Raw genomic sequence first — 72089 nt, forward strand, 5'->3', positions numbered from 1 at the left:
CTCCAAACAAAAGTCCTTAACCAACACAACATTGATCTCTCCACCAAATTGAAGATCTACAGTGCAGTGGTTCTAACATCTCTCCTGTATGGTTCTGAGATGTGGACTCTTTATAGTCGGCACATTAAACAGCTTGAGCAATTTCACATGTGCTCCCTCTGCTCAATAATGGGCATTCGCTGTCAGGCCAGAGTGACCAATATTAAGGTCCTTGAGAGAGCAAACACAACCAGCATTGAGGAAATGTTACTGAGAGCATAACTTAGATTGAACTGGACATGTCATCAGAATGGAAGATCACTGTCTCCCAAAACAGATCTGGTATGGGGAGCTCAGTCAGGGCCAAAGAAAGAAGGGTCGTCCGCATAAGCACTTCAAAGATAACCTGAAGAGCAGTGTCCAGTGGGCTGGCATCAATCGCAAAGAACTCGAGCAAATGGCTCAGAACAGGACTCACTGGCAGTATCTGACCAGATCAGCATCTAACAGGTTTGAGCGTGATCGACAAAATCATCTCCAGACTGCACGTGAAAGGTGCCACAGAGCTGCATCATCGAACATCATAGACCTGGACTTCCCATGCCCTCCGTGCAGCTGACTCTGCATCAGAGATCGAACATTGGAATCATATGCATAGCCAGAGATGAGAATTGCGACAATATCATCATCATCATCATCATCCGTGATGGACTACCAACAGCTGTTTCCCCTCCTACTATTCCTTAGAATCATGAACTCTGTCATTTCATAGAATCATAGGACTGGAAGGGAACTCGAGAGGTCATCTAATCCAGTCGCCTGCACTCATGGCAGGACTACGTATTACCTAGAGCATCCCTGACAGGTGTTTGTCTAACCTGCTCTTAAAAATCTCCAATGATGGAGATTCCACAAGGCAATTTATTCCACTGCTTAACCACCCTGACAGTTAGGAAGTTTTTCCTAATGCCCAACCTAAACCTCCCTTGCTGCAATTTAAGCCCATTGCTTCTTGTCCTATCCTCAGAGGTTAAGAACAATTTTTCTCCCCTCCTCCTTGTAACATACTTGAAAACTGTTATCATATCCTCTCTGACTTCTCTTTCCCAGATTTCATGATCCCTTTCACCCAAGCTGCCTTCCACTTTCAAATTCTCAACCAATTCTGCCCTATTTGTCAAAATAAAATCTAGAACAGCCTCTCCCCTAGTGACTTTCTCCATCTTCTGAAATAAAAAATGGTCTCCAATACATTCCAAGAACTTGTTGGATAATCTGTGCCCTGCTGTGTTATTTTCCCAACAGATGTCTGGGTATCTGAAGTCCCCCACCACCACCAAGTCCTGTGCTTTGAATGATTTTGTTAGTTGTTTAAAAAAAGTCTCATCCAGCTGCTTCTTCCTGGTTAGGCAGTCTGTAGTAGACCCCCTACAATGACATCACTCTTGTTTTTACCCCTTTTAACCTTACCCAGAGATTTTCAACAAGTCTGTCTCCTATTTCCATCTCAATCTCAGTCCAAGTGTGTACATTTTTGATATGTAAGGCAACACCTCCTCCCTTTTTTCCCTGCCTGTCCTTCCTGAGCAAGCTGTACCCTTCTATACCAATATTCCAGTCATGTGTATTATCCCTGTCACGGACTCACAGATCATGCCCACTCTTGGCCCCGTGGGGGGTGCCCCTTTTCAGTGAGACAGCCCTTCTCGGGGGTCCACTCTCTCTCGGGGTCAGGCCCCTCCACCTCCTGGAGCTGCACCTCTCAGAGCCCTAGCACACCTGTTTCTCGCCGTGGGCCCCCTCAGGGAGTCCACTCGCTCTGGACCCCCCAGGCCTCCACCCCCAAAGGGGTTGATGCCACCCTGTTCACAATCCCACCAAGTCTCTGTGATGCCAACTATGTCTTAATAGTTCTGTTTATTAACTAGCATTTCTAGTTCTTTCTGCTTATTTCCCATACTTCTCGCATTAATATACAGACATCAAAGATACTGGTTTGATTTCCCTCCTACGTTCCCTGTTGTCTCTCCCTTATCCCTGCTATAATGGCCAATGCTCCCGCTAGATTCCAACCCTTCTCCCAGGTCTTCATGTTTTTGACTTACCTGTGGGCTTTTGCCACCTGCCCTCATTGAACCTAGTCTCTAAAGCTCTCCTCACTAGGTTAGCCAGTCTGTATCCAAATGTGCTCTTCCCCTTCCTCGATAGGTGGATCCCATCTCTGCTTAGCAGCCCTTCTTCCTCGAGCAGCATCCCGTGGTCAAGGAAACTGAAGCCCACCATCCTCGCAGCAGCCTCCAACTGCCAGAAGACGGGTGGGGAAGACAGGGATGGCTCACTCCAACTGCCCCATTCTGTCCCCCCGCCCCTCCACTAAAGCCCTGGTACTGGCCACTCTTAGAAACTGGCTAGATGGACCTAGTATGGCAGTTCTTATTTGCTTCTACTCTGATGTATTAATTTTGGCCACATGTCAGTCAAATCATTGGACTAAATAAACTGCAATTCTGAATATGAAAAACATACTCTATGATGAGGGCATTATTCGGATTTGGAGCGCCAGCTAATAGATCACCTGGTACTGGAATTCCTAGCTAGGAAATGTTTACCCGGCCATGGGATTATTTCTTTTTTTCCAGATGCAAACTGCCAAGTATGCGTATCAAAAGGGATGGGAGCGGTTCAAGCCCTTTTATAATACCTCCTATCTAATCAAACTTGTTTTAATAGATGGGCTAAACATTTCTTCCCTTCAAACTCATCTCCCCTTTGGAGCATTAGTTGAAAAGAAAAACCTGCGCTGCTGAAACGAATCTTCTTACCTGGCCCTTTACAAATGCTTTGAAAAAAATGAAACCTTTTACATTTTAACTTTATGCTGCAATCAGTTCAGTCTCATTAACTATTAAGTAAAAACAGTTTAATGACAATGTAATACAATTTTGAAAACAGTAGCTAAAACACCTTCATTTTTCTTTGTTTTTCAATTCAAGATTATATGAAACTACAGCAATTATAGCTCAGATCTGTAATCGAAGTGCCAACCTGGCATTACAGGCACTGAAGCATTCAACCTGCAGCATGTTTCCATAACAGGCTTTCTAGCCAAATGAACAGTATCTCATTTTACTGCTTGGCCGAGGTTGTTTTAGTGATTCATTTCAATGCAAGGGCTGGAAGGCAGCTCTTTTAACCTGTTTACAGCTTGGTACCCACACAAAACTTTCCTGAAATCGTGCTACTGGAGTCATTTTCTTTATTTTAAAAGCAAGTGCTAGTTTCCACACAAAGGTGGGTGTGGTGGAGGAATGCCCTGGAAAATGCAGTAATACTTGTGCATTGGTATATAATCACTGCACTGACAGCGGAGCAGCAAGTGGCAGTCACGCTGTGTAAACATGCAATGCCGGATTGCTACCTGTCAGTGGGAAGTCATTTTGGAGTGGGAAATTCCACTGTGGGGGGCAATTGTCATGCAAGTGTGCAGGGCCATTAATCCTCTCCTGCTATGCAGGACTGTGACTCTTGGCAATGTGTAGGATCTAGTGGATGGCTTTGCAGCTATGGGGTTCCCGTACTGTGGTGGAGTAACAGACATCATGCATATCCCTATTTTGGCCCCAGAACACCTTGCCACGGAGTACATCAACAAAAAGGGCTAATTTCCCAAGGTTTCTTGTCTCTTCCCCCACCTATGCTGAAGGCAACGAGAACGCTGGAGCTGAGGAGACTGGTCCCCAGGCTAACAGGGAGATCCTGTGTATGAAAGACTATAACCAACCAACTTGCAGTATCCAGAGGGGTGAGTAAAACTGCTTAGTCTAGATATTGCCTAGGGTTGAGAATTTAGACTGCATGCTTATCTTTTATTTTCTTTTGGTAACTACTCTGATTTTTGCATGTCACTTATAATCACTTAAAATCTATCTTTTGTAATCAATAAACTTATTCTCATGATTATTCTTACCAGTGAGTTTGACTGAAGTGCTTGGTAAATCTGCTCAGGTTTCAAAGGCATGTCCACTTTCCACTGATGAAGTGGTGAACCAATTAATAAACGCTCATTGCTCAAGAAAGGGTCCTGAGCAGTGCAAGATGGTATATTCTGGTGGTATGAGGTTGGGAGCTGGGGGGATTTGGCTGGTGTCTTTCTGTGTGTGATTTGTGAGTGGCTGTGGGAGCATTCATGCAATCTAGTTGGGTGTGGGGCTCCACATATGGTTGTAATCAGTGGTAACAGCACCTGGAGGGGTTTGTTGCTTGTCACCAGTAAAATATTATGAGTGACAACGCAGATTAGTGAGTTAAAGGGGCAGAGTGGTCCTACAGTCCAGGTTGCACCCCGGGGATCCCATCACACCTCTGTTTGCCCAGATTGAATGTAATTAGATCATGATCACTGGTCCTTAGGCAGCCACCAACTTCCAGTCCAGTGATTAATTCATCTTTATCTGGGGCGGCTCTAGCCTTTTTGCCGCCCCAGGCATGGCAGGCAGGGCACCCCCCGCGGCTTGCCGCCCCAGGCGTGCGCTGGTGCTTGGAGCCGCTGCTGATATTTATCCATCATAATGAAGTGCAAAATGTGATCACTTTTATGTTAGAAAATAATCTATAATTTTTAGAGACTCTAATGATGTTTTACTATTGGCTGTATGAGACCTCCAGCAGTTGTCTCTCAAAATGAAGTCCCCCATAAGAACAGTTTTCTCTCCAGAGGTCAGAAAGGTCTTTAAAGAGTAACTCATCCTGTTCTCTGGTTTGATTCGGTCGTCTGTAACAGACCCCACCACAGTATCCCCTCCAGGACTTTGTTAGCACATTGATCCATATGCATTTGAGTTCCTGTGGCTCTGCGTTATCAGTTTTTAAACAGGTAATGATCTGTTTAATGTAGAATGTCAAACCACCCCCCCCTTTTGCCCACGCTTTCCTTCTTGACTAGGGTAGGGGGATTTATAACATTCCCATTATGACAGGTTGTACCCCTCGGGTGCAGTCTGGGAGCCGTTGGAACAGCTATGCCCCCTAACAATTCAGCTGGGTTGGCCACTCTCACACTGCTCTGCTGATGATATAGCCAGCCTCCCAGGCCCTCTTATCACCCAACATGACAGCAGATGGCGCCACACACCCAACGGAGTCACCTTCATGCTTTACCTAAGCCACTCATGGACCGGCAATGGAGGCCTCAGCCAATTTCCCAGCTCCCCAGCCTTACACCTTTACTGGAATATAAGCCCAGAATTATGCCATCTTGCACTGCACAGGGATCTGTACGGTGCAAGCTCGTTAGTTAATCGGCTTTTCCCTTGATGTGTGGAAGATATGCACCAAGCCTGTGTTAACTGAGCTGATATTTTCCAAACGCTTCACTCAAAAACCCACTGGTTACGATAAAACATAAAATAAGTTTATTAACTACAGAAAGATGCATTTTAAGCGATTATAAGTTATAACAAACAGATCCAAGCAGGTTACCTAGGAAATAAAACAAAATCGCAAACTAAGACTTAGACAAACTAGATAGGGTTTGAATCAGCAATATCTCACCCTGACTGATGCTAGAAGCCAGTTTACAGATTATTGAGGCCCAGGCTGCATCTGCTGTGCAGCCTGGGTTCCCCTCCCCCATTCCAAGTCCTTTGTCTTCCCGAGGTTCTTTCAGGGGTTGAGTTGTGGGGAAGTGAAGACAAGTTATGATGTCACTCCCCATCTTTTTATAGATTCTTCCAGCTTGCTGGACAGTCCATGCATATGACGTGGGGGGTCCAGCCTCCATTGGCCAAACATTCTCCATTGCCTACATGCTCCCTCTGAGGAAACTTGCTTATACGGAGTTCCTGTGTTCAGGGCCGGCTCCAGGGTTTTGGCCGCCCCAAGCAGCCAAAAAAAAAAAAAAAAAAAAAAGAGCGGGACTGAAGGACCGTCCGCCGAATAGCTGGACCTGCCGCCCCTCTCCGGAGTGGCCGCCCCAAGCACCTGCTTGCCAAGCTGGTGCCTGGAGCCGGCCCTCCCTGTGTTAGTGGATTCTTCCCTCGATGGGTGTTGATGACAGCAATTAACACTGTCTGGCTACTCCATTGTCGTACCTGGAAGGCTGCTTTTGGGTGTTGCCAGCCTCACATCGTACCTTAGTAACTTACACATAGCAAGGTTTCATAACTTCACATGCAATGATAACACATACAGTTCAACGAGATATTGATGTTTAGCAGATCAAGACTTTTAGAATGATACCTCACAAGGCATGCTTTGTACAAACGTATCCTAATTATATAACAGCGGTGCATTCAAACCCCCTGCTTAGCAAGTGCAGTTCAGTTGACGGTGACCAGCACTTAATTTGTAATGAAAGAGGTGCTGGAGCTGAAGCAATTAGGTGCCAGGGTTCAAGTAAGTTTTTTACTTTCATAACTGATGTGGCAAACCCAGAGCTCCCGCGGCTATGAACTGCCAAGCCTGGACATGCTGGGCTCAGCCCTGGTAAGCCCTAGAACAAACTAAGCACTGAGTGTGACCCCCTCAATAAGGACAGGCTAAGTACAGTTCTGCTGCCCTTTACTCATACAATAAGGATAACAACATTTTATTATCCACGCATTACTTTTTGCTATGACCTTTTGAGATCATGTTGTCAGTTTTCATAAGTTAAGCAGGACTGGGTAAGAGCAGTATTTGGATGGAAACCCTGGTAAGAAAAACCTAAGGTGCGACAATCCTGATGGAAGTGGTGGTAGGTCAGCAGATGACCTTTCCTCTGAGTCTGTAAGGAGCTGAAATCTTTGCATTATGTTCAGAGAAAGATTGTGCTTCTGAAGTTGTCTCTTAAATATGACGTAAAATGGACCAATTGTAGCTGAGTAGGAGTGTTTGCCCAATTAAAATTTGTTCAAAACACTACGTTTATCACAGTCTGCTTACCCTGTCGTTTCAATAGGACTAGATACTGTCCACTTCTTATCCAAAAACGTTCTGTATTGTTAAACAGTTGTGGGGTTTCAAAGGTCTTACATTTCAGTAGTGGGTGAAATAATTCCTATATGTAGGGTGACCAGACAGCAAGTGTGAAAAATTGGGACAGGGGTGGGGGGTAATAGGAGCCTATATAAGAAAAAGACCCAAAAACCGGGACTGTCCCTATAAAATTGGGACATCTGGTCACCCTACCTGTATGTTACTAGTTATTATTCAGATTATAGTAGTTCCCAGATGCCCTGAACAAGACAAAGGTCCCTTAGTTGTAGGTAGTTTACAAACACTTAGACAGACAGAATCCCTTCCTCACAATCTAAAAATAACACAAGACCCAACAAATAAATGTAACAATAAATAGGATGGAATGGAGGAGAAAGGAGGAGAGAAATGGTAATAAAGTCACTCGATAACATAGACCAATGTTGTGATAATACTTTCTATAGGATTTTGGGTTCCCTCTGGATGAAAGAAGCTATGTATATTCTCTCTCCTAGTTTGCCTCAGTGTGAAAATCCCCTGTAAGGATTAGTTATCCTAGAACGTTTTATCCCATTTTTATTTTTAAGATAATGAAATGAACTAATAGTATTTGCAAACAATCAGTTCCATTTTCCTCATGCCCCAGGGGATGTTGAAAGATCTGGAAGTATAATAAGTATAGAGCTGAGCAAATGAGTGATCAAAGGATTTTAACTTCTTTTTCTCTTCATAAATTGTCTCCGAACAGCTCATGATTTTCTGAAATGTATTCATTATTCAGTCAGTAATTTCTGCAAGTGATTCTTGATTCATAGATTGTGCTGGAGTATTGTATCTGATATGGAAAAGTAGAGCTGTGTTGGTTAGGTTTTATTGAGCACATAAGTCAGTTGCAGGGCTGGCGCAACCCATTAGGCGACCTAGGCAGTCACCTAGGGCGCTGCGATTTGGGGGGCGGTGACCGCGGCGGTATTTCCGCGGCGGGACCTTTCGCTGCCTCTGTGGGGGGGCGGCATTTCGGGGCGGGACCTTCCGCCGCCTAGGGCAGCGGAAAAGCTGGCGGCGCTCCTGGTCAGTTGGTATGATGCTTTTCCCTTCAGCTCTTAGGCCTATTTTAGCTAACATGTATAAAAGTCTAGTATAGACTGTTACCCAGGGTTCTTTCAACCCAAAGCTCTTGGTAACTTTACTCTGTGCGAGGAGGTGTCAGGAAATAAATCAGGGGAGACACGGCCGACCGACCGATAGATAGCTGGCACAAACAGGACAACACAAGAGTGCTTTCACTTAAAGCTAAACTTTACTAGTCTCAAGCACTTACACATGTCCGCAACAAGATTAGTAAAACACCCCCAACCCTTGATAATTATCAAAGCTGAGTGTGGCTTTCGAGTGACACAGCGGCAGCCCGTCTGCCGCTGGGGAACACAAGATGCATCCAGAGGGAGAGACCAGTCCTGAAGAGTCCCCCCAAAGGAGAGTCCCACCTATCTCAAGCTTTTCCCCCTTATTTATACATTAGTAATACAATAAATGACAGGTCCCTTAAAGAAACCTTGTTAAGTAAGCAGTTTCAAGCAAGAGGTTCCTTCTGATTATTGATTAACCTGGTGTGGGGTTTTCCAGAACTTGCAGCCTTGAGACGTCAATAGACATTCCTGGGGCACATCCGACTCTTTTAAAACGCATGTATCAGCAACTTCAACACAATTCTTATCAGGAAGGACGCGGGGTCAAGCTGCTCTTTCTGTGGCACCCCAAAACCCCCTCCTCTCCTCCCTTGGTCAAGCTGCATGGCCACTTTACAGCCTGCTGACTAGGTTGCTTTTTAACAATAAGCCATAGTGGTTTCAAGCACTTTACTGGTTTGCCAAAGTCTCCCTGTACAAGACAAAGTCCACTGCCCTTAACGCATGCTAAATTGGTCGATAGAGCTGAGCCACATATGGAATTTCTGTCCCCTGTGAAATTACAAGATTTCAAAATTTGATTTAGTCCCAAATCAAGATAAAATGTCAAAATGTTTTTATGAAACAAAATATTCCAGGATATTTCATTTCAACCATATTGAAACAGTTTGTTTCGACTTTTATATGTTACTAAGTCAAAACAGTTAAGTCAAAATGAAATGTATTGACTTTAGCAAAAAAACGGTTCTGACCATATCCAAACGTTAAGAAAATTTTGACACAATCGTTACATTCCTGTGATATGTTTCCATTTTGTCAAATTAGCATTTTCCGATGGAAATGGCTCCTGAAAACTTTCTATCAGCTCTAGTGGTTTGAGGACTGCTGAGTTAAAGACCGGGCTAAACTCGATCAATTTAGCATATGTGGAATTTATGCACCTTGTCTACACTAGACTTTTGAAATGTATTAACTAATATGTGCAACCATCATGCCTTAAATCCTACTCCAGACAAGACCTTGGAGTCATGTGTTCTTGTAAATACTTGCAATTATGAATTTGAAATAAGTTGTCTGAAAGTATTCTCCAATATTGCTTTTTGCAATTTTCTGTTTCCATTTCTTTGAATAAAATGATTCACTAAAATATTTATGGTCAGCAAACACAACAGGGATATAAACATACTGAAACAAATTTGTTAAAAAATCCATCCGAAATGAATATGCATTGAAATTGCATACAGTAGTTACCCAGTTTAGTTAGATGGGCTCAAAGCTTCTTTCCTGAAGGTGGCAATCTCTTTTAAACATGTCAGCCCCATTCTAAATGTAGCAAACCATTCCTCAGTGCATTAAAGAGAGAATTAGACATTTGTGGCATTATTCTACTCTCACTTCAGGTCCGTCTTACACACTGACTTTAAGGGAGTTACCCTTGTTTTCCATTGGTGTAAGTGAGAGGAAAACTGGCTCACAAATTCTGTAATTAAGTAAGTATTTTAGTGCACCACTTAAGAATTTTGCTGCAGAACTAAATAAATTTTCAAACACTAACTAATCTGGATAGACAGGGGGGAAACTGCAGCAGAATTAGATCAGAAGTCAACAAAATCTAAACTTGGATCTGAAATCTATGATAATATTTTAGAGAGATTATTAAACATCCATAAAATACCAGAGCATTTTACTCTTATTCATTTTGTTGGAACATCAGACTCTGTAACTTGAAAAAGTTTCCTACTTTCCGGAACCCTGGAGTCCTGTTCATTCCAGAGCCATGAATCAGCAGGGGATGGAAGAATACTGTGTTTCCCTTCTCCATAATGAGGCGAACCCTGAGAAGGCTTTTATCCTATTCAGAGATTCCATAGTACACCTTCTGAACACCACCCTAGAAACAAACAGAAACTGAATTTACTTCATGGGAGAACTAGCATCCATAAAACTGCTGCCGCATCTCAGCTTTGGAAAACTCTGCACTATTCTATTTCAGGTCTTGTTTGATTGACACTGGAGTTGATGTTTACTAACCTGCTATGTCTGAGGCTTGCAGCTGAGTGGTAGATCCTACGTATTGCATGTGGTGCTTTGAACAGAATCATGGAATATGAGGGTTGGAAGGGACCTCATCTAGTCCAACCCCCTGGCTCAAAGCAGGACCAATCCCCAGACAGATTTTTGCCCCAGATCCCTAAATGGCCCCCTCAAGGATTGAGCTCACAACCCTGGGTTTAGTAGGCCAATGCTCAAACCACTGTGCTATCCTTCCCCCTACACATCCAGGGAGGATGATGACGTTATGTGAAAGACACTTTGTCCACAAGGTATTGAAAGCTCAAGAATGAAAGTAAGATTCCGTATGAAAATATTCTTAAACCACATTGGATCAAAATCTCCAAACCATCATCTCAAGGCAGGAGGAAACATTGAGTGAGCTCATTGCACACTGCTATTAAAGCATCTCTTAGGCCTTGCTGTGAGAGTTGCGATTGGCAGAGGCACTCAAACTAGAGTTCCGTTCATTAGAAAGAAGCGGGGGCTGCTGGCTGAGCATTTTCCATGAGGGACTTTGGGCACTAGAACAAGCTTCTGTCCACTGATCCAAAATAATCTGTTGACCCCTATATAGCAAGGAGAGCTTTGGATGGGCAACACTCCTTGGTTTTTCGTATAAGTATAAATAAATAAATGAATGACTTACAGTTGGTCTTTGTGAACCAGAGTAAAAACTTTCTCTAACTCCCTGGGGCTGAGACTTAGATTCTTTAGACACACTGGATACAAAAATATTCTCAAAATAAAACAATTTAGGGACAGCCAGACTGGATCAGATCCAAGGTTCATCTAGTCCAGTATCCTGCCTCTGACAGTGACCAGAACCAGATCCTTCTGAGGAAAGCATAAGAACTTTCTTCCCTGGACAGGAAAGGTTGGGTGACAGAGGATGGATCACATGATGACTGCCTGTTCTGTTCATTCCCTCTGGAGCACCTGGCATTGTCCATTGTCGGAGGACAGGATACTGGGCTAGATGGACCTTTGGTCTGACCCACTAGGGCTGTTCTTATGTTTTTATGTTCTTAAGGTTTTGGCTAACAACAGTGAAGGATTTGCACAACTTATCTCCAACTTTGTTATGAATAAAAAGAAAACCAACCTCCAAAAAACAAGACCTCATTTAATTTCACATGCCGTTTCTATTCCCACTTGCAATTTGACCTGCTATTCAGGGTACTGGTGCTCTTTCAGGGAACCCTTCTGTGTTCCTGGCAACGCGCTCAAACAGCCATTGCTGCCATCTATGTGCTCCATGGCAGTCCAGGCACACACCAAGCATTCTGCCGGCTGATGGGGAAGTACTGTAAATCCTGAGGCAGGGGATGGCGAGACCTCTTAGAATAAAAAGCAGGTCAGTCTTAGCGCTATATGAAAGTTTCTTAGGGTATGTCTACACTACGAGAGTAGTTCGATTTTACTTAAATCGAATATGTGGAATCGATATTACAAAGTCGAAGGTGTGTATCCACACTAAGGACAGTAATTCGACTTTGTGAGTCCACACTAACGGGGCAAGCGTCGACATTGGAAGCGGTGCACTGTGGGCAGCTATCCCACAGTTCCCGCAGTCCCCGCTGCCCATTGGAATTCTGGGTCGAGCCCCCAATGCCTGCTGGGGAAAAAAATGTGTCGAGGGTGGTTTTGGGTAACTGTCGTCATCCAACCGTCACTCCCACCCTCCCTCCCTGAAAGCGCCGGCGGGAAATCAGTTCGCGCACTTTTCTGGTCAGTGACAGCGCGGACGCCACAGCACTGCGAGCATGGAGCCTGCTGCGACCATCGCTGCAGTTATGGCCATTGTCAACACCTTGCACCTTATCGTACACCTTTTCCAGAGGCAGATGCTGAGAAATTGGGCGAGGAGGCTACGGCAGCGCGGTGAGGACATGAAGTCTGAGAGGGGCACAGACCTGTCACAAAGCACGGGACCCCACGCCGTGAACATCATGGTGGCAATGGGTCATGTTGATGTTGTGGAATGGTGATTCTGGGCCCGGGAAACAAGCACGGACTGGTGGGACCGCATAGTGCTGCAGGTCTGGGATGAATCACAGTGGCTGCGAAACTTTCGGATGCGGAAGGGAACTTTCCTGGAACTTTGTGAGTTGCTGTCCCCTGCCCTGAAGCGCAAGGACACCCGGATGCGAGCAGCCCTGACTGTCCAGAAGCGAGTGGCCATAGCCCTCTGGAAGCTTGCAACGCCAGACAGCTACCGGTCAGTCGCGAACCACTTTGGCGTGGGCAAATCTACCGTGGGGGTTGTTGTGATGCAAGTAGCCAACGTAATCGTTGAGCTACTGCTCTCAAAGGTAGTGACCCTGGGAAACGTGCAGGTCATCATAGATGGCTTCGCCGCGATGGGATTCCCAAACTGCGGTGGGGCTATAGATGGAACTCACATTCCTATCCTGGGACCGGAGCACCAGGCTAGCCAGTACATTAACCAAAAGGGCTACTTTTCAATGGTGCTGCAAGCACTGGTGGACCATAGGGGACGTTTTACCAACATCAACGTCGGATGGCCGGGCAAGGTTCATGACGCTCGTGTTTTCAGGAACTCTGGTCTGTTTAGACGGCTGCAGGAAGGTATTTACTTCCCGGACCACAAAATAACTGTTGGGGATGTGGAGATGCCTATAGTGATCCTCGGGGACCCAGCCTACCCGCTAATGCCCTGGCTCATGAAGCCCTATATAAGCGCCCTGGACACTGAAAAAGAACTCTTCAACTACTGTCTGAGCAAGTGCAGAATGGTGGTGGAGTGTGCTTTTGGACGTCTCAAGGGGAGATGGAGAAGCTTACTGACTCGCTCCAATCTCAGCGAAACCAATATCCCCGTTGTTATTGCAGCTTGCTGTGTGCTCCACAATCTCTGTGAGAGCAAGGGGGAGACCTTTATGGCGGGGTGGGAGGTTGAGGCAAATAGCCTGGCTGCTGATTACGCCCAGCCAGACAGCCGTGCGATTAGAAGAGCCCAGCGGGACGCGCTGTGCATCCGGGAGGCTTTGAAAGCTAGGTTCCTCAGTGAGCAGGGTAACCTGTGACTATTAAGTTTGTTTACAGAGAAGCTGAACCTGCCCCCGTTTCTTTACCCGGTTAATGTTGACTATCCTCTCCAGCTACATACCCCGTTCACACCCCCCCCCCCCCCCCCGCTTCCAACACACCTTTAAAAATAAAATAAATGGAACTTTGTTAATGAACCCCGTTTTCTTTATTACGGGTTTCGCGGTAAACAGTTGAAACTGGGATGCAGACTGTGGTGGCGAGCGGGCGTAGTGATGGAAAGGACGCTTCTAAACTCGAGGAATGACAGGCTCCTGCTCCTAGAGCTGTCCGCAGTGGTGGACTGGTTGTTTCAACGGAGCCTGCCACCCCTCCTTTTCGGGACTCTGTGTATGGGGGCTATGTGACTTTGTGGCGGGGGAGGACGGTTACAGATCCCCTGCTGCGTGGCTCTGTGATCCAAGGTAAAGAACCGCTGCATAAGATCTCTAACCGCCCTCCCCTGCCACAAAGTCACATACCCCCCCCCCCTGCCAGAACATGAAAACCACCTCCCAGACTGACCAGGGTGCCTAGTGACTGCAATGTGTGTGTGACCTGCTGCTGAACCTGCCCCCGTGTCTGTACCCTGGTAAAGGTGACTGTGCTCTCCAATTACCAACCCCCTTCCACCCTTCAAACACACTCTCCTCTAAAAGAACATGATGGAAACAGTAATTAACAGAAACGTATTTTTTATTAGCAACTACATAGTTAGGGGATGAAACTGGGACGGGGGCTTGGGTGAGGCGGGAAGGAAAGGACTTATCAAATTTTGGGGAATGAGAGCCTTCTGGTACTCGAGCAGTCTGCAGGGGTGGAGTGACAGTTTTCACGGCCCCTGCCGCCCCTCCTTCTTGGGACTTTGGGTGAGGGGGGAATGGGACTTTGTGGCGGGGGAGGGCAGTTAGACAGAGACTGCAGCGGGGCTCTGTCCTCCTGCCTCCGGTCCTGCAGAACATCCACAAGGCGCCGGAGCGTGTCCGTTTGCTCCCTCATTAGTCCAAGCAGCGTTTGAGTCGCCTGCTGGTCTTCCTGACGCCACCTCTCCTCCCGTTCAATGTTTGATCGATGGTATTGCGACATGTTCTCCCTCCACTGGGTCTGCTGGGCCGCCTCGGCTTGGGAGCAACCCATAAGTTCTGAGAACATGTCGTCCCGTGTCCTTTTCTTTCTCCGCCTAATCTGCGCCAGCCTCTGGGAGGGTGATGCCAGGGTAGGTCGGGAGACCGTCGCAGCTGTGGGATGGGAAAAAGGGAGTGAATTCCTCAAAATGATATTTTTTTGTGAACAAAGAACATAGTCTTTCTCTGTGAACAAGACCATGCACAGCACCTATCACATGCGCACTCAGGACAAGGTCGAATTTTCGGCCTTCGCATTCAGTGCCTGGGGTCTTGCAGTGGAGATCAGACAAGCGGGGCAGGACAGCGGAATTCGGGTAGCAGGCTGACATGGTAAGCCGTAGACTTTTGGCTGCTTAAAACTTAAATTATAGCAGTGCCCTCCTTTCCCGTTCAAAGCAATGCCCCTAGCGTTGGCCAGTTCCTGCTGCCGGCAATCCGGCAAGCATGAACTCAGCCCCTGTCCCACCCCCTCGCGGCTGTCCCCGGGAAATATCCCTGTATGCTGCCCCTCTCCCGCCTCCACCGCGTGGCTGTAAACCGCCGGTTACAGTTCTGTAAAGGAACAGACAAGCAGTCCCAAGAGTAACATTCCCCTACCTAATTCAAAGCAGGTCACCATGAGCGACATCACTCTGCTGAGGATTTCTGAGACAGAGAAAGACCGCATGCTGCGTGAAAGCCTGCAAAAACCAGGGCCGTATGCCGCCATGCTCTGCAAGGCAATGATCCCAGAGTACTTGATGGTAGCCTGGCGCGGAAAAGTTTCCTACCACGGAGGACACAATAAGGCCGCTCTCCCCAGGAACCTCATGCAAAGGCTTTCCAATTACCTCCAGGAGAGCTTCGTGGAGATGTCCCATGAGGATTTCAGCTCTATCCCCGGACATATAGACCTTATTTTCCAGTAGCTGCACTGGCAAGGACTGAAAAGTAGAGCGCCTAGGGCAAACTAATCATGATAAACCGGACATTGTTAGCTTCTTTTGCAGTAGTTGCACTGCCAAGGACTTAAAAGTTAAGTGCCTAGGGCAAACCAATCATGAAAAACCCATTGTTAATGTTCCTGTTCTGTTCAAAATAAATGTTTACATGTTTACAACACTTACCGACTGATCCTTCCCCTGATTCAGGGTCCGGGTTAACGGCTGGGGACGGTTGGTAGGGGATCTCTGTGAGGGTGATGAAGAGATCCTGGCTGTCGGGGAAATCAGCGTTGTAAGCGCTGTCAACTGCCTCGTCCTCCTCATCTCCTTCCTCATCTTCCCCGTCCGCTAACATCTCCGAGGAAGCGGCCCTCGACAATATCCCATGCTCTGAGTCCACGGTCAGTGGTGGGGTAGTGGTGGCGGCCGCACCTAGGATGGAATGCAGTGCCTCGTAGAAACGGGATGTCTGGGGCTGGGATCCGGAGCGTCCATTTGCCTCTTTGGTCTTCTGGTACCCTTGTCTCAGCTCCTTGATTTTCACACGGCACTGCTTTGCATCCCGGCTGTATCCCCTCTCTGTCATGGCTTTTGAGATCTTCTTGTAGATCTTTGCATTCCGCCTTTTCGATCGCAGCTCCGAAAGCACGGACTCATCGCCCCACACAGCGATCAGATCCAAGACTTCCAGATCAGTCCATGCTGGGGCACTCTTTCTATTCTGAGATTGCATGGTCACCTCTGCTGGAGAGCTCTGCATCATTGCCAGTGCTGCTGAGCTCGCCACGATGTCCAAACAGGAAATGAGATTCAAACTGCCCAGACAGGAAAAGGAATTCAAATTTTCCCGGGGCTTTTCCTGTGTGGCTGGTCAGAGCATCCGAGCTCGGACTGCTGTCCAGAGCGTCAACAGAGTGGTGCACTGTGGGATAGCTCCCGGAGCTATTAGCGTCGAATTCCATCCACACCTACCCTAATTTGACATGGCCATGTCGAATTTAGCGCTACTCCCCTCGTTGGGGAGGAGTACAGAAATCGAATTTAGGAGACCTCTATTTCGAACTAAATAGCTTCATTGTGTGGACGGGTGCAGGGTTAATTCGATTTAACGCTGCTAAATTCGACATAACCTCCTAATGTAGACCAGGCCTTACCGTTCACATCATGAACTTTTGACCAGCTCTAATATTTACACAAGTTTCAGAGATTTCAAGGCCCGAGTAGACCATTATGATAATCTAGTTTGTCCTTTTGCATAACACAGGCCATAGAATTTCACACAGTAATTCCTGCGCCAAGCCCATATCTTATATAATTGAGCTTTATTGTAATTTCCCCTGCTCTGAAGCTTTATGAAACAGGGATGTGCTATTTTGTTACGATATGCTGGCTTCTCCTTGCCTGGGGCTGTTATAGAAAATGTATTGGCATGCCTGCCATAGGTTGCCTAACCCTGAGCTACAGCATAATTTTTAGAAAGACATCCAATCTTGATCAAGTAATCATGAGGCTTCAGTTTTCCCAAAACATCCTTGCAAAAAAAACAAAAAAACATTCACATGAAAAAAAAAAAAAATGATTGTAAACACTGCACAAGCTGTGAAGCTACTAGTTCTATTCAGAATTTACCAAATTTGCAGAAAACTTTTTTTCACTTTCTCCCAGCTTGGCCTAATGTCATTATAAATATTTCATTTTTAAAAACAATTCCCCCTGAAAACAGTTTGTGATTTAGATGTAAAGAGTTTCCTGTCCTATTTGCAAGCCTAACATTGTGCCATTACCTGATAGCCAAAAAGTAGAACTTCACCAGCCTGTTTTCATTGCCCGAGCCGTATGTAATATAAAACGCAAATACATAGAATAAAAAGTAAATTAGATTCTCAAATTTATTTCACTTTTAACAAACTAGCACATTAATAATATCACACTTTACATAAGGACATTTGCCTGATTTTCTCACTGCTGTGTGCAAAATTGCACATTTAACCAGTGCATGCTATCACCAATTGGTGATTGAATTAATAAACTTAGAAAATAAGGCCATTTACTTTTAACTTGATAGTGACCTTTTATACAGAACTAAAAGGCTTTTCCCCTCCTGAAACATCTCCTTACCAGAATCTAGAGGTTTATTTATCAGCATTGCATGCAGTGCCATGATGTTTGGCCCTGGGAAGCACTCAACATATTTTAGGATCTATGAGAAAAAATGTTTTAAAAATCTGGAAGTCAGTGTTGTAACATCCATTGAATCCAGTGAAAATGGACTATCTCTTATAGTATCGACTGCTTTGAAAATGGCTTAGAGATTTTAACTATAATATTTAAGCATCTTATATCAGGTTAGAGTGATGTCAGCACTAGAAGATGTTACACATTTGTTGGCAATTTTCTAAATTTGCCCCCAAGACTTATACTTACACATGCTTAAACTTAAACACACGAGGAGTGCCATTGACTTCAGTGGAATTACTTGTGAGAGTAAAATTAAGCATGGGAATAAGCGTTTGCAGGGTTGGAGCCTTTGCCTATAAAGTATAGATGGTCTACTAAAGCAACATCATCCATATTGCAACTAGCAACACAAGTCCAGCCTGATTACAGAGAAAGGGGTAAAGAAATGCAGACCTCAAGGAGAAAGTGAATGAAGTGGCAGACTGATGTGTAAGCAGACCCTGCTGCTTTTTAAAATCCTTTACGGTGTAGACTCGGGCTAGATTAATTCGAGCTCCCTGGGAAGGAGCTGTTTTTCGGTTGTGTATCTGTACAGCGCCCGGTGCAGTGGAACTCTGGGGTATGATTGGAACCCTTAGGTTCCTATGGCAGTACAAATAAACAAATACAGAAATAACAATACATTCAAGGTCTCTTCCTTGAGCCTAATCCCCAACAGCTGTCCATGCTCAGACACTAGCTGCGTTTTAGGGATTCCACCACTCTGCAGGCAATCACATTTCCCTTGAAGTACTCCCTGGGTTTGTCTTTATTGGCTTGTATTGGAGGGTGGGTTTTTACAGTACTACATTGGTATTTTTATTGTGTTTATTAATTGTTATTCAGTGCCCCGACCACCTCAGAAATAGGCTGCTTCATAAATAAGCTTATTAACTAACCTATAATAGTGCTTTCATTCAAAGTTGCTTCCCTTCTGCGTTGAAGGAGTAGCCAGCAAACTCAGCATGACATGTCGCTCGTATTTCTCCCTGAGATTCTTTCCATGGTCAGGTAAGACATGGCTAATATTAGTGTTACCATGTAGCTTGCTAGAATTAAGGTCATGTGAGTTCTTGTCTAGAAGGCTGTTTATAAACTGGGTGTAAAATTTGCTCAGGACTGTCACAGAGCAGAACGAAGCAAGAAAACCCTGGCTGGGATTTTCAAATGGGCATACGGGATTTACAGGCCCAAATCACATTTAATTTAATTGGGAGTCAGGTGCCTAAATCCCTTATGCTCCTTTAAAAATTGCATCCTACAATACCAGCCATTCTTGGGATCTCAACTCTCCTAGTATTTACCAGAACTAAATTTTTTTTAGCAATTTACCATCCAGTTAGATCAGGTTTAGTCCCACAGGTACTGTGCAGTTCCTTCAATTGTTCCTTCAGCTGTGACTCAGATAATGTACTCGATCCCAGGATATACTTGTGCAGTTTCTAACCCTTCACTAGTAATGTCACTGGGGGATCCAACTGCAGCAGCCACTGACTTTGGAATGACAATGATTTCCCTCCTTTTTCTGCGCCTGGCCCCAGAAGATGTGCGGGCACATGTGTACGATCTCTCACTCCCACAGCTTTTCCCAGCACAACAGATCTAGCTGCAAAGGGTGCTGTTGGGAGGGTCATGCTCAAATCAGAGCCCTCCACTCTTCCTTCCCTACCCACTGCAACATAGTAGGATGGATGGAGCTTTCAGCGCCATTTTCCCACCAGTTTGAGCTCTCCTTTACTAATGTTGTGTACAGAAGTATTCGCTGCAGGCTATTTACTTGTACTTGCTTATTACTTACTTGCAGTATTAAAAATCCCACACTTCAGCTAGACCAATAATGAACATCAGGTGTCCAGTTACAATCCAGTTGATATGGCATTGAAGGATGAAATAAGTAAATAATGCTACCACAACAGTGCAGCATACAGCACTCGTTTATCCGTTCTGCATTTCCCTATACATTTCACATCCGTTCTCTTTAGCAGTGTGAAATGACTTGCTGAGAGTGCAGAACATCTGTAGGGTATGCCTTGAAGAAAAGGGAATGTTCTTCAAATGTGTTATTTCAATCAAGTGGCTTTTCCATCACCTTATGTTCTGTTAAGATGCAGGCTAACATAATAGGGCTCAAAAAAAGAACTAGATAAATTCATGGAGGATAGGTCCATCAGCGGCTATTAGCCAGGATGGACAGGAATGGTGTCCCTAGCCTCTGTTTGCCAGAAGCTTGGAATGAGCGACAGGGGATGGATCACTTGATGATTACCTGTTCTGTTCATTCCCTCTGGGGCACCTGGCATTGGCCACTGTTGGAAGACAGGATACTGGGCTAGATGGACCTTTGGTCTGACCCAGTAGGGTCGTTCTTATGTTCTTATATTTGAAACTACGATAACTGGCCCAGATCAAGCCTGAGAGGAGCCTAGGCTAGAACAGGGCTTCAAATATATTAGCATTAGAGATGGTTAGAATATCGGGGGAAGGGGGTCAGTGGAAAATGTTGGCTTTTCACTGAAAAACTGAAAGCCCAAACTCCAGAAATTTGTCATCCAGAAGCTTTTTGGTTTTCAGCAGTTGGACAAAAATTTATTTTTTTCCTGCCAACCATTGCCAACCAAATCAATTTTCAGGTTTCCCACAAAAAGTCAGGTTTTTTTGAGGAAAACAGACACAAAGGCCTGGTCCACACTTCGGACTAAGGTACGCAAATTCAGCTACGTTAATAACGTAGCTGAATTCAAAGTACCTTAGTCCGAACTTACCGCGGGTCCAGACGCTGCAGGCAGGCTCCCCCGTCGATGCCGCATACTCCTCTCGCCGAGCTGGAGTACCGGCGTCGATGGCGAGCACTTCCGGGATCGATCCGGGATCGATTTATCGCGTCTAGACAAGACGCGATAAATCGATCCCAGAAGATCTATCGCTTACATCCGGACCAGGAAGTAAGTATAGACGTACCCTTAGAGAAAAAGTTGTGTTTTCTCCAAAAAAGTAATTTTCCTTTGAAATGAAGCTTTGACATATTTTTTCAATCAGCCCCAGTTAACCTGCATCTCATTCTTAGCAAGGCTTTTCAATGGTGTTCAGATAACTCAGTTGAGCTAATATGACTGGAAATACATATCCTCAAGACGGGGCCTTTCAGCCACAAGGCATCATCTCTCTTTTAGGAACTCCTGGTACACAGAAGTTTAGGAAAGATGAGTGTTAAATAGTAGTACACATTCGCATGCACTTTGTAAACTGTACAATGTCTTGGCATGAACTGCAGTAAAATCCAGTTAGTTACTCTGAGAACTCACATATATGGATTCCTTTTTCTGAAAATAAAAACTTCCTAGTAACTAGTCATTTTTAACATATATGCCAAAAGTTATTTGTAAAACCAAACCCCACCAGAATGTTGGGTTTTTTGACCTGAGGCAGGGAACAGTATCTGAAGAGCATTTTAAATTTTCCTGGAAATTCTGAATTTTAATAACCGATTTTTCATCTAGAATGTTGTTTGATTTAGCGGCGTCCCAATCGCTAGATAACATCAGTCTCTCTTGCACCTTTGTTGCAGACCTTTATAAACTCAGTTCTGGAGGGTGGAGGAGAAGAAGAAAACACATTAAAACCATTTTAGTTTTCAGGCATTGCCACCTCACTATTTTAAAACATATTACCCCAGATTCTCTGCCTTGGCAGTTTTGTGTTGCCAGAAACAGGTGGAAAGCTGCCCTAACCGGGTAGCAGAGGATGTTCCCTGACACAGGGGACTCCTCAATTGTGGTACAGCCAGTAACTTTAGGTAGACGTGTTGAACATAAGAGCATAAGAAGGGCCATACTGGTCAGACCAATGGTCCAGTATCCAGTCTTTCAACAGTGGCCAGTGCCAAGTGCTTCAGAGGGAATGAACAGAACAAGACAATTATCAAGTGATTCATCCTCTGTTGTCCTCTCCAAGCTCCTGGCAGTCAGAGGCTAGGGACACCCAGAGCATGGGATTGCATCCCTGACCATCTTGGCTAATAGCCATTGATGGACCTGGCAAGGCAAGGTAGCATACCAGGGACAAGAGGATGTGAAAGATGTGTGGCACTCACAGCACTCTGCCCTATCCTCAGCCAGTGCGTAACTTAGAGCAGCTAAGGCCTTGGCTGGCCCAGGATTAGATGAGCAGATGGGTGGCCCAGAGACAGTTTTCTTCCCTTACTCGCAGAGCAGAGGAGAAAAGCAGGGGGCCGATAACCTGGGCCATTTGGGTGTCTCAGCTGCTTTATACAGTTCACCCTTGGCAGAGCTGAGGACCTGGCCCACTTTCTTTCTGTTATTTAATTGAAGCAATAAGTCCTTGATTACTGAGATGCTTCTGTCTTGTGACAATCCAGGACAGTCCAAATTAGTTGTGGTCTGAAAGAATCTGATTGTATTGCTGCAGCTTATCACAGTGTACCTGAAGCGATCAATGTCTTCCTCAGACTCTTAACCATAATGTAACCATTTTCCTCATAAAAGCACCTCTCTTCTAGGGTTAGAAGATCGTTCTCCAGGCTGCACCTGTGAGGGGAATAAAAAATCTGCAGGGAACTCGTGTAGGCAAGAAGTGATCTGAACCGAATGTTCTCAGCAGTTAAAGGAAGAGAATGGAGTTCATGAAAGTATAGACAGAATGTCAGCAGTTAATGTTACTAAATCTCCGTAACTTGATACTAGGCCCAGTGGAGAATCTTCCGTGAGGTTCGGATAAAAGAGGGATGATGCCACGGAAATGGCTGAGCCTGCCTTGTGCACGGTAGGGAGAAGATCCTTGGGAAGATCTTGGAAGGATGATGGGCCAGTGAGTTCAGTGCTATGCACTTGCATGTTTGCAAGATTGTGTTCTAAGGGCCAGATTGTCAAAGGAGTCTAAACATGCAGGTAGGCCCTTAATGGGATTTTCAAAAGCACCTAAGCAGGTTACGTGCCTAACTGCCATTGAGTTAGGGGATTCTTGGAGCTTTAGAAAATCCCACTAGGCTTGTATTGCGTCTTTAGGAGCATAAATACTTTTGGAAATCTGACCTTAAATGATTCTCTCACATGATTCTTTCCTTCTCTGTAACCGCAAGCTACTTCTAGCTGAACACTGAAACTCATTTTGTAATCGGTGTTACTAATATTAACACAGATTTCTAAACAAATCAGAAAATGTCTCAGCAAGCTCTGAGTCAGAATAAAGAATTCTAATCATGAAGCTGTTTTTTTATATCTAAATCAGAAACAGATTGATATACCATCTATGCGGTTAGCCAGAATTAATCTTCAAGCTGAATAACAAAGTCAAATGTCACTTACTGGAACTTTGTAGGGCATTTCACAGGAACAGTTGGTGTTGAAGTAGGAAGTGTGATCGAGAGTATAAATCAAGGCAAATAAAGCAAGACAGATAACTGATAGATTACATTTTAAGACATCTGAAAACAGTTTTATAACCCTAGAATCTGATGCTCTCCCACTCACCAGTGAAATCGCTAAGCGCCACATCATGCCGTTCGTTTTTAAGTGGAACCCTCTTCTTGGAAACAACTGGGGAGATCTGTTGAAAAAAAATCAGTAACACAGTATAGCTGTAGCCATTGTCTTTGCTGGGAGTTTAATTAGGAGCTTGCCCATTTCTATCCTACTCTTTGCTCCACTTACCCACTTGCTTTGTAATACCTCTAAGAAAAGCTTTGTTAGTTTAGGGTTAAGGTTGCCAAAATCATTAAAAATTAAGAATGTCACCAACCAAACCCTGTAGTAATCCATGTAACTAGAGCCCAGGTCTACTGAGCTGGGGCCAGCTGACATTGTCATATTGTATGCAAAGCCATATCCAAGGAGCACGGTGGAGCTTAGGCACCGCAGGAAGTGCCGCCCAAAGGGTCCAGATTGGCCATGCACATCCTGCAGTCCTCTGATTGGCCATGCACACGATTTAACCCTGGAGGGTGCCTCAGGAACTGTTGTCTAGACAACCACACAGACTTCTGGCCTGCTGTGACTCCAGACCTCACCTTGCTTTTTGATCTCCAGTCTCTGACCCGCCCGACTCTGACCCTGACTCTTTCCTCCTGATTCCAGCCCGGTACTACAACTGCTCTCAGCTCTCCGACCCCAGCCTGACTCTATCCTGGTTCTTGCGTATCCATCCTGGCTCTTCCCCACTAGGGAAGAAAGCTGCCAGGTTGTCACCGATCCCTTATGTACTGATGATTGCTGTGACCAGTGCAACGCCCAGCAGCTCGTTTCTGTCAAACCCACAATAAGGGCTAGATTTTCAGAAGAGCTCAGCTCCTATTTAGGCACCAGCATAGGTGGCCAGATTTTCAAGACCGTTCATCACAGTGGGTGCTGAATGCTTTTGAAAACCTGGCCCCAGTTGTGAGTGCTGAGCACTTGTAAATGCGCCCCTAAGTGAGACACAACTTTTCACTAGTTTAAACATGATCTGTTTTACTTATTTAAAAAGATCCCACTGCCGCCGAGATGTGTACCTCTTGTCAGTGGAGACTCGTATTATTATACCATCTTTCCCTCCACCATTCCCTCCCTGCTGCTTGTTACCCCCAGGCAGTGTGTATTATAATTACATTGAGGTTGGAAGCTCTTTGGAGCAGGGACCACATCTTCCTAGGACTTCGGCGAAGTGCCTCTGATGGTTTGGAACCCTACAAAATAATGATAATGGCTGGAGACCGGAGCATTTGGCAGTTCTAGAAAGCAAAATTGAGTGCAGAGGGTATAGGAAGTGCACAGAGACAAATAACCTTCCCCAAAACAACTTGTCTGAAGGAGCAAACTGGGTGGAGATAGTTTGTGGGAAAGGTGCCAGTCCCGGGGTATGGTAGAGGAGAGTAGGTATTTCTTGGGCACCCATGTCACGCTCAGCATGGTACAGATTTATAGGAAGACACAATTCTTGCCCCAAGGGCCCTATTCTCTGTACAGAAAAGTCCTGTAGAATTTAATCAGCATGAAACTTATAGGATTCTATAGATACTGAATAGAGTTCAGTAAAAATTACTCCAAAACCCAATAGAAGTCCTGGTTTAAACATTCTCTAGAAAGGTTTTGAGTCCAGGACTTTCCCATAAGGGAGGCAGTGCCGTCCAGTGGCTAGGACACTGGCTGGGAGTCAGCAGGTCTGAGCACTAACAACCCTAACCTTGCTTTATAAAGAGCTTTGAGATCTACAGATGAAAAGCACCAAAAAGATGCTAGGTATTATGATTAGTAAAAAAATAAATAAACCACGGAGACACACCATCTGTGAAGCCAACGGGGTCAGTGTGTCCTTCCCACCCACCTGACAAGACAGACAGACAGAGAAAATCCTCAACCCAACCTGCAGATTTAAAACACACTTTCACCCATTCAGCACTGGACACAGGCCCACAGCAGAGACTTACGAAGGGACAACATCTCTCCGTGGGAGGGATACACAAGTACCAGAAGGGGAAGAGATTGTTGCTGAGTCCAGCGCTGCCCAGACCCGTCCCTTCTCCCCAAGCCCCCGGCCTTGCTCCGCCCATTCCCCACAAGGCCCAGCCCCTGCACCACCCCTTCTCCCCAGCCCCCATGCTCTCACAGCCTCTTTCCCCGAGGCCCGCTCCTGCGCTGCCGCTTCCCCACAAGACCCTGACCTCTCTTGCTCCTCTGCGCCCCCTCCTCGTCGCTCGCTCTCATGGCCAGTAAAAAGTGGGAGGGCATAACCTGCCTACTTTTAAAAGTGGGAGGGGCATGGTCCCATGCCCCCCCCCTCCATTCCAGCAGCCCTGTCTGTGGGAAACACAGACCTAGAGGTATCAATTCCAAACCTAGAGGTATCAATTTTGGAGCCTTGACCCAGACATCAGATATACAAGTTTGGATGTTAGCAGCATGGATCTATAACAAATTTTGGCAGCCGAATCTTACAAATTGTTCAGATTGGCTTGGGTTTATGTTCACTGAAGGGTTTATACACATAGTTACGATAAATACAAAGGGTTAAGTTGGAAGGAGATTTCTAGTGTGTTGCTGTAAGGATTGGTGAGAGTAAACATCACCGCAATGGAATTCATTGATGGTACTCAAGCGTGTGAGACTCTGCCCCCTCCCCCGCCTGAGCAGCCTCATATCTATCAGTGTCACAAAGAGCTTGCTCCTGCCTTTTTAATCAGTCAACATGTGAAGGTGAGGGGCAGATCATGATGAAATCTGCAGTAAGCATCTTCGGACCTAAGCACAGAGCTTGCTTCCTTCCTCCTACCACTCCTGAGCCTGTTTGTTTCAGGAATGAAAAAGTGCTGCAGAAGCTCCCAGCCCTGCCATTGGCTCTGCCAGATATACCTCTGCATTCTTATTCGCTGAGCAAAGAATGGGCCGGTGAGGGGAGGAGGGAGAGAAGCAAACGACATGGAAAGGAGCGAGTGATGTCACTCCCAGATGGTGGAATGAAACTCGGGGGGGAAGGAGTCCCCCCTCCGCCCCCCTTAAATGGCACCCCTGAGTTTACCTGGCCTTAAAAGTGTCATCTCTGAGAAAACTGCACTTGGTGCAAAATGGAGCACCTCATCTTCTCAGTGACATGGGTTGCCATGAGCATGTTAGGCCTGACTTCCATTCGCTCTGCTGGAGCTTCCTTCAGGCCTGGTCTACACTACGAGTTTAGGTCGACTTTAGCTGCGTTAAGTCGACTTAAGCCTGGACACGTTTACACGACGAAGCCCTTTCTTTCGACTTAAAGGGCCCTTTAAACCGGTTTCTTTACACCACCTCGACGAGGGGATTAGCGATAAAATTGGCCTTATGGGGGTCGGAATTGGGTAGTGAGGACGGAATTCGACATTAGTGGCCTCCGGGAGCTATCCCACAGTGCTTCATTGTGACCGCTCTGGACAGCACTCTCATCTCAGATGCACTGGCCAGGTAGACAGGAAAAGCCCCGCGAACGTTTGAATTTCATTTCCTGTTTGCTCAGCGTGGAGAGCACAGGTGACCACGCAGAGCTCATCAGCACAGGTAACCGTGATGGAGTCCCAGTCCCAGTCCCAGGATTGCAAAAGAGCTCCAGCCTGGACCGAACGGGAGGTACGGGATCTGATCGCCATCTGGGGAGATGAAGCAGTGCTGGCCGAACTCCGAAACAGTAAAAGAAATGGCAAAACATTAGAAAAGATCTCCAAGGCCATGAAGGACAGAGGCCATAACAGGGACGCACAGCAGTGCCGCGTGAAAATTAAGGAGCTAAGGCAAGCCTACCACAAAGCCAGAGATGCAAACGGAAGGTCCGGGGCTGAGCCGCAAACATGCCGCTACTACGAGGAGCTGCATGCCATTCTAGGGGGTGCAGCCACCAGTAGCCCAAGCGTGTGCTATCAGTCCCTCTCTGGAGACAGGGAAGCGGGTTCGGCGGACGAGGAAGATGAGGATGGAGAGAACATCATAGATAGCTCACAGCAGCAAGGAAGCGGAGAAACCAGTTTCCCCAACAGCCAGGATATGTTTGTCACCCTGGACCTGGAACCAGTAACCCCCGAACTCACCCAAGACCCTGTGGGCACACAGGGGACCTCTGGTGAGTGTACCTTTGTAAATATTACACATGGTTTAAAAACAAGCGTGTTTAATGATTAATGATTAATTTGCCCTGGCAATCGCGGCCAGTACAGCTACTGGAAAAGTCTGTTAACGTGTATGGGGATGGAGCGGAAATCCTCCAGGGACATCTCCAGAAAGCTCTCCTTCATGTACTCCCAAAGCCTTTGCAAAAGGTTTCTGGGGAGGGCTGCCTTATCCCGTCCGCCATGGTAGGACACTTTACCACGCCAGGCCAGTAGCACGTAGTCTGGAATCATTGCATAACAAAGCATGGCAGCGTATGGTCCCGGTGTTTGCTGGCATGCAGACAACATCCATTCCTTATCGCTCTTTGTTATCCTCAGGAGAGTGATATCATTCACGGTCACCTGGTTGAAATGGGGCGATTTTATTAAGGGGACATTCAGAGGTGCCCCTTCCTGCTCTGCTGAACAGAAATATTCCCCGCTGTTAACCACGCGGTGGGGGGGAGGGGTGAAGTGACCATCCCAGAGAATTGGGTGTGTGGGGGAGGGGAGTTAGTTGGGTTTGTGCTGCATGTTAAACCTGAAACCACAGCCCCTCCTTTTACATTGCAAACCCATTTTAAATGGCCAACCCAACGGGTGCTTGGTATGGTTAATGAGAGCAGTACTGTTTTAAACCATCCCCACTTGTTAACAAGGTTAAAAAAGTCAAAAGACTGTGTCTTACCATGGCTGCCTACAAGCTGAAATCTGTGGCCTGGCACTGCGTGAGTGATCTCTCACACCAAACCGGCAGGCCCTCAATATAAGAGTAAAAATGCGACCTTGTAACGAAAGCACATGTGCTGTGTGATGTGAACAGCAAAATCTAACGTGAAAGAGTGTACCCATTGTTCTCCAAAATGTATCTTTTTTAAACAACTCTCCCTTCTCCTCCACCAGCTGCAAATGTTTCACCTTCACAGAGGCTAGTGAATATTCGAAGAAGGAAGCGAAGGACGCGTGACGAAATGTTCACTGAACTACAGACTGCCTCCAACGCTGACAGAGCACAGCAGAATGCGTGGAGGCAGTCAATGACTGATTTTAAAAAAGCCCAATATGAGCGAGAGGAGAGGTGGCATGCTGAATCGCGGGCTGAAGAGGAGAAGTCGCGTGCTCAAGAGGAGAAGTTGCGTGCTGAAACGCGGGCTGAAGAGCAGAAGTGGCGTCAACTTGTACTCATAAAGCAAGAGTCGATGCTCCGGCTGCTGGAGCATCAAAGTGATATGCTCCTGCGTATGGTTGAGCTGCAGGAAAGGCAGCAGGAGCAGAGACCGCCGCTACAGCCCCTCTGTAACCAACAGCAGGAGCAGAGACCGCCGCTACAGCCCCTCTGTAACCAACAGCAGGAGCAGAGACCGCCGCTACAGCCCCTCTGTAACCAACAGCAGGAGCAGAGACCGCCGCTACAGCCCCTCTGTAACCAACAGCCCTCCTCCCCAAGTCCCATTGCCTCCTCACCCAGACGCCCAAGAACACGGTGGGGGGGCCTCCGGCCACCCAATCACTCCACCCTAGATGATTTCCACAGCAATAAGTTTTAAAGTTTTAAAGTGCAGTGTGTCCTTTTCCTTCCCTCCTCCCCCACCCATCCCGGGCTACCTTTGCAATTATCCCCCTAGTTGTGTGCTGCTTCCCTCCTCCCCCACCCATCCCGGGCTACCTTTGCAATTATCCCCCTATTTGTGTGCTCAATTAATAAAGAATGCATGAATGTGAAGTAACAATGACTTTATTGCCTCTGCAAGTGGTGCTTGAAGAGGGGAGGGTAGGGGAGGTTGGGGTGCTTGGTTTACAGGGTAGTAGAGTTAACCGGGTGCGTGGGGGGGGGCTGCGATTTCATCAAGGAGAAACAAACAGAAGTTTCACACCAAATCCTGCCCAGTCACAAAACTAGTTTTCAAAGCCTCTCTGATGCGCACCGCGCCCTGCTGTGCTGCTCTAACCGACCTGGTGTCTGGCTGCGCGTAATCAGCGGCCAGGCGATTTGCCTCTACCTCCCACCCCGCCATAAATGTCTCCCCCTTACTCTCACAGATATTGTGGAGCGCACAGCAAGTAGCAATAACAATGGGGATATTCTTTTCGCTGAGGTCACAGCGAGTCAGTAAGCTGCGCCAGCGCGCTTTTAAACGCCCAAATGCACATTCCACCACCATTCGGCACTTGCTCAGCCTGTAGTTGAACAGGTCCTGACTCCTGTCCAGGCTGCCTGTGTATGGCTTCATGAGCCATGGCATTAAGGGGTAGGCTGGGTCCCCAAGGATCACGATAGGCATTTCAACATCCCCAATGGTTATTTTCTGGTCCGGGAAGAAAGTCCCTTCCTCCAGCTTTCGAAACAGAAGAGAGTGCCTGAAGACGCGAGCATCATGTACCCTTCCCGGCCAGCCCACGTTGATGTCGGTGAAACGTCCCTTGTGATCCACCAGGGCTTGCAGCAGCATTGAAAAGTACCCCTTGCGGTTTATGTACTTGGTGGCTTGGTGCGCCGGTGCCAAGATAGGGATATGGGTTCCGTCTATCGCCCCACCACAGTTTAGGAATCCCATTGCAGCAAAGCCATCCACTATGTCCTGCACGTTTCCCAGAGTCACTACCCTTGATATCACCAGGCCTCTCATTGCCCTGGCAACTTGGATCACAGCAGCCCCCACAGTAGATTTGCCCACTCCAAATTGATTCCCGACTGACCGGTAGCTGTCTGGCGTTGCAAGCTTCCACAGGGCTATCGCCACTCGCTTCTCAACTGTGAGGGCTGCTCTCATCCTGGTATTCTGGCGCTTCAGGGCAGGGGAAAGCAAGTCACAAAGTTCCATGAAAGTGCCCTTACGCATGCGAAAGTTTCGCAGCCACTGGGAATCGTCCCAGACCTGCAACACGATGCGGTCCCACCAGTCTGTGCTTGTTTCCCGGGCCTAGAATCGGCGTTCCATGGCATGAACCTGCCCCAGTAACACCATGATTTCCACATTGCTGGGGCCTGTGCCTTGTGAGAGGTCCATGTCAATTTCCTCATCACTATCGTCGCCGCGCTGCAATCGCCTCCTCCTCCTCAGCTGGTCCTCCTGGTTTTGCTTTGGCATGTCCAGGCTCTGCATATACTCCAGGACAATGCGCGTGGTGTTCATAGTGCTCATAATTGCCGCGGTGATCTGAGCGGGCTCCATGATCCCAGTGCTAGCTATGGCGTCTGGTCTGAAAAAAGGCGCGAAACTAGTATCTAAAGACCAGGGGAGGGAGGGAGGGGCGGGCGACTGACGACATGGCGTACAGGTACAGGGAATTAAAATCAAGAAAGGTGGCTGTGCATCAGGGAGAAATACAAACAACTGTCACACAGAATGCCCCCCCCCCCCCGAGATTGAACTCCTAAGCCTGGGTTTAGCGGGCCGTTGATTTGACGGAGGGAGGGGGGAAGGAAATGAATACAGAACAAATCTATTTTTTACATCTTAAGACGACAGTGCAGCATGACTGATAGCCCTCGGCATTTTCTGGGTGCTTGGCAGCCAATACTTGGCAGCAAATAGTATACTACGACTGGTAACCATCATTGTCCAACGAGGACGGTTAAAGGCAAGGGGTTGCTGCTGTGTAGCAATGTAGCCCCACGTGTGCCAGCCACATGTCTGCCAGCACCCAGATCGCCCTCGGCCTTTTCTGGGTGCTTAGCAGACAATACTTGGCAGCAAATAGTATACTACGACTGGTAACCATCATTGTCCAACGAGGACATCTATGAGCATTTCAGGCAACCTGTAAATTTACTTGCTTTCAGACCTGAGGAAAGCTCTTCTTTCAGATCTGCTGAGCACCCAGATCGCCCTCGGCCTCTTCTGGATGCTCAGCAGACAATACTGACAGGACGGTTACCAGTCGTAATAAACCATCTACTGCCAAAAGGCAAGGGGCTGGTGCAATGCAGCCCTATGGCTGCCAGCCCCACAGCTACCAGCATCCCGAGCACCGATGAAGGCTACTACTCATGCTGCACCGTCTACCGCCAAAAGGCAGTAAGCTGCTGCTGCTGTTTAGCAATGCAGTCCCACGTTTGCCGGCACCCGGAAGACATATGGTGACGGTGAGCTGAGCTGAGCGGGCTCCATGCTTGGCGTGGTATGTTGTCTGCACAGGTAACCCAGGTAAAAAGGCGCGAATCTATTGTCTGCCGTTGCTGTGATGGCGGGGGAGGGGCGTGACGCAATGTACCCAGAACCCCCCGCGGCACTGCTTTGCATCATTCGGGCATTGCGATCTCAACCCATAATTCCAATGGGCGCCGGAGACTCCGGGAACTGTGGGATAGGTACCCATAGGCACCCATAGTGCAATGCGCCGGAAGTCGACGCTAGCCTCGGTACTGTGGACGCGGTCCGCCGACTTCATGCACTTAGAGCATTTTATGTGGGGACACACACAGTCGGCTGCATAAAACCGGTTTCTATAAAACCGGCTTCTATAAATCCGACCTAATTTTGTAGTGTAGACAAGCCCTTAGACTACTCCATTGAGTTTAAGGTCTTGATCCTCATTTTCAAGGCCCTAAGTGGTCTGGGCCAGGGATACCTAAAGGATCTCCAGGACTCTGTAGGCACAATGGAATGAACTACCGGAGTGAAGTTTGTTTGTGCTGGAGACAGGGCTTTCTCAGAGGAATGGAGGAGAAACTCAACTGACACATTAATTCCATGGTTCTCAAACTTATTTGATCATGCCCCGCTTCTTTGTGTCTGTAATATGACGGAAACTGAATTACTTTCTGATCCCTGCAAGGGATCCTGACTCATCACATTTGCCCTACATTGGCAGGTGGTACAGCCAAGGTTTTTATAGATCTCTGAGTAGAGAGCTCCAGGTGCCTTTCCCGGTTAAGTGCATTTGGAAAAGAAAGTAACTAGCTCTTAGCACTAGCATTTCTGCAGGGATTTCCCTCCTTTGGTTAATAGCAGGATAATTAGCCAAAGCTTCCAGTGGTGCTATGCTTAGATTTGCAAGCTAGCAACATAGTTAAGTGTTTGATCCTCCCTGTTGTGAGATATTACATTTTAAAAATGTGTCCCCTCCCCCCGCCCTTGGTTCTCCACAAAGATATTATTGTGCTGGGGCATCTTTCCATGTGTTCCCTGTGTTCTCCTTCCCTCGTTCCTATAAGAATTGCTGGTTTGAGAAGGTTTACCCATGAGAGAAATTGTCTCTCCATGCCTCCTCCCCATGAACAACTGCCACAGGCTCTGATTAATTTTGCCCCAGTTAACAGAGCTTCTAGTATACAGATAAGAATAGCCATACTGGGTCAGACTAATAGTCCATCTAGCCAGAATCCTGTCTTCTGACAGTGCCCAATGCCAGGTGCTTCAGAGGGAATTACCAGAACAGGTAATCATCAAGTGATCCATCCCCTGTTGCCCGTTTCCAGCCAGGGGTGCTGGAACAATTTTTATAGTGGGGTGCTGAGAGCCATTTAACCAAACTGTAAACCCTGTATATGATGGAAACCACTTCAAGCCGGGGGGTGTGGCAGCACCCCCAGCACCCCTAGTTCCAGTACCTATGTTCCCAGCTTCTAGCAAACAGAGGCTAGGGTCACCATCCCTGCCCATTCTGGCTAATAGCAATTGATGGACCTATCCTCCAGATGGAAGATCTCTAGTGTGATCCTAGCTCGTACTAGAATGATGGTGGAGCACTATTTCACTAGGAGGGTGGTGAAGCACTGGAACGGGTTACCTAGGGAGGTGGTGGAATCTCCTTCCTTAGAGGTTTTTAAGGCCCAGCTTGACAAAGTTGGCTTGATTTAGTTGGTGTTGGTCCTGCTTTGAGCAGGGGATTGGACTAGAAGACCTCCTGAGGTCTCTTCCAACCCTAATATTCTATGAAGCTATGTTTATTGATAAACAGCCATTATAGAAAGTGAAGATAGTTATTTAATGGCTGGCTAGAAAAGGAATAATGTAGAGGTATCATTTCTACTGTGTAAACGCAAGTCTAAGGGTAGTTTCAAACTTTCTTGTTATTATTTTTCCGGCATATAACTTGCATCGCTAGCTGCTTATGCATCTTGAAGGGACTGATGATAGTTAAAAAGGAAGTTATATTCTTTCAAACATACAGAATTTCCATTATTTATAAGATTAGTAAGGAGGAGTAATATTGAGTGATATTGCAGAAGCTAATACTACTGTTTAATTAACAACTATTAGAATGTTAATACAGTTCCTTTTTTTAACTTAAAATAAAACATTATAGAGACCCTGGGATTACAGCAAACATAGCTTTTCTTTTCAGTGATTCCCAAGATACAGTGATTTAAAAAACAACAACCATTCTTATCTGTTTACATGGGACAAATTCTAAACAGCCTAAACTATCCTGATTTATACGTGTCTCAAGGACCTAATTCTGTCTGCATTGTTCCACTTTTGTGTTTTAAATCCAGATTTTGTCACACATACAAGCACCTCAAAATACAAAGCAAAGCAGCACCCTATGAGAAGCTCTATCCATTAAAACAGAGTCAATGCAAATAATATAGGAGGAGGGCTTGGTGGAGTAGATTCCACAGTGGGATCCATGACATGGCCAAGACTTTGGAAACGTGGTTGCTTCTTTGGTGTCCTGTGAACGGCTTAGTCAGCAAATATTTAACTTTTTTTTAGTTCACGCTTCTCACATCTAGATGTGGTGACGGTTGTACATGTAAGACGGGTAGAGACCGTCGTAGTGATATTGACGCCATTGCTCGATCTGTTCCCGGCTTCTCTCCTGCTGCTCTGTAAATGGGGGTGGGAGCGGAAAGAACAAGCGAAAATGTGAACTGCGATTCATTTTCTGACAGCCAACTAATCTAATGCCAAATGTGCTAGCAGCATTGAAATGGTGGCAAGGACTGTTGGCTCTCAAATCTCTGACTGTGCATCCCTGTCTCTCAAGCGGTGTGTAACATATAAAGGGAGGTTGTGGGGTAGTTTAGGCCCAATGTGCTTCCCCAAAGACAGAGGGTTTGAATGTAGGCGTTTGGCCCATTGTAAGGACAGCTGTCACTTGCAATGTTCAGCTCTGAATCCTTGTTTTGTGACTCGGGTCCACCTCTGATTTGGGAGCTTTCCTCAGCCCCATCTTTCAGTTGGAGTTTAAAAAAAACAAAAACAACAAATGTCAATGCAAATCTTGGTCAAAAGCACGAACTTGCACCTATTCTCATGATACAACCATGTGATGTGGCACTCACACAGTTTGGTGGTGGATGCCAGTGCCAGTATAGGAGCCTAGAGAGAGATTTTTGCAGGATTTCCTTGCAAACCCCAAGCCTGCTCAGTTTTCTTGAAACAGGGTCTGGGTTTGCTCAGAAGTTTAGTGTTCATGAACATTAGCAAACCTTGCAACGTGCAGAGTTTCTAGACTGTAACAAAAAAGAGGTAAATTATATGGGCCTCTGGGTTTTGTTGTGAATATTTTGCACAGCATGACCCTCTTCCTACCTCCAACATATACTGGATCCAGGCTTACTATTTCAGGTTGATCTATCTAGGTACCTACCCGCCCCATCACTACAGTAGCTTTGTATTAACCTTGCAAACACACAATTAATGGGAGGGTTTTAATGTTCACTATGAGTGATCTTGGGGAAGTGGCGAAAGGTTGCCTTACATTTTATTTATTTCGATGTATGGTTCGTCAAATCATTCTCGAATTATTCATTAACCCTTTAGCTGCTGGTCCGCCATAGGCCATGGTGCCACCCGTTTATATGCTACTGAAGTCACTGGAATGGTCCTAGCTGGCACATTTGATAGCACAGCAGGATGCATCACCTTGGCGATGCTTTGAGCGTTGGGCTCTAGATGACCTAAGTTACTCTGAATGTCACACAATGGTGTCACTCACATTTGCCAACTGGGCTTTGAGTGTTCCAGATACGTCCCCCGTATATCTGGATCACATGGCTGCGTGAAGTCCAGATTAACTATCTGATGGATAAAGAATGCTCAAGCTATTGTCAAGTTAGCCTGCACCTGCTGTGCTGCTGAATGTAACATGTGTGTGCTGATCACCCATTAACAAGTGTAAATTCTGGACTTCACATAAACTTTGGATAGGTGCATCTTAATATCCACACTCTCTTAAGTACTTATTTGGTTGGACAATGCCGGTATTCTAAGGTTAATTTCAGTAGTATGGCACAAGCCCACAGCAACACAGTGTGTCCAGTGCCAGGACTAGCAGGTAAAGGATAATAATGGTCATCAGGTTTTTAGGCTTCTTAAGGCTACATTTAATTTCCTAAGAGCAGGTCTACACTATGGGGTTAAGTCAACCTAAGTTACGCAACTCCAGCTACGTGAATAACATAGCTGGAGTCGACGTACCTTAGGTCAACTTATTGCGGTGTCTACACCATGCTGGGTCAGTGGTAGAAACTCTCCCATTGACTTACCTTATGCTTCTCATTCCGGTGGAGTAGCAGAGTCGACAGGAGAGCGATCAGCGATCGACTTAGCAAGTCTTCACAAGACCTGCTAAATCGACCCCCGGTGGATCGATTGCCACAGTATCGATCCATGGTAAGTGGAGACAAGCCCCGAGTCTCTTTTTTTCTCGAAGGCACAAATATAGACATTTTCCAAAGCACCATTTTAAAACAGTGTGGATAGAGCACTGGACTGGGACTCGGGAGACCTGGAGTCTATTCCTAGCTTTGCTACTGGCCTGCTGAGTGGCCTTGGGCAAGTCATTTTACCATTATCTGCCTCGGTTTCCCGGGATAATGATAGCGACTGTCTCTGTAAAGCGCTTTGAGATCTACTGATGAAAGGTGCTATATAAGAGTGGATATTATTTATTTTAACTGGAAAGTCAGACTATTTTGTCAATCTTCTCAAAACAATAGACTCTCATATTCTGTACATGTGTCTCCAGGATAATTCTGGCATAAAACCAAAAATTTAATAAAGATGGGGCAATAAAAATAACTAACGCTTTTGGGTGAGTTCTTACCATTAGAATCATTTTCCTCTTTAAAAAGAATGTACAGCAGTGCTGCTTAGAATTTGTCTTGGTTAGCCACCTCGATGGGAGGTTTCAGAAATACCTCAATGAATGTGTTTATTATGCCATCAAGTGAAAACCAGTCCCTTCCGTTGCTGTCTTTACTTTTGACCACTTCACCGAACAGTCATCCCACAAATGGTTTTCCCTACTCATTCTCTGGAGGGAACTAGCTGAAATGTCTAAAAGGCCACTTGGTCATTTCTTTTGGGAAGGTCTGTTATGGAATGCTTTCTTACTGCAAGTATAGTCTCCACCGTACAGAAAAAATATGGAGGCATATCTGAAAGACCGTTGTCATAGGGTCATCCCCATCTCATAGTAATGGGAGTGCATCACACAAGAGCACTGGGTTTACTAACTGAATAACTGCGCTGTTAATGTCCCCAATTCATACCCTGTCAATGAGGTCTTGGGTCTAAAGTTTGTTATGGGCAAAGTGAGAAAAGTATCAAGTGTAGGGAAAAAATATACATAGAAATAAATGCTGCCATGACTGGAAGAAAGACAACCACGAAGAAAGAAAACTGTTCTTGTTTTATTCAGATGTCTCTTTCCAGAAATTTGGAGGAACTATTTAGTTGCATACAACTAGTCTAAAAAGTCAATTTAAAAGTAATTTTGTCCTCTTTGTTCTCTTCAAGAACCCCTTCTAGACTGGATCATCTCATATTTTTGTTGGATAAATATACAAAAAAACTGGACATCTTTCCACTTATATCAATACAATGGCTGAGAAGCAAAAATATTTTCATTAGTGACTTGAATAATGGAGTGGAGAGTATGATTATAATATATGCAGATGACCCCAAGGTAGGAGGTGTTAGCAAGTACTTTGGAGGACAAGATTAGAATTCAAAACGACATGGATAAATTGGAGAATTGGTCTGAAGTCAATAAGATGAAATTCAATAAAGATAAGTGCAAAGTACTACACTTAGGAAGGAAAAATGAAATGCACAAAATGGGAAATAACTGGCTAGGCAGTAGCACGGCTGAAGAGGATCTGGAAGTTACAATGGATCCCAAATTGAATGTGAATCAACCATGTGTTGCTGTTGCGAAAAAGGCTAATATCATGCTGGGGTGTATTAACAGTAGTGTTGTATGTAAGACATGGGAGATAATAGTCTACTCGGCACTAGTGTAGCCTCAGCTGGAGTTTGTGTCCTGTTCTAGGAGCCACACTCTAGGAAAGTTGTGGACAAACTGGAGAAAGTCCAGAGGAGCGCAACAAAAATGATCAAAGGTTTAGAAAATCTGACTAAGAGGAAAGATGGGGAAAAATTGCCTTGTTTTGGCTTGAGGAAAGAAGGCTGAGGAGGGACCTGGTAACAGTCACCAAATATGTGAAGGGGTGTTATAAAGAGGACAGTGATCAATTGTTCTCCATATCCACTGAAGATAGGACAAGAAGTAACGGGCTTAATCTGCAGCCTGGGAGATTTGGGTTAGATATTAGGAAAAACTTTCTAACTCTAAGGGTAGTTAAACTCTGGAATAGGCTTCCAAGGGAGGTTGTGGAATCCCCGTCACTGGAGGATTGTAAGGACAGGTTGAACAAACACCTGTCAGGGATGGTCTAGGTTTACTTGGTAAGCGTGAGGGGCTGGACTTGATGACCTCTTGAGGTCCCTTCCAGACCTACATTTCTATGATGTTCTACTTTGGCTTTCTCTAACATTGTTCATTCAGGGATCAGAAAGTGTTTTATAAGCATTAATTAATCAGGCCCCACAGTTCTTCTCTGATGTAGCCTAACTTTACAGATGGGTAAACTAGGCAAGTCACTCCTCAGTGTCACACAGCAAGTCATTGGCTCATGTTCTGGGCTTCTGCTCCAATTTTTAGAGCACAGGACTGAGAGTCAGGTGACCTGGGTTCTAGTCCCAGTTCTGCTGTTTGACCTATATCAAAACACGTATCCCCACTGTGTATTGGTTTATCCATGTGCTAATCTTTAATTGATAAATGCAGGGAAATTGCTAGTTAAAGCTGCCTCTCACCTCCTTGTTCCATGATACTGCATGCAGCTGGCATTTAAAACTACCCACTCTTCAATCTCCTGCGGTTTTGTATAGTGATTCTATTGCTAAACACAGGGTGCTACTGTCATGCACATTCCTCAGATGGAAGTGTTACCATGCAGGATGCAAAGCCCAATTGAAACCAGAGGGGTTTCAGATATGTGGGATGTGGAATGCCCCCAAATGATGGCCTCCAGGTACAGTGTGTGGCATGGAGGAGTTGCTGCTCATACTGGTTAGCAGTGACTTTATAAGAGCGGTCTGCTGGCTAGAATGTGTGGAAGCAGTGAGGAAATGCAATCCAAGAGACATTCTCCATTCCTAAATTCCCATCCCAATAAACGGAAGCCTCATTCCAGCAGCGCTTTTTATCTTAAGGCAATAAATAAAACCTCATGGAATAGGCTTTCGCAGTGGCAGTGTCCTCCAGGCAGTGACAGTGAAGAGACTCCATAGAATCACTCCTAGGAAATGCAAACCTGGAATCCCATTATATATTCCTAACTAGAATTAGAGCATCACCAGTAAGTGGGGATATAAATCATATGATATAGGACAGAATATTGAGCCTGTGGGAATGAACGATGTGAAACCTCTGTAGAATTTGGCAAGAGTTGCTCTCTCGAGCAAAGAGTTTGATTGCAAGTTCTTTGGGGCAGGGCCTGTCATTTATTATACGTTTGTACAGCACCTACCGTAACAGGGCCCAACCTCATTGTGGCCTTTAGGTGCTGCCACCATATCAATGTTAAATAACAGTGATAATAATAATATCCTGCCAGCCTCCATCTAAAGTTTCACAATTTGTTGTTTTGCTGTTCTTACCTTTACGTTCTTCCTTGACAAAATTCTCAAACTCGTTCCTTTGCTCTTCAAAGTACTCCCTCCTTTGCTCGTCAGCAATCAGCATTTGCCGGGTCTCCGCTGCATAAGAGATGTTTATCGTATTAGCGGCAAAAAAATCTTAAGAAGCCAGAGCATAACTTTTGTCCTCAAAACCCAATGAATCTGATTAGCCTTGTATAGGTGCACCTGTATCCTGGGCTTTCACTGGAGGCTTAGTTGTTAAAATCCTTGTTTACAGCAGGCTTTCTAAGAACCAGACAATCTGTATTTCATCATCCCATTGTGCAGCACAATGAAACAATACATGCAATGATGCTGGTAGAGAAATTGCTAGCTCCTGTATTATGCCTTTTAAATTCCATAGGTAAAACACAGGTTGTTCTAATGTAGTTTGGTGGATTGTAGTTATCATATTTGTCCAATGATTTAAAACCCTGTGACAAATGTCTACTAGTTAAAACTTCCTAATAAAAAGTTCCCAATGAAAATGAAATCTTATGACATTAGCTGGCTTTGGGGTATTATTACAATGTCAAAATGCATACCATGTTTGTTGAAAAGTTCGCTACGTTTTCAAATAGAGAGGAGCCCAAATTGAAGCCTCTGATACAGTCAACCTTTAATTTCAGGGTGTGTATTGGAATGTGTTTTGGGATTGTGTTCCCAATCTTTGACCCTGCTCTGTGCCCTTTCAGCTGTTCCAGTGGGGGACAGAGAGCTGGCTTAAACAGCTGGCTGGAGAATTGCTCTTGCACAGGGGAATTCCAGGGTGGCAAAGATGGCATAGCAGGCTCCTCCTCTCATGGCATAGTCATCTCCTCTTCTCTGGGGCATGTTGGGGCAGGAGGTGGTATGGCAAGAGTCCCTTGTGCTCCATCAATCCTGGTCAATAGAATAGCTCCTAGGGGGCTATAAACAGCCAGCATAATTTAGAGTAGACTTCAAGTCTCTCTAAATTGCACTGGGGGCCAAACCGGACCCTGGCTGTCCCCAAGACTGGTGAGGCAGCAAGATGACCTAACACCCTTTTGTCTCTACCTTTTGGATCTTGAACCAAGGATCTGGCCCTGGTTTGGATATAGCCCCAGATGGTGGAAATCTTGTGTGACTTTCTTCAGTCACACTATTTCTGCCCAATGGCAGAAAATGAACAGGAAAAGCTAATTTTGTGAGATTTCTGCCATTTTGGGTTGAAATCTCATTAAAATAGCTAGGAAGATGACATCATCTTGCCCTGGTTTGGTCATTTGCACCTTGCCTGGTGATAATTTAGGGTCCAATCTTAGAAGGGTCCTCTCTGCCAGAAGATGAATTTTTCTGGAAAGTGAGTTTTAGTTGGAATTAGGTAAGATTTTTGGTAAGGTATTTTGGTAGGAGATGCAACTGTTGTGCATATCCTCAAGATGCTTGTACGTCATCTGTTTCTTATGTCCATGTGCTTATACATATTTCTTACATCATTTTCTTTCCCTCTGTTTCTTACATCACTCTTTCTCTCTCTCCTTTTACCTGTTGGCTTGCATGAAAATGCAAAGTAAATAACCAGTTTCTATTTACATCCATTCTTAAAATATGGCTTTATAAATTATGGTCTTGCTCAGTGGATGGGCAGACCTAGATAGGGTAACTTTGGTTTAGGGACCCAGGAGAATTTTTACCAGCTAGTTCGTTGAATCAATTCCCAAAGAGTTCAAGTGTTTTTTCAGGCAATAAGCAACATGAACAAGATAAAAGCTCCCACCACAGACCACGCATTTCCCCTGTACTAGTGCTTTGCTGCAGAGGTAGCAACCCACACTTGTGACAAGGAAGGTTAAACTCTCAAGAACCAGGCCTGTCCCGTCCCACCCTATTATCAAATAAGATGCAACCAAAGAAAAGGCTCTCAGACAATTGAATAAATCTCATTGTATGCATGAGACTGGGAACGGAACTGAGAGAATCCTGAAGAATGTTACTGGATAACTGAGGGCGCAAGCCAAAGGAGCCTGTTTGAACGACAACGGAGTTGGCTAATCCTGCCCCTTCCAAAGATTGCCATGAGTCAATATTGTCTAGGAGAGATTCTGGGAAGGAACACTTGTAAATGACAATGGAAAGCAAGACCACTTTATAGAAAGCCTTTGCCATACACTTGTATGGTTCCTAGTGTAACACCAACAGACCCTGGTCATCAGCGGGCGGGATCGAACTGGGGACCTCTGGAGCTTAGTGCATGAGCCTCTACCGCATGAGCTAAAAGCCAACTGGCTGTTAGCTCAGGCTGTAGAGCAGATTCATTTTATCTCTCTCTTTAAGTGGCCTTGGTGCCACTAGATGGGACAGAACACCGCACCCAGAAGGTGTGTGGGTTACACTGGCACAATGGGGCGTCACCGTGGGGGCAATGTAAATGTTAAATACTGATAATCAAGTCTAATCCTATAAACAAATGAAATTGTTTGTATTGATGGCCCTACATGTCATTAGTGGAAAGACTATAGGTATTCAAAATACAGAAGGTCCAACAGGTCTCCTTAGCCAATGCAAAAAGAACATGAAAGAAAAATATTCCAGTCCAGTGCTTCAGAGGCAGGGCAAAGTGAATTTCAGATGAGTAGAAAGAAGTGAGGGATAGACGTTCAGGGATTTAATCCAGGAAGCAAACTTGAGGAGGTGGAAAGTTAATGCTTTTCCTTGAGATAGAATAAGCAGGAGGAGTTCACGCAACAGAGCAGAGCTAAATTCTGTATCGTGCTAGACTTGGCACCAATGAAAGAAAATTGCAATTAGCTCATTTTCTTTGGGTTTGTTTAAGGTATAGATATTGATAATAGGTATTAAATCCATTCCCATGTGTAGGTATTTTTAAAAGTAGTTGAACACCTGAAAGTTGAGAAACCTGCTTTGTGACATTGGAAAAGAGATGAATGTAAGAATAGCTTTGAGAAAGTGGATTATAAATATATTGGCTTGAAAGAAGAAGGTAACATAACCACTGATTAAAGAACTGTAGGAAGTAGATGAGAATGGCTGAGGAAAATGGAAGGGAACAAGTATTGAGTTAATCTTCTGTTCCAAGATCTATCGTAGTTCTGGATGAGGTATCGACCCCAAGGTAGAGCACTGCACAATTAGTTATATTTGGAAGGTGTTCCTCTGAAACATCCAGTAATATTGGCCACTGTTGGCAGATGGGCCTGTGGTCTGCTCCAGTCTGCCAACTACTTAAGGTCTCATGTTTCTGGACTCAACCTAGAATAAACAGTATTTTACGTTCTCCTTCTCATTGGCATCACTTTGAATGTGTACCAATGCTGGGGTACAGGTCTTTGCTTGTAGGGGGAAGAGGAAAACTGCCCTTACATTTAGCATATGATCATCTATGTTGGTACTCAGACTCGGTTCAGATGTGGTCTGATTAGACTGGAAGTTTAGCAGTCTTCAGTTGGGTTTCAGGTTGGGTTTGGGCAACTGGAAATATCCTTATTTCAGGACAGTGCTGGAGAGGCACAGGCTCCTTGCATTTTTTTTTTTTTTTTTTTATGATGAGTGATAGGAAAAAAACTTGATGGGTCAAATTCCTCTTTCACCTACAGCAGCATAAATCCAGTGTAACACCACTCAGAGTAACTGAAAGAAAAATATGGGCCAGTGCCTCTTTCTAAAACATCAGGCTACAGAATAAGGAAGATGTACTATAAACTTCCCGAATGTGCCTCAATTCTGATCTGCCATGCACATTGCCAGTCAGATCCAGGACATCAGGACATCTCCAAGGTATAATTTTCTGTTCATGCTAAATATTCCCAGAGGATTAGGACAAAAAGCACCATGCTCCTCTTAACCCATAACATAGGGATGTGATCGGAATTGTGCACTGATGAAAGGCTGGTAATGTAACCAACTGTGCCATCTGATGCTAGTGTTGGACAAGAATGAGTACCTCCAAACTATCTTGAGTGGGAGGAAATTGTTCTGGTTCCCATCAGCCAAAGCCTGGCTGTATCTCTATTTGGATGCAACCCTTTATAGAATAAACCAGTACTTGTTTGATGGAGGGTGACTAACCTATTTTTCTGCCATGGTTCAGAGACACTTCTACATCACTTAATAGTAAAGGAAGTGCCTGACAGTTAGCCCTTTGTGTTACAGGACACAAATATCATGAAACTGTTTAATTTATTAAGCACTTTATTGCCAAGCACATGTGTGCTGCACATGGTGAGAGGGGAGGCCATCAACAGTAAAATCATAATCTGGGCCCAGTGTCCCAGCTAAAGCTCCCCATCACCAGATCACTAATGCATGGAAGGATGGATGGAAATGGAGGTTCTTGGTTAAACTGGATTAAACAGAAAGGATGTACAATGACTCTGTGGACTCTGGATAGACTTTGTTAGGGAGGGAGTTCTACAGATCAGACCCTACCACTACAAAGCTCTGTATCTCAGCCTGATCCCAGGTTGAACATCAGGAGGCTGGATCATGGACAATCCCGCTGCTCAGTTATTTGGTGGAACATCACCCACAAGTAATGACCATATAATCTGCACGCCTGTGCATATTTAATAAAACCAATGGGCCAAATTTTGCTCTGAGTCACAGCAGTGTAAACCCGTTCACTTCAGTGGAATTGTGTATTGGAATAGTGACTTTCAGTGGGTTTACCCTGATGCAAATGAGAATACATTCTGACCCAATGACTTTATTAAATGTCTGGGGAAATAGGTTACATGGTATATTGCTTCTAGACAATAGCCTATCAAGTAACTGAGATCAGCAATGGAATGGCAGAAGGTTAATCGTGCTCACTTTATATAACCCTAAAAAATTGCACCTCATTAAAATATTACATTATCGCTTACCTCAAAGCAAGTATTGTTTTTATAGACCCTGTTATAACTTACCTGTAATGTTAGAAGGGACACACACTATCCTCCTCCTCCTATATGTTTATTACCCAATTACATGGACACTACCTGGTAATTACAATGTAATTAAATAGTCAATGGTTAACATACTATTATATAGTAAATACATGATATTTGTGCCCTGTATTTTAAAGTGTTACCAGTTAAATCAGCTCTTCCTTGCCCTTTAACTGAGCTAATTTTCATATTATTACTGAAAGGTTAACATCTCTCCCAATAACCTAGCTGAAGTTTTGTTGAACCAGAGGACAGATAAATTCACTGACTTGGGACTGTTATCCTCTTCAGTGCTTCAGCAAACAAGCCATGTGAATTCAGTTATGTTTTCCATCCCATGTGGAAATAAAACGGTGTTGCAGAAGCCAGGTGCATATTTCTTAATGCTACATTTGCAAATGTTTTCCAAGAAGAGCTGAAAACACTCATTCAGCACCGGGCCTGAAACCTGCTTGTTATTTACCAGCTTTCATAAGATGACAGTGTGAAAGGAGCCGAGGAGAGGAACTAAATAAGCCCCTATATTCACTTCACCGTGCTGTCCTGCACCTCCTACAACAGCCTGCTGAGCTCGGTCTGCCCTGCTATATGTCTCAGCCCTTTTGAAAACCAAGGAATTGGCATCCACTTCAGTTCTATTAGCCAATTTCAAGAGATTTTGTGGATGAAAAATATTTCATTTTCCAAAGTTACCTCTTGCCTCATTTAAAAAGATGCCAATGAACAAACCTCATTTTGGAGAATCCAGTAACGACTGATCCCTTCACTAACCCAGAAATGATTCGGTATGCCCTAAATCTTCCAAACTGGAAGTCTATAAAGTTCAATTTTTTGTCCTTCTCCCATATTATTTTTATTCAATTAATAAAAATTACATTTCCACCCCCTCTCGCTCACACACTAATCCCTTTGGCTGCCCCCCCCCCACCCAATTGCTCTTTGTAGGTACATTCCATAATTTAAAATGTAGATAATTGAGAAGAAACCTGTTCTAATCCAAAAGCAACAACAACAACTTTGATCGGTGAATAAATCCTTGTAGAGAGTAGCAGGCAACTTAGGACTGTCTCAAGGGAAGCGGGAGATGAAAGAGGGGCAAAGAAAATACAGCTTTCCATAAACACTCCTGAACAGCCTCACCATTGAGCTCATCTCTGGATTTGGTGGCTCGCTTGCCACGCTTTTTGAAGAAGTTAGAGGCATCCGATTCTTGTATAAAAATCTTCTTTTTCATACCTGAAAGCAAAAAGGGAGGACTTGATCGGCCATGGATAGTAAATAGGGGCATCAATGTACATTTGAAAGCCGTAGGAGCAACTTTTCTCCTCTCCCTCCTAAAATTTGCAGCTCCACTTACTTTCCTTGTCCTCTTCCCCAGCTGCCTTCCTGGTGCCCACAGCAGCGCTGTCGCTTTCCTCAAGAACTGGATGACAACAGCACAAACACAGTATTGAGTTCAGTGAAGAAATGCAGCATCCCACAGGAAAAACCTCAAGCAGATGTTGAAAGCTGCTACCTGCTAAAACCCTAAAAATCCTGCAGTCCACTAACAACCTGCCTGGGAAATTCACTTTTACACAGCAAGAGCAACAGTACAATCAGCAGCTATGTAGATATATATTTTTGTGTTCCCAGTTTTTATTTTTGTAGAAAATCATAAAAATAGCAATTAACAAGACCTATAATGACATTTAGTCCAGTTTATCCCATTATATTTTAAAAATTGTCTGTGTATTCTTCGTGTAACTTGATGCCTTAATCCTTTAGAGATTGTAATAGATTACAGTGGATTAGATTAGATTCTCACATATTCTCATGCTCATTTGACTAGCAAGGTGGAAAATGACCGTGTTCTTATGTCACCCCAATGACATGAGTTCAGATTTCTCTCATTCCTTCCTGAAATTCTATGTTTCCTGCTAGCATTATTATTACTCTGGATCATACATACCAAGCAAGAGCACAAAAGTTGCAAGGCAAGAGAGAAAAAGGATTTCTTTCCAGTTCATCTTTGTTGCGCTCCGGTTGACTCCTCTGAAAAATAGTGACTATCACAAGAAGTTTCCTGAGATCTGCTTGCAAATTCCTCCTGTTAGCTGGAAAAGGAAGCAGGGAGCTGGGATGTCGGGGGAAGGAGGGGCATTGGATAGCACTTCAGTTGGCTGCTCCTTGCCAGCCCAAAGGAGGTTTCAGGCAACTTGAAAACATCTATATGAGATATATCCTGTGGTCATCAGCATTTTGATGGAAGTCAGAGTTACAAACTGACAGGCAGTTGGGATGGCCTGGCTGGGAGATGACTATTATAAGCAAAAGATTATACAGCATATTCTTTTTGTCATCTATTGTATATAGTTTAAAGTGCAATTAAACTCCGGGGAAAAAACCCTTTGTACTCGGCAGATCTGCTCTCTGCCTGTATCAGAGTCAAATCTAGTGAGTTTAGTGGCTATAAGAAGTTTTTAGTGCTTTTTAAACTTCTGTTAGCCCTCCAGAGTCAGCACAGCTAAGAAAGGAGCCTGGTTCTATTGCTGCTAGTGCATTACTAGCAGAATGGTTTACTATGTTCATTCATTTACACCTGTGCAAGTGCCATTGAAGGCAATGCGACTGCACAGGTGTCACTGAGGACATAAACATTAGGGCCTGAATTCTCAGATGCACAAAGGCCCCTTCACATAGCACTGGCAGCATAAAGGGGCCTTAAAATTGGTGTACATTACATAGTGTCTGGAATTCCATCCCTCTGATCTTATGGAAAGCCATTGAGTATGTGCCCAGAGCTGGGAATATGTAGCAGCAGCACAGTCAAACCTTGTTTATCTTAACAGTATGTGGAATATAAAAATAATGTGGATAAGGTTGGGAGGAGTTTGGCTACCTAATGAGTATGATGCAGGTCAAGAGACATGACCTCATTTTAAATAAGAGGAATTTTTGTACAACTGTGGCTCAGGTAACCAAAGTTTTAGTGTAACACCTTGTCTGATGTTTGGATGGATGTTTGAATTGCCTGACTTCTTGAAGAACTCCCAAAGAATCTGAATATTGCCTAGGGCTACTTTTGAGCTTCTTATATTATCATATTGCAGGACACTCATCTGTGGAAATGGCTTTCAGAAACTTACATTCTGGAAATAAGACTAACAGATTTTAAGGCCAGTAGGAACCGTTACAATAACCTCTTGCATAGCACAAGCCATAGAATGTCACCCAGTGATTTCTGCATCAAGTCCAACAACTTTAGGCTAAGCTTCAGCATATCTCTTAGGATGACATCCAGTCTTGACTTACAGACTTCAAGCGGTGGAGAACCTATCACATCGCTTGTTGGCTTATTCCAATGGGTAAGTACCCTCACTTTTAAATATGTACACCTCATTTCCAGGTTGAATTTGTCTAGCTTTGGCTTCCAGACATTGGATCTTGTTATACCTTTGTCTGCTAGATGAAAGCACCCTCTAGTAACAAATATCTATACTTTCTGCCATATCAGTATATAAATCTGTGTGCATTAGAGGGAAATTGTAAATTCAAGAAAATTAATTCTAGGAAGGTAGAGGGGAAAACTGCAACATGAATTAAAGTCAAGAAAGATATAAATTCAGTTGGTGGCATCAGTTCACATTGCCTGTTATATCAGAAGGGAGCACAGAAACAACCTGAGTGAAGGGAAAGGGGTGTTTTACATAGAAAAGGGGGTGATCTCTCTCTTTCAGTGATGAATATTGAGAGGCAAAGATTCACATGCTGGACTGGACATTCCAAGGGTCAGGAAAATTGTGTTGGCAGTAGTCAGGTAATGGAATATACATGAGGGTTTGAAAATAAATAATGTGAATGCTAGAGCTGTGCACTTGGCTTCGTAGCCTGAGAATTCAGTGAATGCGTGGTTTGTATTCTGAATTCCCTGTGGGCCTTGATATTTTGGCACAAGTTGGGTGTCACACTTCTTATGTACAGTATGTGAAATGGGTAAGTCACCAGACCTGTCTGGATCCTGGATCCCGTCTGCTTTTATTAATGATGAATTACCCACCATAAAAAAAGAAAAGACAAATATCAGCTTTGTGTTTCCTCAATTAAAATGATGTACTTATTAGCCACCTGAACAATTAATCATATAGAATTATTCCATCGGGACATGCTGGCGGAAACACAATAGCACACGGCACAATTTGCTACATTGGATCACACAGAGCCCAGCATCCCGATTCCAGTAGTGGCCAATACCTGAAGAAGATGAAAAGAGCCAACAATGGAGGCTTGCAAAGTGTGGACATTCTATTCTCCGACTCCAAAGCATGAGATTTGATTAAATTTATTATTTCATAAAAGGAGAAGTGAGACTAATGAACATAAAGTTAGCCAGACAAGGTGGGTGAGGTAATATCTTCATCTCGGTGTGACTCAAAAGCTTGTCTCTGTCATCAACAGAAGCTCATCCGTAAAGATATTACCTCACCCGCCTTGTCTCTTTAATATCCTGGGACTGACACGGCTACAACTACACTACATAAAGTTAACAAGTCCTTTTTCTCCCTCCTGCTGCAGGGTTGGGCCGCTGCCGGGGTCAACAGCTGGATGGGAGTCTTTCAAGGAAAACCTATGATGCCGGAGGAAGTATTGCTGGTGGTTCATCAGTAGATGGCGCTCTTCCAGCCAACTACTGATCCAACATAGCAGCAGTAGGTTCTATGCTGCTGGAGGTACTTTAGGCTTCTGGTTGCATTATTAAATGAAGGTCTTGAATATTTGTGATCCTGAACTATGCCATGGTATTTTTTGCAATAATAAGGAATGTTAACCCAGGTTTTTTTTCACACACTCAGATAAAATGGCGATAAAATACCTGGACAAACAGATTAGATTAAATTAATTACATTCTATTTACATAAATTCCTCCTTTAATTTCAGTATTCTTCTTCACCCCTTGAACAACTGTTGCATCATGCATCAGAGGTGGCTTCCTTTCATTGGTGGCTGTGGTGAATCCTATATTATAGAGGTTGCTTGTCTGTGACCTTCGTTACAAAGGATGAAAACCATTGTCTGTGATAACTCGCTGTTTGCACATGCTCATAATTTTTGAAGTAACTTTTAGGGATAAAATTTTCCATTCTTGCTCTCTGCCTAAAGGGGAGTTTTCTTGGAAAACTCAAGCTAAATTCCTTCTTTCTTTCTTGTTCAGCACACATGAAAAAAATATTTAACAAAGAAAACTTTTTGTCAACATGTTTACAGAAGAAATGGTTGAAGCTTGAAACCAGGACATAATCCAACTAATGAGGCCAAGGTATAAGATATGGTTTTATTTAATTTAACAAATTTATGCAGTTGCAGTATTGCCAATCCCAAGTGCCAACCCACACAAATATTGAAATTGGCTTAAAAATAATGATTTTTTAAAAAATAATGCTTTTCTTTTTTTTTTGCTTTTCTCCATAATCATGAGGGGCTAGAAGCTTCCTTGAAAGCTGAGATTCTTGTGCAATCACAGGACTCCAGGAGCTGGGATTTAAGACCACCACCAAATATCATGAGATTCAAAATAAAATCATAACACAGATTATAACCATTTGAAACGAAGAGTAATAATCCAGCACAATATGGAACTGAATTCTATAGATGCACACTCAGAAAACAACAAATCCTAAACGTGGTGCCCAGCCCAGGTTGGGCTGGGTGCTAGGCAGATATGCATGGGAAAAGAATCCTGTGCTGTTGTGTAAAGGTGTGGGCTGTCCCCATAAACCCCCTGGGAACCCAGTGTGGTGTTGCAGATATGCTCTGCCTTAATTTCCCCTGATTGGGGCAGCAATACATTTTCTATAACAGCCCCAGGCAAGGAGAAGCCAACATATCGTAACAAAATAGCACATCCCTGTTTCATAAAGCTTCAGAGCAGGGGAAATTACAATAAACCAGGGGTAGGCAACCTATGGCATGCATGCCGAAGGCGGCACGCAAGCTGATTTTCAGTGGCACTCACACTACCCGGGTCCTGGCCACCGGTCCGGGGAGCTCTGCATTTTAATTTAATTTTAAATGAAGCTTCTTAAACATTTTAAAAACCTTATTTACTTTACATACAACAATAGTTTAGTTATATATTATAGACTTAGAGAAAGAGACCTTCTAAAAACGTTAAAATGTATTACTGGCACGCAAAACCTTAAATTAGAGTGAACAAATGAAGACTCGGCACACCACTTCTGAAAGGTTGCTGACCCCTGCACTAAACACTTTGTTATAAGTTCAATACCTGTCTTAACCATACTACCACACAGGGGAGACAGGTTTCCAGCAATGAATTTGTCAGTGCTCAGCTGAGTCTATATCACGTGCTCCCCTTTGGGTTACTTTGTTCAGTGGCAATAAAGAAAATGGGCTCTGTCCTATTTCTATTGAACCCAGTGGCAAAACTCACATGGACTTAAATGGGATCAGACTCAGCCTATCAATAGTACAGAATAGCAAGGGCAAAAATATTATTTTCTGGAAGTCAAGCTCAATAACAAATGCTACTGGAGGGAAAACAAATCCCAAGACTAACACTCTTTCCAAATCTGTGATCAAAGGTTTGCATAGTGTGAGAAGATGTTAGGGACATAAATCAATCAAGTTGGGGGGCAGATGCATCACACCGCAACTTATAGAGCAGCATTATGTTGTTCTTCCCTCCTACTAGAACTGACTATAGTGCAAAGCTCAGCTAAGGGAGAGCTTTCGAGGCTGGTTTCTCCTACATTTGGCCATACTGAAATGCATATTGTGTGCTTGTGTCTAGTTTACCAAGCAATGCAGATCAGTCTATATCAGTGACCTGTCCTCTTCGTTCGTTACCATGTCCCTAATCTTTGTGTCATAAGCAAACTTTATCAGTGATAATTTTATATTTTCTTCCAGGTCATTGATAACAATATTAAATACCATTGAGCCAAGAACCAATCCCTATAGTACCCCACTAAAAACACACCTGCTCAATGATGATTCCCTATTTACAATTACATTTTGAGACCTGTTAGCCAGTTTTTAATTCATGTAATATGTGTCTTGTTGATTTTGTATTGTTCCAGTTTCTTAATCATAGTTGTTTTGCTGAAGATTGAGAGTACACTGACAGACCTATAATTATTCAGATCATTTTGTTTACCCTTTTTAAATATTGGCATAACATTAGCTTTCTTCGTGTCTTCTGCAACTTCCCTGGTTGTCCAAGACTTCATGAAAATTTTTTTTGCATTAATGGTCCAGGAAGCTCCTCAGCTAGCTCTTTTAAAGCTCTTGGATGCAAGTTATTCAGATCTGCTGATTTAAAAATGTCTCGCTTTACTAGCTGCTGTTTAAAATTTTCCTTAGTTACTGTTGGAATGTAAAGTATTTCGTCATCAGCTTATAAACATGAATATTTCATCTGGCTTTTTCCCACATACAGAACAGAAATATTTATTAAACACTTGTACCTTTTCTGCATTACTATTGATAATTCTACCATTTACATCTATTAATGGAGCAATACCATTGTTAAGTATTGTTTTGTTCCTGATGTACTTACAAAAACAACCCTCCTTCTTATTGTCTTTTATTCTGCTGGCCATAGATTCTCCTTGGGTTCTTTTGTGTCCCTTATTAATGCGCTACAGCTTCTAGTTTCTTATTTATATTCATTCGAATCAACTTTCCCTAGGTTGGTTTTTTGACCAGTGTAGCTTTCTTTCTCTGTCAGATTGTGGCCTTTGGGACATCTCAGAAAATATTCTTAGATAGAATTTAAACAGAAAAATATGAATGATGATTGGAACTTTCTCCCAGCTGATTTGGCTCAATTATTAAAATTAGCTTTGTGAAACTGGCTTTTTTAAAGCACCAACTATATATATAGCTTGTTGAGATTTTGTTCTGTTTGTACATAATAAATGTAACCATGTCATAGTCATTTCCATCTAAGTAACCATCAGCTTTTAATTCTGTGATCAGTTATCTTTATCTGTCAAGATGAGGGCTAATATAGAATTCCCCCAGTTGGAAGCAACACTTTTTGAGTTAGGAAACTGTCATCTATCACTTTTAGAAATTCCAAGGACATTTTAGTACTGACAGGATGAGACCTCTAGCATATATCACTCACACTGAACTCCCCCATGATAATACAAGTTTTTTTCCTCCCATCCCAATATTATATAGATAGGGGGTTAAGAAGCTGAGCCTCTTGTTCCTTAGTGTGATTTGGTGGTCTGTAGCAGACACCAACTAGCACCCCGCCTTGTCCTTTATCTGTTAGAACTTTGATCCATAAGCATTCAGGAGGTGTCAGTGACTCAGAAACAGGTAATGCCATTTTTTGACAGAGTGCCACTCCTCCATCCCTTTTGCCTACTCAATCCTTCCTAAATAGCTTATAACAAGTGATTGTAACATTCCAGTCATGCCAATCTTCCCACCACAGTTCAGTAAGACCAACTAAGTCCAGTTTATGCTCTTAAACAAACAATTCCAATTCCTCTTGCTTATTATCCAGGCTCCTAACATTAGTATATAGACAGGTGACTGCGGGCCTGGTGGTGAAAAAACTCTGCCTAAGGGGGCCAGGGCAAAATGGTTCAAGTTGACTTGGAACCCCTCACTCTGCCTAGGGGGCCTGGAGCTGGCCAGAGCAGCCCAGAAATTGGAGCAATCCAGCCAGGAACTTAAAGTTGCTCCTGCTTGGTGAAATCCCTGGGAGTGAATCTGCTGTGTGGCACAGCTGCCGCTACGGGCTCGGGGGTACAGTCACCTCACTGATGCAACCAAGGCCAGCGGGGCAATATAACTAGATGTAGTCCCACAGAGTTTTTAATTGGTTGGTAAACTTCATTGAGTTCTTCAGGAGCTTTTAGTCAAAAATCGTTATGTGAATGTCAGTCATGATCATTATCACTAACTTTCAGAGTCCTGGCAAAATGCCATCAAAGGCCGTGGGGATTTACCTTTGCCATGATGACAGTGTAAGCAGAATCTGTATGAGCTCTCCGCTGATATCTAGTGATGAGCTGTGGAAGAGGATTTCAGGAGCTGATCTTGTTTGCATGGACACACCCACCCTGCCTAGGTGCTCAGCATGATGGGATTGCTTGCCCAAATGATCTCTTTTGGCCCATGTTGAATCCCCAGTCTCCTTGTTATTGGGGCAGGAGCAATAAAGGGTTGTTATCCTTGTGTGAATCGAGGGTAGCAGAACTGTACCTGGCATACCCCGATGGAGGGACTCACCCTCAACTAAACACCACTCGCTAGGCAGGGGAGGGGACATGGGCCCCAAACCTGGGTGGAGTGGAGCATTTCACTTGTATTTTGTGGTGTGGGTCCTGTTTAAGGGTTGTAGATACTATTTGACCTTTTTTCTCTCCACTGTGTAATAACAGAGCTAATTTAGTCTCAATTGAGAGTCTTGTTACACACTGCAGAGCTGAAATCACTGATATCTAGGTCTAAGTATTAGACCTGCTTTGGGACAGTGTCTCTGATACAAGAGACTGCCCAATATGTACCAACAGTCAGGCTCCCTGACTAACAGCTGAAATCAATGAGAGCTGTGTTAAGAGGTAGGCCCTGAAGACATCTCGGTGAGCAGGGTGGCTGGAGGAGTGGTGAGGCGATCGGCTGGCAGGGCGGCTGGCAGAGAGGGCCCGAGCAGCGGAGTGAGTGAGGTGCCTCCTTATCCTCCACCCCAGGGTGGGAAGTGAACTCTGCAGATGCACCTTTGAATTCTGGGTCTGCACTGACCCAAGACAGCAACTGCGAGTGGGGTACAGAGAAGAGACGGGCACATTAAAGGGATTTTTGGGTTGCTGGACTTCAGAACCTGAGGGGAAAAGGACACTGCCCAACTTAGTTGGGGGTGGGTCTTTTGCTCATGGTTTATGTTTATGAACCCTGTTTGCTGTGTTTTCCCAAATTAATGCCAAGTTACTTCCCTCCTTTTATTAAAAGTTTTTTGCTACACTCAGACTCTCTGCTTGCGAGAGGGGAAGTATTGCCTCTCAGAGGCGCCCACGGGGTGGTGTGTAATTATCCCAGGTCACTGGGTGGGGGCTCGAGTCGGTTTTGTGTTGTATTGTTGAAAAGGAACCCCTAGATACTGAACCCAGCCCTTGTTGCTGCCAACTCTGACTGTCAGAAGGGTTACAACAAAATAAGATTGTTTATTAGTTCTCAGTAGATAATGAGCCCAAACCACAAAGTTTGGAGCTGAATTTCCCAATGGCTTGAATTGTTCAGATAACAGGCTTTGGTTCAGGTCATTATAGGCCAGCTGGGTTCCAGATCAAAACTATGCCAAGGGCTGGGGATGTTGAGATATGGAGTTTGAATGCAGTCCCATTTTGGGTTGTCAGTAAAGTTAGAAGGCCAAATTCTTTCAGTTACGCTACAACTGATGCATTGGCTTTAGTGCAATGGCATCAGTGTTAAGAGGTTAGGCCATACCATTTATTTATGGATTACATATTAAATACAAGTAAATAAATACTGAGTTGAAAACAAACTGTCCCCAATAGACTGTTGTATATTTCACCTGATAGAGTCTGAACTGCTAAAGACAGCTCACTGTGTAATGAAAGAGGCCATGCACACTTTCCCCCCATTGATGCTTTTTTAATGAGAAGCTTTGCCAAGCAACAAAACAAAAGATTCATGCAATCAGTTTACTTCCACAAACAGCAGAGTAATAACCAGTTCCAAGCTTACATTCTAACAGCAGGTTTTTGAGGGCTAGTAACAGATGCAAAATCTGCTCTGACTGGATGGATTATTTCAATACAACAGGAAATGATAGTGGGGTAAAAAACTATGCAACAGCCAATTGAAAAGGAAATTTGTTTCTCTTCTCCAAAAATATTACTGTTAGTTCCCCTTTTTTGACCCGGAGCAGTTAACTAAAGTTTGGGGCCCTGCAGATTGATTCCATTAGGAGGATAAATTGATGATGATGTCAACTGTCTTTGATGCAACCCTGTTTATTTTTAGAGTGTACAAAGTCCTCTTTCCCTGAACACAGGAGGGACCAAACAGAAAATAGTTACTTTGCTTACAGCATCAAGACCTTTTGCTCGCAACTCCAAGCCTCTTCCAGCCAGCACTCTGCCCAAAAGCTCTATCATTTAGCTTTTTCTCAAGGTCATGCTACTAATGGTTCTGTTGCTACATCTGATACTTCCTTCTCTGTCCTTTCTACTGTTTCTCTCACCAAACAATAGCCAGTGAAACCGCTCTGCTCACATGTGCCTTTGGTTTAGGTGGTGACAATGTGCCTCTGTTTGGGATGGAGGATGCTACCCAGCTACATAAAGGAGCATCTTACAACAATCTGAAATGTAGGGCAGCAGGTACAACACTACTGTAATGGATTGGGTTTGAAAGTGGGGCATGTAAAACAGACTCTTAAGGAGCTGACAGGTATAATTTAACTAACCTGCCTAGTGTGCTGCAGCAGTAAAGAAAGCAAATAGGGTGCATGGGTGCATGCGTAAAGGGGGAAGAAAGTCATATGGAAAATCTTAGTGATATGATATATACCTAATATTAAACTCCCTCATCTGGCATGCAGTGTTGGTTTTGGTTACTGTTACCTGATTTAATGAGAGCCAGAGGGATGATATGGTCAAGGTTCAAAGAAGGGCAACGAGAATGGTTACTATTAGAATATTTAGATTGGCTGGCCTTTTTGACAATGCCACACCTATGCACCAACTCCCTTGTCCCAATTTTGTATAAATAATTAGTCAGTGGAAGGGGAACTTGTACTTGGATCTCCCACATCCCAGTTGAATGCCCTTACCAGAGGACTATGGAGTCCAGCTTGTGTTTTCTGTGGCCTAATGATTTATATTTACGCAAAGTGGAACAGATTCAACAGGAGAGACAGAGAGACCCCGCACCCAAATATCTCATAGCCCTGTGCTTAGGGCACTCACCTGAGATCAAATCCCTACTCCACATCAGGCAGAAGAGGGATCTGAACCCAGGTCTAGCACAGCCCGGGTAAGTACTCTAATCACTGGGCTAACAGCAGGCACAATCTCATATTTTTTGAGAAAGGGCTTAGATACCTACCTCCAGCAGAGGGCTCACAGCTGTGAGTCCTGAACAGAGAGAGGCACCCCCAGCAGCCCCAAGTAAGAAGCCTAACTCTCTTTGAGGGATGGGGCATAGACCACTCCCCTTGCCTCAGCATTTCCTGTTGGCTAGTTTAGGTGACTCCCAACTCAGCTTGCTGGCTTCTGTGAATCTCACTCTTAGGTGACTAACTCTCCCTGTGCATTGTATAGGGAGCCTGGGTATTTACTCAAGGGTGTGGATTACACTAGGCGGCAGGAGTTAGGCATTGCAACATGAGTTTAAGTCCCCTTTGTGGATCTAGCCCAGGGGTGGCCAACCTGAGCCTGAGAAGGAGCCAGAATTTACCAATGTACATTGCCTAAGAGCCACAGTAATATGTCAGCAGTCCCACATCAGCTCCCTCCCCACCCCACCTCTCAGTGCCTCCCACCCATCGGCAGCTCCGCCGATCAGCACCTCCCCCCCCCCTCCCTGCACCACTTGTTATCAGCTGTTTTGTGGTGCGCAGGAAGCTCGGGGGGGGGGAGAGAAGCGAGGGCACGGCAGAGGAGGGGTGGAGTGGGGGCAGGGCCTGTGGCAGAGCCAGGGGTTGAGCAGTGAGCACCCCCCGCCCCGCCCCCGGCACATTGGAAAGTTGGCACCTGTAGCTCCAGTCCCAGAGTCGGTGCCTATACAAGGAGCTGCATATTAACTTCTGAAGAGCCGCATGTGGCTCCGAAGCCACAGGCTGGCCACCCCGATCTAGCCCAAAGGGACAGCTTTGAACTGCCCTCTCTATCTTTCTTTCAAAGTGTCAAGCTGCCCATTCACCAATAATCTGTGGACTCTCCGCAACTTTTAACCCATTTTACGCCCAATCCTGCAAAACTTTAGTAGACGGAACTTCCATGAATTCATTGGCACTACTGGCATGAGTAAAGTGAGCAGGAATTGCTTAGAGGTATAGTATGTTAGCCAATACATACGTTAGGCACAGTATACACCACATTAATAGGTATTATGTGCATTGTATTAATATGATATGTGTGTGTGTGTTGGGACATTATGTTAACAGGGCACAAGCAAACAATATGCATTTTAATACAGCTAAATGTAATGTATACATCTAGGAACAAAGAATGTCGGCCATACTTACAGAACGGGAGAGTCTCTGGGAAGTAGTGACCTTGAATGAGATTTGGGGGCTGTGGTGGATAATCAGCAGAACAGTAGTTCTTTTGGCCAGTGTCACACTGGGAGCTCACGCAATCCTGGGATGTGTGAACAGGGAAATGTCAAGTAGCAGTTGAGAGGTTATTTGACCTCTGTACTGGCACTGATGCAACTGCTGCTGAAATACTGTATACAATCCTGGTGCTCACAAGTCCAGACAAATGTTGATTAATTGGAGAGGATTCCGAGAAGAACAATGAAAACGATTAAAGGATTAGAAAACGTATTTTATAATGACAGACTCAAGGAGCTCAATCTATTTGGCTTAACAAAAAGAAGGTTAAAGCCTGGCTTGATTACAGGCTATAAGTACCTACATATGGAACAAATATTTAATTTGAGTTCTGCAATCTAGCAGAGAAAGATATAAGACAATCCAATGGCTGGAAGTTGAAGCTAAACAAATTCAGACTAGAAATAAGGCATGGATTGTTAATTGTGAGTGTATTTAACCATTGGCTTCATCCGAAGGTCATGGAGAAAAATTCTGTGGCCGGATTTAGTGGTAGTAATAATGAACCTACACTGGATGAAAGATGCTAGATCAGATCGTTCCTGAAGTCTTTACAAGCTTTATTAAATGACTGAATAAAACTATATCCTGCATTATTGCAGTATTGAGTGTGGGGTTTACAATCCAAACTCTCAAGAAATGCAAAAGTTGAAGCTCCCACAAAAACATTAACTTGCCCATGCTGCACATCCTGTGTTAAGTCATGGCATACATTGAGCAATATACACAGTAATATATTGGTAGGGCAGAAGGAATACACCTGTGCCCAAAGCACAGAATTGGAAGTATGGAGACATCATGGTTTCTAACTTCTAATCCTATATCTGCCCTAGGCTTCCTGTGTGACTATGGGCAGCCATGAAAGCCAAAAGTGCTGACTGATTTTGGGCATCAACCTGGAACACCTTGGGCCTGGTTTTCAGAAGTGCTGAGCACCCACAGTTCAAGGTGAAGTCAATGGAAATAAGGGCATTTATGAGCACTTCATGATCCTTAACATACTTATCCTGACAACAGCCCTGTGCGGTAGGGAAGTGTTATTATCTCCATTTCACTGATGGGAAACTGAGGCACAGACAGACCAAGTGACTTGCCCAAGCTCACACAGGAAGTCTGTGGCAGAGTATAGGAAACTCCCACTAGTGACAACAAACCCAAATTCTTCATTGTCAGTTTTCATCTCTATTCTGAGTGATCCATTTGTCTGCAGCAGTGGTTCTCAACCTTTCCAGACTACCATACCCCTTTCAGGAGTCTGATTTGTCTGAGTACCCTAAGATTCACCTCACTTAAAAACTCGGGCTTTGGCTTTCTGTCCTGGGTCCCAGCGAGTCTAACACTCTCCCACATTTTGAGAACTCCTAATATAGTATATAGAAGAGTATAATCATGTCATTGTGGTATGAAATTTTAGTTTGTACTGACTTCGCTAGTGTTTTTTATTTAGCTTGTTGTAAAACTAGGCAAATATCTAGATGAGTTGATGTACCCCTGGAAGACCTCTGTGTACCCCGAGGGATACACGTAAACCTGGTTGAGACCCAGTGGTCTGCAGGGTGGCCCAGATCTGTGGACCTTATTACTCAAAGGAAATTTTCAGATAAACATGGATAAATATTCCTATTCTTCACACAGCTCCATCACAATGGGATTTTCATAGCATTGTGCCTCAAGTGTGGGAAGCAGAATCATCCTTTAAATGTGGACATTCAAATGAGGTACATTTTATTATTGTACATGTAACTCTTCTGCCAGGTGGAGCCAGTAGGAAGCAGGGCCGGGTTCAATATCTAGGGGTTCCTTTTCAACAATACAACACAGAACCGGCTCAAGCCCCCACCCAGTAACCTGGGAAAATTACACACCACCCCTGGGCGCCTCTGAGAGGTGACACTTCCGCACTCACAAGCACAGAGTCTGAGTGTAGAAAAGAAACTATTAATGAAAGGAGGGAAGTCACCCGATATTAATTAGGGAAAATGCCACAAGCAGGAGTCATAATCATAAAACTGTGAGCAGGACACCCACCTCAGAGTGCGTGGGGCAGTGTCTTCTGCCTCATGTTCTTGAGTTCTGCAACCAAAAGTTCCTTTTCTGTGCCCCTCCCTGCTCCCTCACCATACCCCACTCACAGTGGTTGTCCTTGGTCAGTGAGGACCCAGGGTTCAGAGGTGCATCTGTGTGAGTTCACCTCTCACCCGGGGAAGAAGGCACCATCTGAGCACTGAGCCGTGGTTCCTCACTGCCTGGCCGCCCCACCAGCTGTGGTTCCTCTCTGCTGGCTGCCCCACCAGCTGTGGTTCCTTGGTGTCTGGCTGCCTCATCAGCCGTGGTTCCTCTCCATTGGCCATCCCACCAGCTGTGGTTCCTCGCCAGCTGTTTGTTGCCTCGTCAGCCACTCGTTCACTGGATGACTATCAGTTACCTTCTGCTGCCTCTCTGCTGTAACCTCTGCACATCAGTCTCTTAGTAATTTTCAGCTCTTTGCAGGCTGGGAAGAAACACAGTCCCACCACAAGTGATTTCAGCTCTGATTGGGCATTTAAAATAACAAAGAGGCTCCTGAAGAAGGCTATTTAGATCTATCTTTGAACAGTGGGGGAGGAACAGGTTAAACCAGACCGGGAACTCTGAGGGAGAGTCCACACCTCCTGGCTAGGACACCTGTCCCCACCCCTCTCTGCTTTCACAGGGGTCTGGCATTCGAGCTCCTGGCTTAACGAGGTCCTTTCAGCTGAGGGATAGGGACTGAGACTGGATCGGAAAGGAGAATGTGACGGTGATAAGAACCGGGGTGGGAAAGAGACAGGATTTGACAGGGACAGGTTGGAAGGGCAGGAGGGGGTGAAGCAGGGGTGGAGGGAGAATGGGCAGAAGTCTGTGTCCACTAGGGAATATTCCCGAACCTCAATTGGAACCCAAGATTCCTGAGTCTGACCATTCCTCCGCTGTCAGCAAATATCTGTGAAGCCCACTGGCAAAGTGTGTCTCATCCTTCTGTAGCGCTGGTCCAGACTGTGCTGGAAAGTGTCACTCCTCTGGTGGGTTTCCCCCTCCGCCTCCTTCTTCTTCTTTAATATATTTTACTATTTTAATCCACTGCAGCCTTCCTCCCCTCCGAAGAAAGAATTCCTTTTTGAGTTAGGGTGTGGTGGGTTTATGTCTCCCATCCCCCACATGAGCCCCTTCTGGGTCTCTCATGGAAGGTACTGGCTTGGCGCTCAAGGATGGGCTCTCCAGACGCTCTACTCCTCTCTAGTGCAAGGGATCCACATAAGCCCCCAGATGGCTGTCAGCCTGAGATATGAGTAGGTATCCGCTGGGGGGGAGAGGGGGCTGTTATAGAGGAGGCAGCATGAGGACAGAGCTGGCCGTGAAGGCCCCTTATGCACTGTCCAGCCTCAGCAGTGTCCATGCTGTGTCTGGTGCCCTCCATTTGTACCCTGCGGGGAAGTGAAAGGGGACGAGCCACGAGGCGCCTGAGCGCCGCAGTCAGAGGCACAGTTGCTAGTGCGGACTCTAGGGATTCAGGCACTATCATCCATCGCAGGAGTTGCTTGCCCCAGAGCCATGTCTTTATGAATCCTGCTTGCCTTCTTTCCTGCCTGGAGAAAGAGGACAGAGGTGACCCCTCCCAGCCTAGGCTGCATCTTACCCAGCAGAGCCAGCATCTTCAATCCTGCCTGCCCCTTTGCTGCCTGGGAAAGGGGGACAGTGGTGACACCTCAGAGTGGGCCAGGAGGGAACCAGCTCTCTGCCCTTAGAGCCACCTAAGCTTCCCAACAAGAGACACTCACTAAGGGTTGAAGCAGGAGATACAAGCCCTTCCTGGTCCTCTAGCGTTCCTTGGCCTGACTCTCTCCCTGAAGCCTGCAGAGGCAGGAGCCGTTGCAAATGCCTATGCAGGGGAAGCAGAGCACAGCACGAGTGTGAGGAGGGGGGGAAGAGATGATCTCCTGGAAAGGTCCTTGTCCTCAAAAGAAACTTGCACAGCATCTTCAAAAGACGAGCTTAAATTCAGAACTTTGCTAAACTCTAAAAATCATAGTTTTAATAAAGACACTAGATTTATGACTTATTACAACAATCTGTGACCCAATAACCCCCCCCCTTTTTTGTCTTATGACTGCAGGGGTGTTTAAAGGGCCACTTCACATTGAATGTTTCCTTAGAATACAGGCTCCGCCCCACCCCCACCCCGCCTCTTCCCACCCCCACTCCACCCCAGACCCCGCCCCACCCCTTCCCCAAGCCCCCACCCCCGTCCTGCCTCTTCCCACCCAGTTCCACCCCTCCTCTGAGTGCGCCCCATTCCCGTTCCTTTCCCCCCCAGCGCCTCCTGCACTGGATTTATGATTATGATTTATGGATTAGGGTGTGTGTCATAACTATAAAGGGAAGGGTAACAGCTCTCCTGTGTACAGTACTATCAAATCCCTCCTGGCCAGAGACTCCAAAATCCTTTTACCTGTAAAGGGTTAAGAAGCTCGGGTAACCTGGCTGACACCTGACCCAAAGGACCAATAAGGGGACAAGATACTTTCAAATCTTGGGGGGGGGGGGAAGGCTTTTGTTTGTGCTCTTTGTTTAAGGGGTTGTTCGCTCTTGGGACTGAGAGGGACCAGACATCAATCCAGGTTCTCCCCATCTTTCTAAACAAGTCTCTCATATTTCAAACTTGTAAGTAAAAGCCAGGCAAGGCGTCTTAGTTTTTACTTTGTTTTCTCAACTTGTAAATGTACCTTTTACTAGAGTGTTTATCTTTGTTTGCTGTACTTTGAACCTAAGACAGAGGGGGGTCCTCTGAGCTCTTTAAGTTTGATTACCCTGTAAAGTTATTTTCCATACTGATTTTACAGAGATGATTTTTACCTTTTTCTTTAATTAAAAGCCTTCTTTTTAAGAACCTGATTGATTTCTCCTTGTTTTTAAGATCCAAGGGGGTTTGGATCTGTATTCACCAGGAGTTGGTGAAAGGAAGGAGGGGGGAAGGGTCAATTTCTCCTTGTTTAAGATCCAAGGAGTTTGGATCTGTATTCACCAGGGAATTGGTGAAAAGTTTCTAAAAGCTTCCCAGGGAAGGGAATGGTGGCAGCGGACCAGAACTAAGCTGGTAGTTAAGCTTAGAAGTCCTCATGCAGGCCCCCACACTTGTACCCTAAAGTCAAAGTGGGGATACAGCCTTGACAGTGTGTGTGAGGGTGGAATAGGCAAGAGGGTAAATACATAATAGGAGATAACAGACAGTGGAAATGCTGGGAGAACAGAAAATACAGAAACTAGTGGATTCAAAGATGCAGGTGTGACGTTATGAATGTAATATAATATCTCATTGAAAGGTGACAGGGTCAGAAAGAGTTAATTAACTCACAGACTGACCTGACCTATGGCCGAACTTTAAAGACTGGTTAGGAAGATATGTAAATAAATAGAGCTTTGAAATGCAAGTCTGCATTGTTAGCGATAGAAGGGGAGATGTTTGCTTACATCACAAGACCTGAGCAAACAAGTCTTGTCTATTACTATAGCTTTGATTCAAAGATCAAAAAAGGAATATTAACATTTAGGAAGATACTTGAGTGAAATAGTATTATTGTCTATATGTCTTTTTGAAGGTTGTGGTAACCTGTATCTGAACTGTTTAATGGATAAATTACCCTGTGCTAATTGCCAGGATGTTTGGAAGAAGGAGAGTTAAGCCTATTGTTTTCTCAGGCCAAAAGGCTGCTGGAAATGTATAAGAACCCTGGGACACGATCCTACTTCATCTCAGATCTGCTTTGGGTTTCAAGAGGGGGAAACCTTAAGCCACAAGGATTGAGATCCCCAGTCATTGACTGGAGTCACTCTGAATATGGACATTGGACTACAACCTATGGACTATTTCTAAAAGGACTTTTGGCAACTACAAGCTCATCTCTGTTATGTATCTGAACCTCAAGAGTTGAATTCAAGTCTGTATGTATATTGATCTTTTAACCAACACTCTCTCTTTTTTCTTTTTTAATAAATTTTAGTTTAGTTAATAAGCATTGACTATAAGCGTGTATTTTGGGTAGGATCTAAGTTATAATTGGACCTGGGTGTGTGGCTGACCCTTTGGGGTTGGAAGAACCTTTTCTTTTATATCATGAGATAAGATTTTCAATCATCATCATCATATCGGACAGGTGTGTCTGGATGGAGGCCTGAGGCTGGGTACTTTAAGGGAACTGCATTGTTTGGACTTCTGAGTAACCTGTATGGTAATATAGAAGGTGTTTTGTGCTGGTTGGTAAATCTAAGTATTGGAATAACCACCAGCGTTTGGGGTTTGTCTGCCCCGTTTTGTTTGCAGTTCACCCTGATTGAGTGACCTCAACTGGCTCCCACAGGCAGCATGGTCACAGCAGGAAATCTAATCCAGGACAGAAAAGTCTAGTGAACAGAAAATCCTGTTTGCTAATGAGAGCAAAAATAACGTGAGTGGGGAAGAAATCTGTTCTTATTAAATAAGAGCTGGGGAAGTACATATCCGACAAACCCTATCGAGTTTAGTAACAGTCATCCAAGCCCTTCCTTAAGACACCACTCCATACACACACACACACAAGCCAGCCTGCTCCGATTTGTACACTAACACCTGTGACATGCACTTGCAGAAATGCCCCTGCTCCACATGCACACAGCAACTGTCTCCTCCTGCAGCTGGCTCTGTCTGTCCGGCCACTGACAAGTGATCGCTGGCACGATCTCACCCCCTTCAGCTTCCTACCTACCGTCCTCCATGTCCAGCACCATTGCCCTGGGGATCGAGGGCAGCAGCTCAGTCTCTGGTGCTCTCTCCCCCTCCAGCAGCCACCTCTGCTTCTTTGCTCCAGGGATGGGAAGGGAAGAAGGACCAGAGTGTTTGCAGTGCAATGCCAAGCGAAAAATGCACCCAGATCATTCTCCCTAAGTCCTCCACCTCAGCCAGCTAGCTACAGTTGCACGACTTTAGTAAGGGGAAGGATTATGGGTCCCTTACTAGTGTGTGCCTGGCAATGGTGCCATTGTAAACCTGGTACTGAGCCTTTCTAATTTTGTTTCTACATACTTGTGCTATTCTTTTGCACTCCTCCTTAGCAATCTGTCCATGTTTTCACTTTCGGTGGGTTTCCTTTTTGATTTTCGGGTCATGAAAGAGCTCCTGATGGAGCCATATTGGTCTGTTCCTTTCCTTTGCATTGGTATTGTTTGCAGTTGTGCCTTTAATATTGTCTCTTGGAGAAACTGACAACTCTCCTGAACTCCTTTTTCCCTTATATTTTCTTCCCATGGGACCTTACATAACCAGTTCTCTGAGTTTGTGAGTCTGTTTTTGTTTTGAAGTCCATCATTTTTATTATCTGACTGCATGAGGACATAAGGGGGGAAGGGATAGCTCAGTGGTTTGAGTATTGGCCAGCTAAACCCAGGATTATGAATTCAATCCTTGAGGGGGCCACTTAGGGATATGGGGCAAAATCTGTACTTGGTCCTGCTAGTGAAGGCAGGGGGCTGGACTCAGTGACCTTTCACAGTCCCTTCCAGCTCTATGAGATAGGTATATCTCTATATTATAAACCATCCATCCAGAGCTTTGTCAAGCCTGACCTTAAAAACCTCTAAGGATGGAGATTCTACTACCTCCCAAGGTAACCCATTCCAGTGCTTCACCACCCTCCTAGTGAAATAGTGTTTCCCAATATCCAATCTAGACCTCCCCCACTGCAACTTGAGACCATTGCTTCTTGTTCTGTCATCTGCCACCACTGAGAACAGCCAAGCTCCATCCTCTTTGGAACCCCCTTCAGGTACTTGAAGACTGCTATCAAATCCCCCCCTCACTCTTCTCTTCTGCAGACTAAATAAGCCCAATTCCCTCAGCCTCTCCTCGTAAGTCATGTGTCCCAGCCCCCTAATCATTTTCGTTGCCCTCTGCTGGACTCTCTTAAATTTGGCCACATCCCTTTTGGGGGGAACTGGACACAATGCTCCAGGTGTGGCCTCACCAGTGCTGAATAGAGGGGAATAATGCACATGGAGAATTAGGCTCTTGAGCGTACGTCTACACTGCAGTTAAACATCTGTGGCAGGCCCATGTCAGCTGGCTCAGGTTTGCAGGGCTCGGGCTGCAGGGCTGCAAAATTGCAACATTTTTTACAATCATAGAATCTTAGGGTTGGAAGAGACCTCAGGAGGTCATCTAGTCCAATCCCCGGCTCAAAGCAGGACCTTAGCTGTGTCTTTCCATACTCTTTAAGGAACCTGAAAATGTAACTTTGAATTTGCAGCCAAAATGATTTTTACAGAATCCTGTAACGTTCACTTAAGGGGTTTTTCCTGAAGTGATAAATTTAACTCCATCTAGGGTGACCAGACGTCCCGATTTTGACGGGACAGTCCCGATTTTAGGGGACTTGTCCCGCGTCCCGACCTTACATTGGTCGGGACACACTTTGTCCCGATATCCGGGGGACCGCGGCAAGCCGGCGCCACCGGCGCCACTCACTTGTTCTTCCGGGGCCCCTGGGGCAGCGCTGCACAGCTGAGCTCCCAGCTGGCGTCCGAGAATGCAGCAGCAGCCGGAGGCGCACACAGAGGTGAGGCAGGCAGTGAGGAATTCTCCGCAGCTCCGCTGCATGCTGGGGGGGCGTGGCTTGTAGACGCCGGCAGTGGGCAGAGAGACTGAGTCCCCCCCGCCCCCCTCGACGTGACCCCCCCTAGGCTAGGAGCCAGAGCGGGACCTGCCTGCTGGACGCTTCCTGGGAGCCGCTCCAGGTAAGCACTGCTGGGCTCACCTGGCCCCCTGGCAGGTCCCTCTGGGGGGGCTCCCCTCAGACCCACTGCCCTCAGCCCCCACCCTGACCCTGTTCCCTCAGCCTCCCCCGCAGTCCCCCCTGTGCCCCCACCCTCAATCCACTGCCCTCAGCCCCCACCCTGACCCTGTTCCCTCAGCCTCCCCCACAGTCCCCCCTGTGCCCCCACCCTCAATCCACTGCCCTCAGCCCCCACCCTGACCCTGTTCCCTCAGCCTCCCCCACAGTCCCCCCTGTGCCCCCACCCTCAATCCACTGCCCTCAGCCCCCACCCTGACCCTGTTCCCTCAGCCTCCCCCGCAGTCCCCCCTGTGCCCCCACCCTCAATCCACTGCCCTCAGCCCCCACCCTGACCCTGTTCCCTCAGCCTCCCCCGCAGTGTCCCCCCTGTGCCCCCACCCTCAATCCACTGCCCTCAGCACCCCGACCCTGTTCCCTCTGCCTCCCCCACAGTCCCTCCCCTACCCCCGATCATCTCACCCGACTCACTGCCCTCAACCCCCCCTGACCCTGTTCCCTCAGCCTCCCCCACAGTGTCCCCCTTGTGCCCCCCACCCTCAATCCACTGCCCTCAGCCCCCACCCTGACCCTGTTCCCTCAGCCTCCCCCGCAGTCCCCCCTGTGCCCCCACCCTCAATCCACTGCCCTCAGCCCCCACCCTGACCCTGTTCCCTCAGCCTCCCCCGCAGTCCCCCCTGTGCCCCCACCCTCAATCCACTGCCCTCAGCCCCCACCCTGACCCTGTTCCCTCAGCCTCCCCCGCAGTGTCCCCCCTGTGCCCCCCACCCTCAATCCACTGCCCTCAGTACCCCTGACCCTGTTCCCTCAGCCTCCCCCGCAGTGTCCCCCCTGTGCCCCCACCCACAATCCACTGCCCTCAGCACCACGACCCTGTTCCCTCTGCCTCCCCCCCAGTCCCTCCCCTCCCCCCGATCATCTCACCCGACTCACTGCCCTCAGCCCCCCCTGACCCTGTTCCCTCAGCCTCCCCCACAGTGTCCCCCTTGTGCCCCCCACCCTCAATCCACTGCCCTCAGTCCCTGCCCCTGTTCCAATAGCCTCCCCCACAGTCATCCGTCTCCCCCCCCCCCCCCCCCCCCCCCCCCCCGATCATCTCACCCTGCATGGATGTGGAAATCTGTCCCGGATTCCAGGCTGTCGTTAGCCCCTGGGGCAAAAGATCAGCAGAGGTTTCCAAAGGGAAGTTTGCAGCCTTTGCTCAGACCCAAACATTTTCACTTAAACAAATAAATAAATAAATACCCAAACCCATCCTGACACCCATCTGCTCTGTCCAGATTTGCTGTTATCCCTGTTGAGGTCAAAGTGGTTTGAAAAATTAAAAATCCTTGACACCATTGTGTTGCTTCCCCGTGTTGCTCGTTAATCTGATGGACCAGCTGATAATGACTAAAGCTGAATGCCCTGGGAGCAATGTGTCAGGCAGACAGTCTGTGAAGTAGGAATGTGAATGTTGAAGCCCTCACAAAATGCAGAGGCTTTTCTTAACCTGAGAACTGAAAAAGAGCCAGATACCCTGCTTGGGTATGAAGTGACAAGAGCCTAGCGCCTGACCAGAGCAGCATCAGGTTTGAAGTGACGAGGAGGGTCTGTGTCATGAAGTCTGCATTTCCACTGAGGACTCTTCCATCGCCAGGGTAGCGCTGGCGCAGGTCCGCCGCCCGGCACAGCAATGCTGAGAGGTGCCAGTGTAGACCCAACCCACTGCCCTCAGCCCCCACCCTGACCCTGTTCCCGCAGCCTCCCCCGCAGTCCCCCCTGTACCTCCCACCCCGAACCCACTGCCCTCAGTCCCTGCCCTTCCCCAAATCTCTTCTTCAGCCTCTCCCGTCATCCCACCCCCATCGATCCCCCTGCTGTCCCACCCCCTCAACTTCCCCCCATTCCAGTCCTGCTCCCCTCTGTCTCATCCCCTCCAGACCCTGTCCCTCTCCCCAACCCCCCGACCCTCCCCAGCCCAGCCCCATTGTCTCCCCCGCCCCGCCCCACTCTACACAGCTCTCTACCCTGTCCCATTCATGCTCCCCTCAGCCCCTACCCTACTGCCCCCATCCCAGTCCTGTCCCATCCCCCTCAGCCCCCCCGACTCTCCCAGTCCTGTCCCCCTCAGTTCCTCCACCCTGCTTCCCCTGGTCCATCCCCACACACCCACCAACTTCCTCGACCTCCCTCCCCCCAATCCCACTGCCTGGACTCACCCCCGTCCCACTCAGGACATGCAGGAAAAAGAAGCAATGGGCTTAAATTGTAGCAAGGGAGATTTAGGTTAGACATTAGGAAAAACTTCCTAATTGTAAAGGTAGTTAAGCACTGGACAACTTACCTAGAGAGGTTATGGAATAGCAGTCATTGGAGTTTTTTAAGAGGTTAGACAAACACCTGTCAAGGATGGTCTAGTGCTGTTATTACTCAGTCCTACCTCAGTGCAGGGGTTTGACTAGATGACCTGTTGATGTCCCTTCCAGTCCTACATTTCTGTGATTCACACTGAATTGCCTTGTGCCACTGTCTAGTAGTAGTGGCACACAGTTCTCTGACATGCAGGTTTATAAAATTGTAGTTAATATACAGTTTAGAGCATAGCAGTTTTAAAGCTCTGCATGTTCAGACCAACTGAGCTGAAAATTGTGATCTATAGTATTCAAAACTATTAAGATGTGGGCTGAAATAAAATCAGCATAAATTGCTCAACAATATCAATGGAATCAGCATTGCGCTGCTATATATTGTAAAACATTACAGTGAAATCTTGCAAGTATTACATAGCACACCGCCTTGCCCAAGTGGTAACTAAGCATAACATCTTCCTGTTTCAACATTCTTAACTTGTATCCCATAGCTCCTAAAAGTTGTTTTTTTTCAAACACTGAATACTGCTAAGTTATGAGTTTTAACAGGTTTTTTTTCTTTTAAACCACAGCACTGAATGTTATTCTAAAATTGTTTTCCAAATATTCTTAAACTCCCAGTTTATCCCCCGCTGATGTTCATTGTGAAAAGTATTGCAGGTCTAATAATAATATTTGGCACTTTTGTAATTCACTGTCCAACATGTGTTTTGTGCCCTCCTCTGGTGAATTTTTAGAGGATAACTGCATAGCTACCAGCTAAGGGAGTTATATCTTGAACTCAAGTAGTAGAAGCTCATGCTTTTAAGTCTGGATGGCTCGGGTTCAATCTTTGGTGACTAGCTGTGATGGAGGTTGCTACACTTATAATCTCTTTAATCAGAGGTTCTGAATATGCTTTGTTGTAGGCAGAGCTAGCCTATAGTTAAGCAACTGAAAATTTAGAATGGGAAGTGTTGAAATGTTGGGAAGCCTTATAATTTTGCCAGTCTGGAACGAACATCCCATCTGAGGGATGGGGGCGGGGAGAGAGGAGAGTGAGACAGGACCAGGAACCTGGGACAAGGAATCCAGAGCAGTAGTGGGGGGCAGTTGAAATCAGATGAGGAGCTGGGGCGGGTTAGACAGCAATAGGATAGACATAGACTGGAGGGGACAGGGAAGAAGGGTCTTTGACTACTAGAGACCACTCCATTCAGGAGCCTGGAAAAGACCCAGGATTCCTGAGTTTCACAGTTCCTCTTCTGTCAGCAGATATCTGTGAAACCCAGTGGCAAAAAAAGTGTCTCATCCCCCTATAGAGCTGATCTATCACATATAGGATGACAACCTACTGCCTCTGCCATCACTTACTCCATTAGCTCAAGTGGCAGAAGTCTGTGCAGTGGATCTAAAGGTTCATTGGCAGGGTTGGAGCCATGCGAGTTTCACAAGGATTCCACATGCCAGAAGTTCTGGGGCAGTTCAGTTTTGATTTTTACAAAAAAACCTGGGGAAATGCATACAGAAATAGGGTGACCAGATGCCTAAAAAGGGGAATCTCAAGCAGGAGTAGAGAGGTTATTTTATCTCTGTATTTGGCACCGGTGCAACCACTGCTGGAATACTGTGTCCAGTTCTGGTGTGCACAATTTAAGAAGGATATTGATAAATTGGAGTGTTCAGAGAAGAGTCACAAGACTGATTAAAGGATTATAAAACATGCCTTATAGTGATCGACTCAAGGACCTCAATCTATTTAGCTTAACAAAAAGAAGGTTAAGAAGTGACTTGGTTATAGACTGTAAGTATCTACATGGGGAACAAATAGTTAATAATGGGCGCTTCAGTCTAGCGGAGAAAGGTAGAGCATGAGCCAACGGTTGGAAGTTGCAGCTAGACAAATTCAGACTGGATATAAGGCATATCTTTTCAATGGTGAGAGTAATTAACGATTAACAATATACTAAGGGTTATGGTGTTTTTCCAAAAGCTTTTTCTAAAAGCTGTCCTCTAGGAATTATTTTGGGAAAGTTCTATGTCTGTGCTATACAGGCGGTGAGACCAGGTGATCACCGGATCCCTTCTGGCTTTATAATCTCAGAACTAGGTACATCAATTCACATGCAAAATTCTCATTGAATTCAATAGGGGTCCTTGCCCTGTGGCTTGTGGTGCAGGCTGCAGCAGGGGCCGTACAACCCCTCTCGCAGCTTCCTAGGGCCCCCTCTCATGGCTCTGTGCCTGTGTCTGTCATTGTCGTCCTCTCCCCTCCCCCCGCCCCGCTCGCCCAATGTGTCCTGATATTTCACTCTTGCGATCTGGTCACCCTAACTCCATCTTTAAAAAAGGTTTGCTAACTGGGAATTTGAGAAAATCCTGCAGCTCTTCCATGACCACAGCTCCCTCTGCTGTCAGCTACGTTACATGCACAAAGCTGTAACGGTTTCAGAGTAGCAGCCGTGTTAGTCTGTAGCCACAAAAAGAACAGGAGTACTTGTGGCACCTTAGAGACTAACAAATTTGAGCATTAAAGAATGCTGTAAAGCTGTAAAGAATCAAGTCTGCTAGTGCATCTTGTCTTTAAGGTGTTGCAGTCAGATGTCAACACAAAGATCCCATGAAGGTAGTTAGAAAAGGCCTGATCCAAAGCCTACTGAAGTCAACAGAAAGACTCCCATTAATTGAAGAAGGCTCCGCTAGAGAAATTCAGTGGGCTCTGGATCAGGCACAAAGATGCCACAGAAAAATGGTCTCCATGTTTTCAGGTTAAGCATATTTTAACTATTTATGGAATAGTTTTAAGGCTACCTGTTAAAAGGATCATGACATTGACAGACAGATCAATCACCACAACCCACAATCTTTCTGTCATAAGGGTTTTCTATAGCATCTGTCACCAGACTATCTAATATGTACAAATAATACAACAATGCACCCATGATACTTGGTTTTTGCTCTAGTTTAATCTGTATTTCAAAAACATTTTTATTTTTGAAACAAAACAATGATTTAAAAACAATTGCATTTCAATACACCACAGATATTATGCCCTGTGATAATTATGAGCATCCCCATTCTTCCAATTTGTATTTAATGTTTATTTTCTTTCATTCTGTATAACTTTCCTGCACTGGAGTCAACTATCCAGCCTACCCCTACAGATGCCAGATTCAAAAGAGGAAACCCCTTCTCAGTTGTTTAAAAATGGGAAAGGATGCAAATAAGGTTAAAGATAAGTTACTCAACCCCACACAACCAGTTTCAAATGAATTCACTGTCCACAGACATAACCACTGTCCCAGCGACGACCATACCACAGTTAAAATTACTTTGCTTCCGATCAGAATATTACATGTCTTTTAGGGAAAGGGCCATTTTCCTCCAAATCGTGTTCATTTCAATACAGTACATGCTGATCATTAGTGTGAATTCCATGCACACAAAGTCTTATTAT

General features: G+C 45.4%; 1 protein-coding gene and 1 pseudogene across 1 annotated transcript; both read right to left on the reverse strand.

Annotated features, from left to right (window-relative positions):
• Positions 1 to 10032: 10032 nt before the first annotated feature.
• Positions 10033 to 21251, reverse strand: LOC135895393 (phytanoyl-CoA dioxygenase, peroxisomal-like; annotated as a pseudogene).
• Positions 21252 to 33985: 12734 nt separating this feature from the next.
• Positions 33986 to 46150, reverse strand: UCMA (upper zone of growth plate and cartilage matrix associated). The gene is made up of 5 exons (XM_065397459.1): positions 46093 to 46150; positions 45499 to 45564; positions 45282 to 45377; positions 39211 to 39309; positions 33986 to 34083 (listed from the first exon to the last, which is right to left on the reverse strand). Exons 1-5 carry the CDS (start codon positions 46148 to 46150, stop codon positions 33986 to 33988), a joined length of 417 nt encoding a protein of 138 aa, XP_065253531.1.
• Between the last annotated feature and the right edge of the window lie 25939 nt (positions 46151 to 72089).

Source organism: Emys orbicularis, chromosome 1, assembly GCF_028017835.1.
Source record: "Emys orbicularis isolate rEmyOrb1 chromosome 1, rEmyOrb1.hap1, whole genome shotgun sequence".
Classification (NCBI taxonomy): domain Eukaryota; kingdom Metazoa; phylum Chordata; order Testudines; family Emydidae; genus Emys; species Emys orbicularis.

What these genes read in the sequence shown, in the direction of transcription:
- UCMA (XM_065397459.1), bottom strand. Translation starts at nt 46,150, where the DNA reads ATGAACTGGAAAGAAATCCTTTTTCTCTCTTGCCTTGCAACTTTTGTG. An exon ending in TGGGGAAGAGGACAAGGAAA is followed by an intron (nt 45,378 to 45,498) that starts GTAAGTGGAGCT and finishes TTTTGCTTTCAG; the next exon opens with GTATGAAAAAGAAGATTTTT. An exon ending in ATCCAGAGATGAGCTCAATG is followed by an intron (nt 39,310 to 45,281) that starts GTGAGGCTGTTC and finishes TCTCTTATGCAG; the next exon opens with CGGAGACCCGGCAAATGCTG.